At 49.8% G+C, this 62955-nt stretch overlaps 2 protein-coding genes across 2 annotated transcripts; both read right to left on the bottom strand.

The window, feature by feature from the left end:
- Nucleotides 1-7956: 7956 nt before the first annotated feature.
- Nucleotides 7957-12682, bottom strand: LOC133773854 (uncharacterized). Its single transcript, XM_062211408.1, has 8 exons — nucleotides 12500-12682; nucleotides 12172-12250; nucleotides 11635-11825; nucleotides 11169-11247; nucleotides 9947-10107; nucleotides 9621-9711; nucleotides 8667-8758; nucleotides 7957-8378 (listed from the first exon to the last, which is right to left on the bottom strand). Exons 2-8 carry the CDS (start codon nucleotides 12237-12239, stop codon nucleotides 8047-8049), a joined length of 1014 nt encoding a protein of 337 aa, XP_062067392.1. The 5' UTR covers nucleotides 12240-12250; nucleotides 12500-12682; the 3' UTR covers nucleotides 7957-8046.
- LOC133773455 (fibroin heavy chain-like) lies at nucleotides 12600-32030 on the bottom strand. The gene is made up of 24 exons (XM_062210798.1): nucleotides 31957-32030; nucleotides 30769-30993; nucleotides 27474-27659; nucleotides 25338-25434; nucleotides 23794-23984; nucleotides 23030-23105; nucleotides 22466-22656; nucleotides 21891-21972; nucleotides 21384-21574; nucleotides 20809-20890; nucleotides 20275-20465; nucleotides 19700-19781; nucleotides 19166-19356; nucleotides 18591-18672; nucleotides 18055-18245; nucleotides 17480-17561; nucleotides 16942-17132; nucleotides 16367-16448; nucleotides 15828-16018; nucleotides 15253-15334; nucleotides 14717-14907; nucleotides 14142-14223; nucleotides 13031-13112; nucleotides 12600-12690 (listed from the first exon to the last, which is right to left on the bottom strand). The coding sequence occupies exons 3-23, from the start codon at nucleotides 27622-27624 to the stop codon at nucleotides 13049-13051; spliced, it is 2763 nt and encodes a 920-aa protein (XP_062066782.1). The 5' UTR covers nucleotides 27625-27659; nucleotides 30769-30993; nucleotides 31957-32030; the 3' UTR covers nucleotides 12600-12690; nucleotides 13031-13048.
- Nucleotides 32031-62955: the final 30925 nt, after the last annotated feature.

Here is a 62955-nt window from a genome sequence, read left to right as displayed (position 1 = left end):
GGTCTGAAGATTTACACCAATGTTTTCTTCTAAGACTTTTATAGCTTTAGTGTTTTTATTTGGGTTGTTGGTCCATTTGAAGTTAATGCTTGTATATGGTATTGATGTGGACAAGTGTGCATTGATCTTAGTCCAGGCTCTTGCCTCGCACAGACAAGCCCTCCAGTGCAGACATGTATAATGTAAATAAGTTAAAACAGAATTTATTCAAAAGGTGAGAAAATTAACACACAGACACATGTGAGCATGAGTTGCCTCACAACAGAGAAATATCTATCATGAGTGTCACGAGTGGGCAGTGGGCTAGAGAATTGCCCAAAGGCAGGAGGGGTGAGAGAGGGAAAAGAGATTGTACCTGTGCAGCACCTCCAGCCACGGTCCATGGTGAGAAGCTGCCTCCCTTGATGTTGGCAAGTGGTTAGGGTTGTTAGGAAACTGGCGCAGTTTTAGCCAGGTGGCCTCACAGCCCAGCTACCTGAGCCAGGCTCCACCCCCACCCTAATGGGATTCGCTGCTCCTGCTTCCCTGCCCACCCTCAGGCAAAGTTTTAAAAGGGCCTGTTCCTGAACACATGCTCTCTTGGCTCTGCTCCCTGCTCCCTTGGCCTCTCTTGGCTTCTCTCCTCCTCTCATCTCTCTTCTCCCTCCTCTCTGTCTCTCTTACAGTCTCCTTCTCTTTTTTCTTCACTGCCCCTTCACTCCGGTCTGTAGGGTGTTCCCCAATAAACCCTTTCCCTTACTCCGGTGTCCGGTGTGCTTTATGACGGCTAACATTAAGATATAACAAGGGTGGTACCTCCATAGATGTGAAGCCACCCAAGGAATTTAGTGATACCTCCCCAAGTTCTGCCTGGAGCTTAATTTCCATATTTTCATGGCATTCCACTTAGGATGAAGCAGGTGCATCCTGGGAAAGGGGCATTTTGATGGACAAGTAGGAAGATAGAATTACATTTGGGCCTTGTGGACTTCCAGCTTATCAGACCTATGTAGCTGCCTGCCTATTCACCCTAAATCAGTGAGGTCAGTGTCCAAATTCATTCTTTGCTTGTGGATATCCAGTTGTCCCAGCACTGTTTGTAGAAGAAATTCCCCTTTTTCCATTGAATAGTCTTGGGCCTAATTGAAAATCCATTGGCTACAGATGTATGGGCAAAAAACATTTTTTAAAGCTATCTAAATGCAAATTAACCCAAGATAGAAATGTGGCAGGTCAACATTTCAAAGACAAGAACAATTGTCTGAATAGTGAGCTTCGATAAATTAGAGAAAGGAAATAGAATTAACAGAAAGATAATAAAAATAATAGAATCTTAGAAAAAGAGGATAATTGCAGCTCATAAACTCAACTCCAATGTATGAACCCTTGCTTCACTTCAGAATCCTGGGGAAAGGACTGCACCCCCCACCCCCGTTTGTTATTATTTTTAGCTTTCAGTGTTGTACTTCACTGAGAGACTGAATTTCAGTTTCTAAAGTGAAATGAAGAGACTCATGAGGTATGGCAGCAAGTTGTGATGTAATACAAATAAGTTAATACATGCTCTTTGTCCTTGATATCCTAAGCTCCTAAAACTTTTGGAATCTGAAGTGATGAAAGTGTCTCTGGTGCTCTAATGAGGTGGCCAGTGACCCCGGTTTTGGGGGTGAGGGGTGCTTTAGGATAGGGGCTAGTAGGCAGGAACATTACAGCTGATTAGAGGGTTGGAACTTTCAGTCCCCTATCTTCACTTCCCAGAAGGTTACTAAATCACTAGTAGCTAATGGTTTAATCAATTGGACCTATGTAACAAAGCCATTGTGAACACCCTAAATGACCTAAATGACTAGGTGTGGGGAGCTGCTGGCTGGTGAGGTGCTCAGGCGTGGGAATGCTGAACTGAATGGTCCCACATGCCTTGCCCTTTGCATGTCTTCCATTTGGCTATTCCTGAGTTGTGTCCTTTTAAACAAATTAATAATAGCAAGTGAAGAACTTCCTTGAGTTCTGGTAGTCATTCTAGGAAAGTATCCAGGCTGAGGTGGGGAGACCTGGGAGCCCCTGGTTCTTAAGTGGTCAGCTAGAAGGCAGTGGACTCATGATTAGTGCCTGAAGTGGATGCAGTCTTGTGGACTGAGGCCTTGAGTTTACAGGATGTGAGACTAACTCCAGGTTTACTGTTGGAATTGAATTGTAGGGCATCTGATTGGTGCTTGGAGAATCCACACATTTGATGTCAGAAGTGTAGTGAGTTAAAACAGTTCACAGAAGTATTCTCTCTTGTTTCTTAGAGTTTGAGGATTGGTGCTTTTTAAAAAAATTTTATTCATCGGCCAGCGCCACAGCTCACTAGGCTAATCCTCTGCCTGTGGTGCTGGTACTCTGGGTTCTAGTCCCGGTTGGGGCGCCGGATTCTGTCCTGGCTGCTCCTCTTCCAGTCCAGCTCTCTGCTGGGGCCCAGGAAGGCAGTGGAGGATGGCCCAAGTCCTTGGGCCCTGCACCCGCATAGGAGACCAGGAGGAAGCACCTGGCTCCTGACTTCGGATCGGTGCAGCGCACCAGCCGTGGTGGTCATTTTGGGGGTGAACTAACAGAAGGAAGTCCTTTCTCTCTGTCTCTCTCATTGTCTAACTCTGCCTGTCCAAAAAAAAATTATTCATTTTTTAAAATTTTATTTATTTGAGAGGTAAAATTACAAAGAGAGAGAGAGAGAGAGAGAGAGAGAGAGAGAGAGAGAAGGGTCTTCCATCCACTGATTCATCCCCAGATGGCTGCAACAGCTGGAGATTAGCTGATCTGAAGCCAGGAGCCAGGAGCTTCTTCTGGGTGTTTCACTTGCATGCGGGGGGCCCAAGCACTTTGGCCACCTTTCACTGCTTTCCTAGGCCATAGCAGAGAGCTGGATCAGAAGAGAAGCTGGATCAGAAGAGAATCCCATATGGGATTTCAACACTACAGGCTTAGCCCATTATGCCACAGTGCCAGCCTGAGAATTGCTGTTAATTCTTCAAAGGTTCAAAGGAAATCATCAAATTGAAGCCATTTGCTTCTGCTTTGGGAGGAGGTTTTCTTTCTTTCTTTTTAAAATTACTAATAGAATCACCTCACTTTGTATATGGTTGTTTGGGTTTTCTATTTCTTCTTGAGTTGTTTTTGGTAATTTACATGCTTCTAGGAGTTAGTTAATTTCATCTAGATTATCTAAACTGTTGGCATACAGTTGTTCATAGTATTTTCTTATAACCTTTTTTTTTTTTTTGACAGGCAGAGTGCACAGTGAGAGAGAGAGAGAGAGAAAGGTCTTCCTTTGCCATTGGTTCACCCTCCAATGGTCACCGCGGCTGGTGCACTGCGGCCGGCGCACTGCGCTGATCCGATGGCAGGAGCCAGGTGCTTCTCCTGGTCTCCCATGGGGTGCAGGGCCCAAGCACTTGGGCCATCCTCCACTGCACTCCCGGGTCATAGCAGAGAGCTGGCCTGGAAGGGGGGCAACCGGGACAGAATCCGGCGCCCTGACTGGGACTAGAACCCAGTGTGCCAGCGCTGCAGGTGGAGGTTTAGCCTAGTGAGCCATGGCGCCAGCCACAAAATAGACTTTAACACAAAAACTATTAAAAGAGACAAAGAAGGACACTATATAATGATTAAAGGATCAATTCAATATGAAGATGTTACTATTATAACTGTATATGCACCTAATTACAGGGTGCCTGGCTATTTGAAAGAATTATTAAGGAATTTAGAGGGAGATATAGACTAAAATACAATAGTAACAGGGGACTTCTATACCCCACTTTCAACAATGGACAGATCAATCAGACTGAAAACCAACAAGGAAATAGCAGAACTGACACTATAGACCCAATAGACCTAGCAGATATCTACAGAGCCTTCAACTCCATGGCCCCAGAGTACACATATTTCTCCCAGGTGCATGGAACTTTCTCTAGGATTGACCATATGCTATGCCATAAACGGAGCCTCAGCAATTCACAAAAATTGAAATTATACTATGCATCTTCTCATACCACAATGCGACAAAGCTGGAAAACAACAACTCAAGAATCTCTGCATCATATGCAAACACATGGAAAATGAACAATACGATTCTGAATGAGCAGTGGGTCATAGAAGAAATCAAAAGAGAAATCAAAGAAAATGACAATACAACTTACCAAAATTTGTGGGATACAACAAAAGCAGTGCTAAGAGGAAAGTTTATAGCAATTGGTGTCTACAAAAAACGAAAAACAGGAAAAGCACCCAAATAAATGAACTCTCTATGCACCTCAAGGATCCAGAAAAACACCCAAATCCAGTAGAAGAAAAGAAATAATTAAAATTAGATAACAAATCAACAAAATTGAAACCAAAAAATACAAAAGAACAGTAAAACGAAGAGTTGTTTTAAAAAAACAAACAAACAAAATTGACACACTACAGGCCCAACTAACCAAAAAAGGAGAGAGAAGACTCAAATCAATAAAATTAGAGCTGGTAATAAAAATGCAACAACAGAAACAACAGAAATAAAAAGAATCATCAGAAATCACTACAAAGAGCTGTATGCCAACAAATTGGGAAACCTAGAAGAAATGCATAGATTCCTGGACACATACAACATACCTAAACTGAGCCATGAAGACACAGAAAACCTAAACAGACCCATAACCATGACAGAAATTCAATCAGTAATAAACACCCTCCCAACAAAGAAGAGCCTGGGATCGGACGGTTTCACTGCTGAATTCCACCAGACATTTAAAGAACTAACCCCAGTTCTTTTCAAATTATTCCAAACAACTGAAAGGGAGGGAATGCTCCAAAATTCTTTCTATGAAGCCAATATCACCTTAATTCCTAAACCTGGAAAAGATGCAACAAGAGAAAGAAAACTATAGAGCAATCTCCCTGATAAACATAGATGCAAAAATACTCAACAAAATCCTGGCCAATTGAATCCAACTACATCTCAGAAAGATCATTCACCGGACCAAGTGGAATTTATTCCTGGTATGCAGGGATGGTTCAACATTTGAAAATCAATCAATGTGATACACCACATTAACAAATTGAGAAACACAAACAATGTGATTGATTATCTCAATAGATGCAGAGAAAGCATTTGACAAAATACAACACCCTTTCATGGTGAAAACTCTAATCAAACTGGGTTAAGAAGGAACACTACTCAACACAATTAAGGCAATTTATGACAAACTCATTACCAGCATCAAATTGAATGGGGGAAAAGCTGGAAGCATTTCCACTGAAATCAGGCACCAGACACCCACTTTCACAATTGTTATTCAATAGAGTCATAGAAGTTTTAGCCAGAGCCATTAGGCAAGAAAAAGAAACCAAAGGGATACAAACTGGAAAGAAAGAAGTCAAACTATCCTGTTTGCAGATGACATGATTCTATAAACAGGGGACCCAAAAGACTCCACTATTGGAACTCATAAAAGAATACACAGAAATAAACAGCCTTTGTATACACAGATAATGCCATGGCTGAGCAAGAACTTCTAAGATCAATCTCATTCACAATAGCCACAAAAACAATCAAGTACCTTGGAATAAATTTAACTAAGGATGTCAAAGATCTCTATGATGAAAACTACAAAATACTAAAGAAAGAAATAGAAGAAGATACAAAAAAATGGAAAAAATCTGGCATGTTCATGGATTGGAAGAATTAATATCATCAAAATGTCCATTCTTCCAAAAGCAAATACCATATGTTCACCCTGATTTGGGAGAATTAATAGCACACCTAAAATGAAAGTTATAGAAGTGAAATTGTCACTTTTAGAATCAATGTCTTGAATAGTCCTTGACCTGTTGAGGGAAAGTTTGGCATTGTTACTTTTTGCTGTGTATATCCTTTTTTTTTTCCTCTGTTTTCTTTCTTTCTCTCTCTTTTCTCTTCTTCATACTATATGATGAACTCTCTATGTAACATAGAGTTAATCATATGTATTTTAAGGCAATTGTAAAAAGATCCCGGTTAAAAATAAGAAGGAGAATGAGATGGAGGAGGTAGTCTATAACTATAAAACAGTCTAGTTCTGCATAAAGCCATACAGTCTTACCTCTAAGGGTACAGCCTAGGAACTTGTCAGGGGGCTCCAAACCCATAAAAATCGGTGGTATAAATGCCATCTTCACTGTTAAAATGCTCATATTAAACATTAAAGTCAACATATAGATTGGTCCCAGTTTAAAAGTGATCATAATAACATCAAGTACGCAGTAAAAATAATAGAATTAAAAAGGAAGGGAAGTCCAACATGGGCAGCAGTCCACACTGCAGACTCCTAGAATGACATTCCCTGTAAATAACACTCTGACCTCAGAATCAACCCTTAAGGCTTCCTGGTCTGGCTGAAAGGCCTGTGAGAGCATTTCAGGCATGGAAGGCCAAGACCCTGTGGCAAAAAAATATCCTACATGGAGGATCTATGTGAGACCTCAGTGGAAAGAAAGGGTCATCAAAGAAGGATGATACACTCTTCTCTGAAGGGAGAACATCCACTTTGCTTATGGGTGTGTCCAGATACTGATGGAGTCTATGGTCACAAAAGGCCTCCATAGCCTTGGCAGCCCATGGCAAGAGCCTTGAATGATTACTAATGTCATAAATGAGTGTTAATTGTTAAAAGAACAATAGAAATCACTGTGCACTTGATCCCCATGTAGGACCTCTGTCCCTAATGAACTGTAATATGAGAATTGACTGCAAATTTTCTTCCCAAACTGTATTCTATATGTTGTGTCTGTGCAAATTGTTGAAGTCTATGCTTAGCATGGAGTTGGTCCTCTGTATATAAAGTCAAACTAAAAATGAACCATAATGAAGAAGGAGATGGGAGAGGGAGAGGGAGGTGAGATGGGAGTTGGGAGAGGTATGGAGGAAAGAACCACTATATTCCTAAAGTTGTATCTGTGAAAAAATGCATTCATTAAATAAAAACTTTAAAAAATGAATACAAATAAAGTAAGTGCAAAGGAAAACATGATAATAGTTCTGTGGTAGGGAAGAATTCCTAAGGCAACTACCCCAGAATAAGCTCTGAGATATGATGCCCCTAGAGTGGTTTCACTGGTTCATCCAAGGGCTGCTGGGAATCTGGAGGCTGGGCCACTGGGGTTCTTCTTTTTTTTTTTTGTTAAGAATAACAAAACCTATTTTACTGAAACATAAGATGTACACAAGTTTCCAGACAAAATGGTCACAAGCATTTTTAAAGGGGAAATCCACCCTTGACAGCAAAGTCACAATGTTATTAGTGAGGGCTGTGATGTTTAATGTTCCCATTTTGGTTCAAACAATCAAGCCTGTCTATCTACAGAGTCTAAATTGTTAGACTTGGCAAGAGAACATAGTCTAAAGAATTGCTTAGCTGCTTTTAACCAATGCAATTAGATCACCATACAAAGGGAGGGGAGAGCCCATAAAATTAAAATAAAACTTACCTCCCCCTTCAAAAAAATAAACACCCACACCCCTGCAGCTAACCCTGACAACTATCTTCCTTCGCAGTGCCTTATATTTAAACCAGGATAGGGAAAACGAATAAAAGCAGAGGGGCCACTGCTTTTAAACATTTCCACAACAATCCAGATGATACTTCTAGCCTCTGCTTATGCTTTACAACAGCAAATTAGGACAAGACAGAGATTGGCTAATGTGCATTTAACCACCAAATGACTGAAGATGTCTAGGCTTTTATTCTGTAATAGTTCTAAGACTATGTCCATTAAATGCAAACAAAAAGGAAGAAGTCTTGGCAGAACAGAAGTGATAATTCTTGATGATCAGATTGATTTAAATATTGTTCATGGCATATAGCCTAGTCCATACTCTAGCTGTTTCAATGGCTTGCATTTCGTTGGTCTTCTTCTGCTTCGCTACATCATTTGCTAATGGATCATCTGGATAGGGAGTACTGAACAAAGCCTAGATTGATGACAGAACTGTATCTAGTGCTGAGGACCACTTATCTTTCAAAATATCTAAACATATTCTCCCCAACTTATCTACATTAGGGTGATAAATTTTGTTCATGAAATGTATTTCAGGGGCTGCCATCGAGTATTCTTCTGGAAGGAATAGTTCAAGTTTAAAAGTCCCCCACTCAAAGGGGGAATCCTGGGGGCCAGCAATGACCCTATGAAAATAGTGGGCATTGCTCTCATCTGGTTCTGCTTTAACGCCAGGAACTGGTTCTGTTGGCAAACGCTGGGTTTCCTTGATGATCCTGCGGGGCAGTCCAGCCATCTTGTCAGATCCCGAGTTTGGCCTCTGGTCTCGTCTCCCATGGTGGGTTTCACTGCCAGCTGGTACTGCTGGACACTCCCAACAAACCAGGGCCATGGCACACTCAGGATAAAATCTGAAAGGAGGAAGAGATTCCTATGAAGACTCACAAGTGCTGATGCTATGAGCCGGGACTGAGGGGAACTCAGGAAAGCAGTGGCAGCACAGGAAGAGATGGTGGCAGAGCACTGTATCCATAGACACAGATGATGCTAAAAGGCTCTACCTGGAGAAATGACAGGACTTCTTGGGGAGAGGAATGAGCACAGTGGGGCAATGGTTATGGAGTCTACCTGAAGACCAATAATAGGGAAATGAACAGCCCAGGAGATGCTTACAGCCTAGGAATAATTATAAAACTCACTCCGGGAGAGGTCGCCAGCCTGGGCATAAGGAGAAGGGCGGTCCTTGGCTGGTGGAGCTGCCATCCAGAAAGGCCCTTTGATGGTAAGTGACCTGTGGAGGTTCAAAGGGAAGCAAAGTGACCACAGGCAGATGCCAGACACAAGGACGACTACAAGGTCTCCCTAGCACTAACAGAGCATAGGAGACTGAACAAAGTGCACACCAAAACCTAAGTGAACACGATCCTCCCTTTGGTGAAACAACGGCATTCAGAGAGATGAGGAAAAGCCAGGGAGAAGGAGGGAGACCAGGTGAACAGGAAAAACACGAGGAGGACAGCCTGAGGTCCCATGGAACATCACCAGCCCAGCCTCCCCAGCAGGACAGAGGACACGGATTAGGATGAGCCCAGACATGGACTTTGTCAGGGAAAGTGTCCTGGTGCATTAGGCTGGGGTCACGCCCATGGACCCCAGAGAAGTGCTATTTAGAAGGGGGTCCAACTCGGGCCTCCCTTGTCCCATTCTTCACTGCCGTGTTGCACAACCCCTGACAATGGACAGTCCCCCTAGGGTTTATGGACACTACCCCAAAGGGGTTGGCATGGGGCTGGGAGAACAAGAAACGGTCTACCCTGTTTGGATGGAGGCAACATGGAAGCCAGGAGAGTGGGAATGCCCTAGGAGGAGGACCAGACCCTGGGCCACATAGGGCAGAAGCCCGAGGAAGAGGGAGGTGAAGACATGGAAGGCCCCAGTGCCACTGCACAACATGGGCCAACAGAGACAGGGGCTCCTGAACACAGGGGTGGGGAGGGGCTGTTGGCGGGCCAGGCTGGGCCAGAGTTGGGAAAACAGGCCTTCTGGGCACATGGTCTTCAACAGTCAAAAAAACTTTCCATCCCCTACCATTCCCCGGACCCGCTGTCATCAGATGTGCAACAGAGCAGACCCACATGCTCGTGATCACTTACACAGACTGGGCCTTGACCCGGTGTTCTGATGTGCACAGCTGCCCACTGCTGGAGGTGTCAGCCTCCTCCGCCTCCAGCTGTGTGCTCTCCACTGCAACAGATGGCACATGGGGCAGGTCACAATATGATAAGGGGAAAGATGGTCCTACCTGCTACCACATGGGTCAGCAGCACCATGGGGATTCACTCTTGGCAGCCAACTGTGCACAGGGAGTGCAGCTGGGCCAGGACCCACCAGGAGAAGGCATAGCAAGGCAGTGGTACGGAACAAGACACCAGCAACTAAGTGGAGTGGACAACTAAGTGGAGTGCTTGGGAGGACTCACATTCCACGGCGCGTGGCCAGGGACAACGCTGTTTTAAACAAAGTGCCGGACAACAGAATCGATGGAAAGGGAAGCCGAAGGCAGCATAAAGATGAATGACCAACGCAGGCCAACCGAGGTGCATACAGTCAGATGGGTACCACACATCCAAATGTTGAAACCTGGCAGGATAGGGTGTGGGTTACAGGCGGAGTGGTGTTAGGTGCTCATCAGGAAAAGCCCAGGAGGAACACAAGGCAGCAAAGGACCAAAATGTACGAGAGCGGCTGGCCTTGCTGGCATGCCTGGAGGGCTGTCTGTAGTCAAAAACCAGCACGACTGCCAAAGTCCAGCTGACCGCCACTCAGCCTTGACGGGCAGGCTGGGGCTTCAGAGGGATAGTAGACTGTGAGTTGGAGACCTAGATAAGGGCCTAAGGCAAAGGGTCTGGGGTAGCGAGCCAGGCCAGGAGAAAGGCAGAACAGCACAGGTCAGCACACTGCCCAGAGGCCAAGAATAGCACCGCATGAGCCCATGGAACCAGTAGGGGGCAAAGCGACGTACATGATCCCAGCCAGCGACAAACACTGAGCAATCTAGTGGCCAGCCACGTGTCACCGGGCCGCCACGCGAAATGAACAGGAGAATGAGGTGGAGACCCACACTGGGGGCCCTGGGCTGGGGCCTAAGGATTAGAGGAAGGTGTGCCAGCACATGAGGAAGGCTGAGGAAACTGGGCTCGGCCGGCTGAACAGAAGCCAAGGCAATCTGATGGGCAACAGAGCACCCTGGTTTAGAGCCTGGCACAGGCCTGACTTGTCACAGCCGGCCGGACTGAAGCCGGGGCAGGCTGATACGCAACACCCACCCTGGATGACAGCCAGGAATACATGTGACATAACACGGCCGGTTGAATTGAAGCCAGGGCAACTGATGGGAAACACTGCGCCCTGGTTCAGAGCTGGGAGCCCAAATGACCTGCCTTGGACCTGCTGGTCACTTTTTCCTCTGCAAAGCGGCCGGCCCCACTTGGCTGCAAGTCACAGTGGGCCTAGGTGGAGGGTTGCGGTGGGAGTGTCGGGCCCAGGTGGGACCTGCCAGGGTCGGGGAGCTGGGGCCCCATGGCTCTTGGCAGGCCACAGCCCAAATCTCCCCGAGGTCTTCGCCAAGTTACACTGCCCATTGTTGGACCACGGCAGGTGTCGTGCACACATGGCCGGCACCACCACATGCAAAGTCTAACCTATAATGGGCATGGTATTCCGCGGCAGGCGCGACACGGTCCTGCTCTGCCTCCTCCACTTCATCCTCCGATTTGGAAACTGCAAAAGAGCACCAACAGGGAGTGGTCACCCGCGAGATTCAACTGGCACCTGACTGCGTGTCTCCAGCCTCCCCGGGGCCGAACTCTGCCCAACCACAGCACCCATGTCCTTCGGGCGGCCCGGGCCTCAACGAGAGAACCGGGGGGCGGCCAGTCACCTTCCCCGTGCCGCCACGCCACCACGCAATTCAGTGGCGGTGGGCCTGCCTCTCTGGGCCGTGGGGTACCCACCGGCTCCTGGCCTGCAGGGGTGTGTCCTCCCAGGCAAGAAGCACTTGGTGGCTTGGTGCGGTTCCGGGGCTCGGAGGGGCCCGGGAGAGGCCGCCGGCCTGGGGGCCCCGGCCCATCCCACCCTGGCCAGGAGATCTCCCTCGGGAGGACTCACATTCCACAATCTGTGCCCGGCAGTAGGGGCGACCCGCAAAGCTGCCGGGACCCCAGCCGACCGCGGAGGACACGCCAGTGGCATATGCACCCGCGTAGGCCGCCGCGGTGTCCCCGAAGAAATAGTGGTACCCGTACTCGGGTTCGGGGCAGGCCCACAGGGTCTGATGGTACGGGGCGTGCACGCCAGGCCTGCAGGGGAGAGGTGTTCAGAGGAGCGCGCTGAAGCCCGCCTGCGGGGAACTGGGTCTGGGCCCCGGGGCTGCAGGGGCGTGGCCTGGCTGCCGGACCCCCAGCCGACCCGCCTGGGACCTGCTGGCCACTTTTCCCTCCGCACAGCGCCCCCCCCCCCCCCCCGCGGCCGTCCTCACTGGGCCGTCCTTGTGCCTTGCGGTGGGTTGTCGGGCCCAGGTAGACCCTGCGAGGATGGGGGAGCCGAGGCTCTCTCCCCGCTGCCCTCGCCCAGCTGACTGCCCGGTCTTGGGCCATGCCAGGTGTCTTGGACAGAGGGCCCGCGCCACCACCCGAGCAGTCTTACCCACAAGGGGCCTCAGACTCCTCTGCAGGCGTTGCCTGGTCATGCTCCGCCTCCTCCTCTTCCTCCATGGTAGGCGGCACTGCAAAGGAGTGCACACAGGGCGTGCTCAGGCGGGAGAGTCCACTGGGACCGTAGCGCGAGTGCCCGGCTTCCCCAGGGCCGTGGGCTACACACCGGCTCCTGGCCTGCAGGGGTGTGTCCTCCCAGGCAAGAAGCACTTGGTGGCTTGGTGCGGTTCCGGGGCTCGGGGGGGCCCGGGAGAGGCCGCCGGCCTGGGGGCCCCGGCCCATCCCACCCTGGCCAGCAGATCTCCCTCGGGAGGACTCACATTCCACAATCTGCGCCCGGCGGTAGGGGCGACCCGCAAAGCTGCCGGGGCCCCAGCCGACCGGGGAGGTCGCGCCAGTGGGGTATGCACCCGCGTAGGCCGCCGCGGTGTCCCCGAAGAAATAGTGGTACCCGTACTCGGGTTCGGGGCAGGCCCACAGGGTCTGATGGTACGGGGCGTGCACGCCAGGCCTGCAGGGGAGAGGTGTGCAGAGGACAGCGCTGAAGCCCGCCGGCGGGGAACGGGGTCTGGGCCCCGGGGCTGCAGGGGCGTGGCCTGGCTGCCGGACCCCCAGCCGACCCGCCTGGGACCTGCTGGCCACTTTTCCCTCCGCACAGCGGCCCGCCCCCCCCGCCCACCCCACACACCCCCCCCCCCGCGGCCGTCCTCTCTGGGCCGTCCTTGTGCCTTGCGGTGGGTTGTCGGGCCCAGGTAGACCCTGCGAGGTTGGGGGAGCCGAGGCTCTCTCCCCGCTGCCCTCGCCAGGTGTCTTGGACAGAGGGCCTGCGCCGCCACCCGTTGCAGTCTTACCCGCAAGGGGCCTCGGACTCAGCTGCGGGCGCCGCCGGCTCCTGCTCCTGCTCCGCCGCCTCCTCCTCCTCCTCCTCGCTCACTGCAAAGAAGTGCCCACAGGGCATGGTCAGGCACGAGAGTCGACTGGGACTCGACCACTTGTGCCTGGCCTCCCCAGGGACGCGGGCCCATGCGCACCAGGCCTGGCCTGGCCATGGGCACGGCACAGCCTGGCCTGGGATGTTCCAACCGAGTTGGGATGGCGCGCGCCGCGAAAGCAAGAGTGGCGACCTCTGCCCAGCCACAGCACCCATGTCCTTCGGGCGGCCCGGGCCTCAACGAGAGAGCCGGGGGGCGGCCGGTCACCTTCCCCGTGCCCCCACGCCACCACGCAATTCAGTGGCGGTGGGCCTGCCTCTCTGGGCCGTGGGGTACCCACCGGCTCCTGGCCTGCAGGGGTGTGTCCTCCCAGGCAAGAAGCACTTGGTGGCTTGGTGCGGTTCCGGGGCTCGGGGGGGCCCGGGAGAGGCCGCCGGCCTGGGGGCCCCGGCCCATCCCACCCTGGCCAGCAGATCTCCCTCGGGAGGACTCACATTCCACAATCTGCGCCCGGCGGTAGGGGCGACCCGCAAAGCTGCCGGGGCCCCAGCCGACCGGGGAGGTCGCGCCAGTGGGGTATGCACCCGCGTAGGCCGCCGCGGTGTCCCCGAAGAAATAGTGGTACCCGTACTCGGGTTCGGGGCAGGCCCACAGGGTCTGATGGTACGGGGCGTGCACGCCAGGTCTGCAGGGGAGAGATGTGCAGAGGACAGCGCTGAAGCCCGCCGGCGGGGAACGGGGTCTGGGCCCCGGGGCTGCAGGGGCGTGGCCTGGCTGCCGGACCCCCAGCCGACCCGCCTGGGACCTGCTGGCCACTTTTCCCTCCGCACAGCGGCCCGCCCCCCCCCCCCGCCCACCCCACACCCCCCCCCGCTCCGCGGCCGTCCTCTCTGGGCCGTCCTTGTGCCTTGCGGTGGGTTGTCGGGCCCAGGTAGACCCTGCGAGGTTGGGGGAGCCGAGGCTCTCTCCCCGCTGCCCTCGCCAGGTGTCTTGGACAGAGGGCCTGCGCCGCCACCCGTTGCAGTCTTACCCGCAAGGGGCCTCGGACTCAGCTGCGGGCGCCGCCGGCTCCTGCTCCTGCTCCGCCGCCTCCTCCTCCTCCTCCTCGCTCACTGCAAAGAAGTGCCCACAGGGCATGGTCAGGCACGAGAGTCGACTGGGACTCGACCACTTGTGCCTGGCCTCCCCAGGGACGCGGGCCCATGCGCACCAGGCCTGGCCTGGCCATGGGCACGGCACAGCCTGGCCTGGGATGTTCCAACCGAGTTGGGATGGCGCGCGCCGCGAAAGCAAGAGTGGCGACCTCTGCCCAGCCACAGCACCCATGTCCTTCGGGCGCCCCGGGCCTCAACGAGAGAGCCGGGGGGCGGCCGGTCACCTTCCCCGTGCCCCCACGCCACCACGCAATTCAGTGGCGGTGGGCCTGCCTCTCTGGGCCGTGGGGTACCCACCGGCTCCTGGCCTGCAGGGGTGTGTCCTCCCAGGCAAGAAGCACTTGGTGGCTTGGTGCGGTTCCGGGGCTCGGGGGGGCCCGGGAGAGGCCGCCGGCCTGGGGGCCCCGGCCCATCCCACCCTGGCCAGCAGATCTCCCTCGGGAGGACTCACATTCCACAATCTGCGCCCGGCGGTAGGGGCGACCCGCAAAGCTGCCGGGGCCCCAGCCGACCGGGGAGGTCGCGCCAGTGGGGTATGCACCCGCGTAGGCCGCCGCGGTGTCCCCGAAGAAATAGTGGTACCCGTACTCGGGTTCGGGGCAGGCCCACAGGGTCTGATGGTACGGGGCGTGCACGCCAGGCCTGCAGGGGAGAGGTGTGCAGAGGACAGCGCTGAAGCCCGCCGGCGGGGAACGGGGTCTGGGCCCCGGGGCTGCAGGGGCGTGGCCTGGCTGCCGGACCCCCAGCCGACCCGCCTGGGACCTGCTGGCCACTTTTCCCTCCGCACAGCGGCCCGCCCCCCCCCCCCGCCCACCCCACACCCCCCCCCCGCTCCGCGGCCGTCCTCTCTGGGCCGTCCTTGTGCCTTGCGGTGGGTTGTCGGGCCCAGGTAGACCCTGCGAGGTTGGGGGAGCCGAGGCTCTCTCCCCGCTGCCCTCGCCAGGTGTCTTGGACAGAGGGCCTGCGCCGCCACCCGTGCAGTCTTACCCGCAAGGGGCCTCGGACTCAGCTGCGGGCGCCGCCGGCTCCTGCTCCTGCTCCGCCGCCTCCTCCTCCTCCTCCTCGCTCACTGCAAAGAAGTGCCCACAGGGCATGGTCAGGCACGAGAGTCGACTGGGACTCGACCACTTGTGCCTGGCCTCCCCAGGGACGCGGGCCCATGCGCACCAGGCCTGGCCTGGCCATGGGCACGGCACAGCCTGGCCTGGGATGTTCCAACCGAGTTGGGATGGCGCGCGCCGCGAAAGCAAGAGTGGCGACCTCTGCCCAGCCACAGCACCCATGTCCTTCGGGCGGCCCGGGCCTCAACGAGAGAGCCGGGGGGCGGCCGGTCACCTTCCCCGTGCCCCCACGCCACCACGCAATTCAGTGGCGGTGGGCCTGCCTCTCTGGGCCGTGGGGTACCCACCGGCTCCTGGCCTGCAGGGGTGTGTCCTCCCAGGCAAGAAGCACTTGGTGGCTTGGTGCGGTTCCGGGGCTCGGGGGGGCCCGGGAGAGGCCGCCGGCCTGGGGGCCCCGGCCCATCCCACCCTGGCCAGCAGATCTCCCTCGGGAGGACTCACATTCCACAATCTGCGCCCGGCGGTAGGGGCGACCCGCAAAGCTGCCGGGGCCCCAGCCGACCGGGGAGGTCGCGCCAGTGGGGTATGCACCCGCGTAGGCCGCCGCGGTGTCCCCGAAGAAATAGTGGTACCCGTACTCGGGTTCGGGGCAGGCCCACAGGGTCTGATGGTACGGGGCGTGCACGCCAGGCCTGCAGGGGAGAGGTGTGCAGAGGACAGCGCTGAAGCCCGCCGGCGGGGAACGGGGTCTGGGCCCCGGGGCTGCAGGGGCGTGGCCTGGCTGCCGGACCCCCAGCCGACCCGCCTGGGACCTGCTGGCCACTTTTCCCTCCGCACAGCGGCCCGCCGCCCCCCCCCGCCCACCCCACACCCCCCCCTCCCCCCGCCGCGGCCGTCCTCTCTGGGCCGTCCTTGTGCCTTGCGGTGGGTTGTCGGGCCCAGGTAGACCCTGCGAGGTTGGGGGAGCCGAGGCTCTCTCCCCGCTGCCCTCGCCAGGTGTCTTGGACAGAGGGCCTGCGCCGCCACCCGTGCAGTCTTACCCGCAAGGGGCCTCGGACTCAGCTGCGGGCGCCGCCGGCTCCTGCTCCTGCTCCGCCGCCTCCTCCTCCTCCTCCTCGCTCACTGCAAAGAAGTGCCCACAGGGCATGGTCAGGCACGAGAGTCGACTGGGACTCGACCACTTGTGCCTGGCCTCCCCAGGGACGCGGGCCCATGCGCACCAGGCCTGGCCTGGCCATGGGCACGGCACAGCCTGGCCTGGGATGTTCCAACCGAGTTGGGATGGCGCGCGCCGCGAAAGCAAGAGTGGCGACCTCTGCCCAGCCACAGCACCCATGTCCTTCGGGCGCCCCGGGCCTCAACGAGAGAGCCGGGGGGCGGCCGGTCACCTTCCCCGTGCCCCCACGCCACCACGCAATTCAGTGGCGGTGGGCCTGCCTCTCTGGGCCGTGGGGTACCCACCGGCTCCTGGCCTGCAGGGGTGTGTCCTCCCAGGCAAGAAGCACTTGGTGGCTTGGTGCGGTTCCGGGGCTCGGGGGGGCCCGGGAGAGGCCGCCGGCCTGGGGGCCCCGGCCCATCCCACCCTGGCCAGCAGATCTCCCTCGGGAGGACTCACATTCCACAATCTGCGCCCGGCGGTAGGGGCGACCCGCAAAGCTGCCGGGGCCCCAGCCGACCGGGGAGGTCGCGCCAGTGGGGTATGCACCCGCGTAGGCCGCCGCGGTGTCCCCGAAGAAATAGTGGTACCCGTACTCGGGTTCGGGGCAGGCCCACAGGGTCTGATGGTACGGGGCGTGCACGCCAGGCCTGCAGGGGAGAGGTGTGCAGAGGACAGCGCTGAAGCCCGCTGGCGGGGAACGGGGTCTGGGCCCCGGGGCTGCAGGGGCGTGGCCTGGCTGCCGGACCCCCAGCCGACCCGCCTGGGACCTGCTGGCCACTTTTCCCTCCGCACAGCGGACCGCCCCCCCCCCGCCCACCCCACACCCCCCCCCCCCCCCCGCCGCGGCCGTCCTCTCTGGGCCGTCCTTGTGCCTTGCGGTGGGTTGTCGGGCCCAGGTAGACCCTGCGAGGTTGGGGGAGCCGAGGCTCTCTCCCCGCTGCCCTCGCCAGGTGTCTTGGACAGAGGGCCTGCGCCGCCACCCGTGCAGTCTTACCCGCAAGGGGCCTTGGACTCAGCTGCGGGCGCCGCCGGCTCCTGCTCCTGCTCCGCCGCCTCCTCCTCCTCCTCCTCGCTCACTGCAAAGAAGTGCCCACAGGGCATGGTCAGGCACGAGAGTCGACTGGGACTCGACCACTTGTGCCTGGCCTCCCCAGGGACGCGGGCCCATGCGCACCAGGCCTGGCCTGGCCATGGGCACGGCACAGCCTGGCCTGGGATGTTCCAACCGAGTTGGGATGGCGCGCGCCGCGAAAGCAAGAGTGGCGACCTCTGCCCAGCCACAGCACCCATGTCCTTCGGGCGGCCCGGGCCTCAACGAGAGAGCCGGGGGGCGGCCGGTCACCTTCCCCGTGCCCCCACGCCACCACGCAATTCAGTGGCGGTGGGCCTGCCTCTCTGGGCCGTGGGGTACCCACCGGCTCCTGGCCTGCAGGGGTGTGTCCTCCCAGGCAAGAAGCACTTGGTGGCTTGGTGCGGTTCCGGGGCTCGGGGGGGCCCGGGAGAGGCCGCCGGCCTGGGGGCCCCGGCCCATCCCACCCTGGCCAGCAGATCTCCCTCGGGAGGACTCACATTCCACAATCTGCGCCCGGCGGTAGGGGCGACCCGCAAAGCTGCCGGGGCCCCAGCCGACCGGGGAGGTCGCGCCAGTGGGGTATGCACCCGCGTAGGCCGCCGCGGTGTCCCCGAAGAAATAGTGGTACCCGTACTCGGGTTCGGGGCAGGCCCACAGGGTCTGATGGTACGGGGCGTGCACGCCAGGCCTGCAGGGGAGAGGTGTGCAGAGGACAGCGCTGAAGCCCGCTGGCGGGGAACGGGGTCTGGGCCCCGGGGCTGCAGGGGCGTGGCCTGGCTGCCGGACCCCCAGCCGACCCGCCTGGGACCTGCTGGCCACTTTTCCCTCCGCACAGCGGCCCGCCCCCCCCCCGCCCACCCCACACCCCCCCCCCCCCCGCCGCGGCCGTCCTCTCTGGGCCGTCCTTGTGCCTTGCGGTGGGTTGTCGGGCCCAGGTAGACCCTGCGAGGTTGGGGGAGCCGAGGCTCTCTCCCCGCTGCCCTCGCCAGGTGTCTTGGACAGAGGGCCTGCGCCGCCACCCGTGCAGTCTTACCCGCAAGGGGCCTCGGACTCAGCTGCGGGCGCCGCCGGCTCCTGCTCCTGCTCCGCCGCCTCCTCCTCCTCCTCCTCGCTCACTGCAAAGAAGTGCCCACAGGGCATGGTCAGGCACGAGAGTCGACTGGGACTCGACCACTTGTGCCTGGCCTCCCCAGGGACGCGGGCCCATGCGCACCAGGCCTGGCCTGGCCATGGGCACGGCACAGCCTGGCCTGGGATGTTCCAACCGAGTTGGGATGGCGCGCGCCGCGAAAGCAAGAGTGGCGACCTCTGCCCAGCCACAGCACCCATGTCCTTCGGGCGGCCCGGGCCTCAACGAGAGAGCCGGGGGGCGGCCGGTCACCTTCCCCGTGCCCCCACGCCACCACGCAATTCAGTGGCGGTGGGCCTGCCTCTCTGGGCCGTGGGGTACCCACCGGCTCCTGGCCTGCAGGGGTGTGTCCTCCCAGGCAAGAAGCACTTGGTGGCTTGGTGCGGTTCCGGGGCTCGGGGGGGCCCGGGAGAGGCCGCCGGCCTGGGGGCCCCGGCCCATCCCACCCTGGCCAGCAGATCTCCCTCGGGAGGACTCACATTCCACAATCTGCGCCCGGCGGTAGGGGCGACCCGCAAAGCTGCCGGGGCCCCAGCCGACCGGGGAGGTCGCGCCAGTGGGGTATGCACCCGCGTAGGCCGCCGCGGTGTCCCCGAAGAAATAGTGGTACCCGTACTCGGGTTCGGGGCAGGCCCACAGGGTCTGATGGTACGGGGCGTGCACGCCAGGCCTGCAGGGGAGAGGTGTGCAGAGGACAGCGCTGAAGCCCGCCGGCGGGGAACGGGGTCTGGGCCCCGGGGCTGCAGGGGCGTGGCCTGGCTGCCGGACCCCCAGCCGACCCGCCTGGGACCTGCTGGCCACTTTTCCCTCCGCACAGCGGACCGCCCCCCCCCCCGCCCACCCCACACCCCCCCCCGCTCCGCGGCCGTCCTCTCTGGGCCGTCCTTGTGCCTTGCGGTGGGTTGTCGGGCCCAGGTAGACCCTGCGAGGTTGGGGGAGCCGAGGCTCTCTCCCCGCTGCCCTCGCCAGGTGTCTTGGACAGAGGGCCTGCGCCGCCACCCGTGCAGTCTTACCCGCAAGGGGCCTCGGACTCAGCTGCGGGCGCCGCCGGCTCCTGCTCCTGCTCCGCCGCCTCCTCCTCCTCCTCCTCGCTCACTGCAAAGAAGTGCCCACAGGGCATGGTCAGGCACGAGAGTCGACTGGGACTCGACCACTTGTGCCTGGCCTCCCCAGGGACGCGGGCCCATGCGCACCAGGCCTGGCCTGGCCATGGGCACGGCACAGCCTGGCCTGGGATGTTCCAACCGAGTTGGGATGGCGCGCGCCGCGAAAGCAAGAGTGGCGACCTCTGCCCAGCCACAGCACCCATGTCCTTCGGGCGGCCCGGGCCTCAACGAGAGAGCCGGGGGGCGGCCGGTCACCTTCCCCGTGCCCCCACGCCACCACGCAATTCAGTGGCGGTGGGCCTGCCTCTCTGGGCCGTGGGGTACCCACCGGCTCCTGGCCTGCAGGGGTGTGTCCTCCCAGGCAAGAAGCACTTGGTGGCTTGGTGCGGTTCCGGGGCTCGGGGGGGCCCGGGAGAGGCCGCCGGCCTGGGGGCCCCGGCCCATCCCACCCTGGCCAGCAGATCTCCCTCGGGAGGACTCACATTCCACAATCTGCGCCCGGCGGTAGGGGCGACCCGCAAAGCTGCCGGGGCCCCAGCCGACCGGGGAGGTCGCGCCAGTGGGGTATGCACCCGCGTAGGCCGCCGCGGTGTCCCCGAAGAAATAGTGGTACCCGTACTCGGGTTCGGGGCAGGCCCACAGGGTCTGATGGTACGGGGCGTGCACGCCAGGCCTGCAGGGGAGAGGTGTGCAGAGGACAGCGCTGAAGCCCGCCGGCGGGGAACGGGGTCTGGGCCCCGGGGCTGCAGGGGCGTGGCCTGGCTGCCGGACCCCCAGCCGACCCGCCTGGGACCTGCTGGCCACTTTTCCCTCCGCACAGCGGACCGCCCCCCCCCCGCCCACCCCACACCCCCCCCCCGCTCCGCGGCCGTCCTCTCTGGGCCGTCCTTGTGCCTTGCGGTGGGTTGTCGGGCCCAGGTAGACCCTGCGAGGTTGGGGGAGCCGAGGCTCTCTCCCCGCTGCCCTCGCCAGGTGTCTTGGACAGAGGGCCTGCGCCGCCACCCGTGCAGTCTTACCCGCAAGGGGCCTCGGACTCAGCTGCGGGCGCCGCCGGCTCCTGCTCCTGCTCCGCCGCCTCCTCCTCCTCCTCCTCGCTCACTGCAAAGAAGTGCCCACAGGGCATGGTCAGGCACGAGAGTCGACTGGGACTCGACCACTTGTGCCTGGCCTCCCCAGGGACGCGGGCCCATGCGCACCAGGCCTGGCCTGGCCATGGGCACGGCACAGCCTGGCCTGGGATGTTCCAACCGAGTTGGGATGGCGCGCGCCGCGAAAGCAAGAGTGGCGACCTCTGCCCAGCCACAGCACCCATGTCCTTCGGGCGCCCCGGGCCTCAACGAGAGAGCCGGGGGGCGGCCGGTCACCTTCCCCGTGCCCCCACGCCACCACGCAATTCAGTGGCGGTGGGCCTGCCTCTCTGGGCCGTGGGGTACCCACCGGCTCCTGGCCTGCAGGGGTGTGTCCTCCCAGGCAAGAAGCACTTGGTGGCTTGGTGCGGTTCCGGGGCTCGGGGGGGCCCGGGAGAGGCCGCCGGCCTGGGGGCCCCGGCCCATCCCACCCTGGCCAGCAGATCTCCCTCGGGAGGACTCACATTCCACAATCTGCGCCCGGCGGTAGGGGCGACCCGCAAAGCTGCCGGGGCCCCAGCCGACCGGGGAGGTCGCGCCAGTGGGGTATGCACCCGCGTAGGCCGCCGCGGTGTCCCCGAAGAAATAGTGGTACCCGTACTCGGGTTCGGGGCAGGCCCACAGGGTCTGATGGTACGGGGCGTGCACGCCAGGCCTGCAGGGGAGAGGTGTGCAGAGGACAGCGCTGAAGCCCGCCGGCGGGGAACGGGGTCTGGGCCCCGGGGCTGCAGGGGCGTGGCCTGGCTGCCGGACCCCCAGCCGACCCGCCTGGGACCTGCTGGCCACTTTTCCCTCCGCACAGCGGACCGCTCCCCCCCCCCCCCCCCCCGCCGCGGCCGTCCTTGTGCCTTGCGGTGGGTTGTCGGGCCCAGGTAGACCCTGCGAGGTTGGGGGAGCCGAGGCTCTCTCCCCGCTGCCCTCGCCAGGTGTCTTGGACAGAGGGCCTGCGCCACCACCCGTTGCAGTCTTACCCGCAAGGGGCCTCGGACTCAGCTGCGGGCGCCGCCGGCTCCTGCTTCTGCTCCGCCGCCTCCTCCTCCTCCTCCTCGCTCACTGCAAAGAAGTGCCCACAGGGCATGGTCAGGCACGAGAGTCGACTGGGACTCGACCACTTGTGCCTGGCCTCCCCAGGGACGCGGGCCCATGCGCACCAGGCCTGGCCTGGCCATGGGCACGGCACAGCCTGGCCTGGGATGTTCCAACCGAGTTGGGATGGCGCGCGCCGCGAAAGCAAGAGTGGCGACCTCTGCCCAGCCACAGCACCCATGTCCTTCGGGCGGCCCGGGCCTCAACGAGAGAGCCGGGGGGCGGCCGGTCACCTTCCCCGTGCCCCCACGCCACCACGCAATTCAGTGGCGGTGGGCCTGCCTCTCTGGGCCGTGGGGTACCCACCGGCTCCTGGCCTGCAGGGGTGTGTCCTCCCAGGCAAGAAGCACTTGGTGGCTTGGTGCGGTTCCGGGGCTCGGGGGGGCCCGGGAGAGGCCGCCGGCCTGGGGGCCCCGGCCCATCCCACCCTGGCCAGCAGATCTCCCTCGGGAGGACTCACATTCCACAATCTGCGCCCGGCGGTAGGGGCGACCCGCAAAGCTGCCGGGGCCCCAGCCGACCGGGGAGGTCGCGCCAGTGGGGTATGCACCCGCGTAGGCCGCCGCGGTGTCCCCGAAGAAATAGTGGTACCCGTACTCGGGTTCGGGGCAGGCCCACAGGGTCTGATGGTACGGGGCGTGCACGCCAGGCCTGCAGGGGAGAGGTGTGCAGAGGACAGCGCTGAAGCCCGCCGGCGGGGAACGGGGTCTGGGCCCCGGGGCTGCAGGGGCGTGGCCTGGCTGCCGGACCCCCAGCCGACCCGCCTGGGACCTGCTGGCCACTTTTCCCTCCGCACAGCGGCCCCCTCCCCCCGCCGGCGGCTACACCGGGCCGTGGTGGTGGGTGGTGGCGACTGTGTCTGGTCCAGGTGGGCCCTGTGATGTTTAGGGAACCAGAGCCCTGTGCCCCTTGGCAGGCCACAGGCTGCCTGTCCCCGCATCCCTCACCCGGCTCTAGTGCTCGGGGTCTCTCCACGCCGGGTGCTGTGGTCGGAGGGGCTCCACCGTCAATTACGGTGACATACCTGGATTTGATGTTTTCATGATTTCTTTTCGCCGTGCAGTCCTCTGCTACCTCCTCCTCGTCATAGCTGTTGGTCACTGCAAAGGAGCACACAGAGGGCAAGGTTACATGCAAGAGTCGACCAGAACTCAACTCCCTCACTGGGCTTCCCTGCGGTTGTATGCCCTTGGGCTCGGAGCCTGGCCATGGGTACAGCATGGCCTGGCCTGGCAGTTGCCAGCCCCTAAGGCCAGCCTGGTGGTCCTCGCCCAGCCTGCATACAGTGCGAAGCCTGGGTCTCACCACGCGAGCCAGTACGCGGCCGTTCACCATCCCGGTGCTCCCAACCCAGCACGCAACTGAGTGGTGTTGGGCCAGTTCTCCTGGGCCATGGGGCCCCTTTCAGCTCCTGGCCTGCAGGGGTGTCTGCTCTCAGGCAAGAAGCACTGGGTAGCTTGGTAGTTTCGAGTCTCGAGGACCTAGGTGAAGTGGCCTCCCTTGGGCCATGGTCTGCTCCAAAACGCCCCCCCCCTCCTTGGTGGAATCCGCATGGCGTGCCCCACCGTGCATCCACCCCATTGGCAGCTTGGCTGGAGGCCAGTCAGGCACAGCTGGACTGCCCTGTTCCAGCAGGCCTTCCGATGGGACCCTGGGGTCTTGCTCTCGCCAGGCCCTGTGCCCAGGGTGGGTGTTTGCCACTAGGCCGAGACTCACCATGTGGCGGTGGGGTCAGGCAGCACCCCAGCAACTGAGCAGAGCAGCCAGATTTCCCTTGGGAGGACTCACGTTTCAGCACCTCCGCACGGTGGTAGGACAGCTCTACGAAGGCGCTGGGGCCCCAGCAGACTGAGTAGCCAATGCCGGGGTTGACGACATACACGTGAGCCGCTGAGGTGGCTAAGCAGTAGTGGTATTTCACATCCATTTTTGGGCAGAGCCTCACGTTCTGGTGGTATGGAGCAATTACGCCAGGCATGCTGGGGAGAGGCATGAGGAAGACAGAGCTTGACACCCACAATGGGCCGATGGGGTTGGCCAGGGCCAGGGTTGCGTGTCTTAGGAGCATAAGCCCTGTAGCCCTTGGCCCAGGGAATCAGGATCCCACGCCAACCAGGGCGATTGTCTTCCTGGCAGGACCGGAAGGTCTGTCCTGTGACAAACCCCAGGGCAGTTGCCAAAACCTAGCTGCCTGCCACCAGCACCCATGCCATGCTAGGCTCAGGTGGCATGGGGCCAGTAGTGTGGGAGGTAGAGACCTGCACATGTGGCTGGGGTCCGGGGCCTGGGGGAGGACAGTCCAGGTCAGGAGGAAGTCTGAGCAGCACAGGGCCAGGGCTGCCCACCAGAGGCCAAGGCCACCGGTTGGGCAACACTGCACTCCGGCTTTCTTCCGGGCACCCGCCTGACCCACCTCGGACCTCCTTGCCACTTTTTCCTCTGTACGTTGGCCTGCTACCAGCTGTTGGCCAGACCCAGCCTGGAGGTTGGCAGTGTGGAGGCATTGGGCCCAGACAGGCCTTTTTCGGTTAGCAGAATCAGGGGCCACAGGGAGAGGCATGCAGAGGAGAGAGCTGAACTCCTGACAGGCTGGGGGTTGTACGGTTGGGCTCTGTGCCATGGCTCTGGAGTTCAGGACCCAAGGAACCAGGATCTCTCCCCAAGCAGAGTGGCCGTGCTCCCCGACAGGCCCGGGATATCTGTCCAGGGACAAACTCCACAGGAGCTGCCTCTTTGCCACAGGGGGACCTTGTAAAATTCTGTGACCTTCACTTCATCCTATAAAGCCAGTACACTTCCTTCATCCCCCTCATAAAGGTCCTCCTTCAGGGACCAGCCCTCTGGCACAGCAGATAGATACACTGCCTATGGTGCTGGCTTGAGGCCAGCTGTTCCACTTTCAATCCAGTTCCTTCCTGATCTGCCTGGGAAAGCAACAGAGGATGACCCTAGGTGCTTGCGTCCCTACACCCACATGGGAGGCTTGGTCCTCATCATCAATCAGGAGGTCATGGTGATCAACAGCCGATGACATGGTGACGACACTACAGAGTGTGCAGACATGTCACTGAGTTGCCACTAGCCTCTGTTCAATATTGGGATGTGAATCTGCACTCAAGAAATTCCTTGTTTTTTAAAAGAGAAAAAGAGGCTCTGCATCACCATTGCAGCCCATCAGTTAGTATTTCCACTGGCCGTGTGTTTTATGCATATTTACGAGAAAAGTGTCCTTCTGCTGGCCAAAGTCAGCTCTCAGTTGTCCCAGCTGAGCTACCCACTTCACAGACACATACACCTTCCCGCCTTCCTGCCCTGCACAGAGTCCCCCTTACTTGAACACAGCTGGAACTGGTGATACAACTTGCAGCAATCCAAGCCGGCCTTTCTCTTCCAGTGTATGATGAAGCAACGTTTTGTATTTTCCACCACCTGAGAAAGACAGACATGGCTGCCTCACTGGATGGCTGGACATGCAGCTCTGGCCACTGCCTCTAGGGAGGGCAAACTCCACTACCAGGCTCTGTGTAAGGATTTCCTTCCTTATCTTTATTTCTCCACTTCCCAACAAGACATCTGATAATCCCCATCTTAGAGATGAGCAAACAAGAGTTCTAACACACCTAAAGTGCCTGACAACAGGTGATTCAATGGACATTTGACAGAATCAGAATTCCCCTCCTCTGACCTGTGACTCAGCCATGGGCCAGTGTAATCACCACATCCCACAGCCTCTTAAGTCAAACACTAAGTTGAGGCGTGAAGCAGTGGTTTTCTGCATGCTAGGCAAGGCACCCTAACACTGGGGACGCATGATTCCTCTGTGCTGAGGATTTCAGGCTTCTGTGTTTGGGGATGAAAGAGCTAGATAGAATTGTGCAAAACAGAATGCTTATCGCCCAGAGGCCCTGAAGGAAACATGCACTCATACTAATGAAGTTCCTGTTAAGTTAGAAACCATGAATGAATACTGAATAAATGTGTTCCATACCAGGAATCATCTCTGGTATTTTACAAGAAATATGTCTTGCATTTCACAGCAACAATTCAGAGGTGGGATAGCACTGTGGGTATAGATAAGGAATCTCAGGAACAGAGAAGATGGGCATTCTGGAATAGAGCCTGGGGCCAGGGCCCAGAGTCCCTGCCCTACACTCCGCTCTGTGCTACCACAAGGAGTCAGGAACTTTCTTCACCTTCAGGAAAACCCTGGGCTCCCCGAGCAGATCTTCCCTCTCACCAGGGCAGTCCCTGGTCTTGACAATGTCACTTACAGATAATGGTTCCAGGGTAGGGCCGACTCCCTTTTATTGTCTATGAAGTGGATCCTGTACACTCTTCATCACATTTCCCTTGTGTGACTAGCACAAGGATTGGCCAATTGGAACTCAAAAGAAGCTTGGAGGGGCTGGCACTATGGTGTAGTAGGTTAAGCTTCTGCCTGCATCCCATACCTATGGACACCAGTTCGAGTCCGGCTGTTCCACTTCCAATCTAGCTCCCCGCTAATGGCCTGAGAAAGCAGTGGAAGATGGCCCAAGTGTTTGAGCCCCTACACTCATGTGGGACACCGGAAGCAGCTCCTGACTCCTGGCTTCGGATCGGCTCTAGCTGTTGCAACCATCTGGGGAGTGAATCAGCACCTGGAAGAGCCCACTGCCTCTCTCTCCCTCTCTTTGTAACTCTGCCTCCCAAATCAATAAATAAATCTTAAAAAAAAAAAAAAGCAGCTTCAATTGAGTGGAAGTTCATTAAGCCCAGACACGAAGCCCACACCACGTGGTACAGGACACAGAGGCTGCTAATTAAAATGAATTGGCGGCCGGCGCCGCGGCTCATTAGGCTAATCCTCCACCTGCGGCGTCAGTACCCAGGGTTCTAGTCCCGGTTGGGGTGCCGGATTCTGTCCCAGTGGCTCCTCTTCCAGTCCTGCTCTCTGCTGTGGCCCAGAAAGGCAGTGGAGGATGGCCCAAGTCCTTGGGCCCTGCACCCGCATGGGAGACCAGGAGGAAGCACCTGGCTCCTGGCGTCGGGTTAGCACAGCGTGCCGGCCGTAGCGGCCATTTGGGGAGTAAACCAACGGAAGGAAGACCTTTCTCTCTCTCTCTCTCTCTCTCTCTCACTGTCTAACTCTGCCTGTCAAAAAAAAAAAATGAATTTGCCTCTTCATAGCAAAAACAGACATTTCCTGGCCTGTACCAGGAATCATTCCCTGAAATTTTAACTGCCACCCCACCCTACCCCACACTAGACTGAAAACCTGGAATTTGCAGAACTCCTGCCTTGGCTATTCCACACTCAGCAACCTGAGGTTGTAATACTAACTTCTAGCTTTCTCACAGTACAATAACAATGACATTTCTTATGCTCAAGGGAGGAGAACAATCAAATCTGGAAAGCACTTCATTTCTCAGAAGCACAAAAGACAACCAACCATTCATCACTTGGGTGAGAGGACCTACAGAACTCACTGTATTTCTCTAAGCGAGTGGCCAAGTTATACACTTGTTGTCGAAGAGCTTGCAGCTCCCGTTCTGACTGTGACAGTCTGAGGCTGAAGTCTCGGTTGATCCTTAGTTTGTCATCTCTTGGAATAGATGAAGGGCTAGGTGGTCCTGCCATCTCGATGTTGCTGGCAGAAAATGCAGTTTCTGGGACTAGGGTGAAGAAAACCAAGCATAGGAGGAGTTAAAACAAATAAAATACAGTAGCTTCAATCAGGACGGGGATGAGAATAACCATATTGCCTAACTTACTGTTGGGAAACACCCCAGAGATCCTGAACGTATTTAATAACAATCCTATCATGGGGGGGGCAGTCAAAATTCAGCTTTTAAGCAACAGCTTATAGCTTGTTCACTGACAAGAATAAGGGAACTGAAGGTCCTACTTGCCAAGTGACCATTTGAAGTAATAGTCATAGAATTAGAAGGTAGGGGGTATCATGGAATCTTAGGAGCTCCTGCCTTCCAGTTGCCTAGGCCAAAGTAATACGCAAGGTTACCTGGTCTCCTCTTAAAGTCACCACTGAAGGAGACCAGCCACTCCTCCTTCTGTCTCAGGAGTTGTGTACCCCCATGCTGATTTCAAAGACCTGCCTTTCCCTCTAAAACAATCTAAGCACATCTCTCACTGTCCATCTTTCTCCGCAGTTGAAAACATCAAGGCAGAATTAGTTTCCAGACAAAGTTTCTTTACTCTAGGGCTGTTAGGAAGTCACCAGACTTTTTTGTAAGGTTAAAACACATCTCAAGCCTCTTCCCCCAGGGCGACAAAACACATTATCGGCTGCCATGATCTTCTCCGGGTTTCTGCAGGTTTTCCTATATCCATTCAGTAGTGTGGGGCCAACAGCAGAGTACAACACTAAGTGAAGGATGAATTCATTTTCAAAATATTTTGCGTCCCGTCATAACATGCCTTTGGCTGCATTCAAGTGTTGTCTTGGCTTCCTTTCCCTCACACAGGCAGCGTGTTGCCATTTCATTCCACTAAAAACCACTTAGATATCCCTGCATCCTAATCCTTCCTTTTTTATTCATTTGAAAGAGTTACAGAGAGAGGCAGAGACAGAGAGAGGTCTTCCATCTGCTGGCTCACTCCCCAGATGGCCGCAATGGCCAGAACTGCGCCGATCCAAAGCCAAGAGTCAGGAGCTTCTTCTGGGTCTCTCCCGTGGGTGCAGGACTTGGTCCATCTTCCACTACTTTCCCAGGCCATAGCAGAGAGCTGGATCAGGAGGGGGTAGCTGGGATTAGAACCAGTGCCCCTGTGGGATGCCAGTGCTTCAGGCCAGGGCTTTAACCCGCTACATCTCAGCGCAGGCCCCCCTAATCCTTCATTTAACTTGGTGGTTTTGCTTGGTTTCTAAGGGTTGTTAAACGTGACATTTCATACTTGTCACTTACAGGTTTCGCTAGCCCCACAAGAGCTCTTTTCAAAGATAGCATGAGATTCAAAGAGTTTATGTATTATCTCCTAACTTTACATAGCGATGATCTCTTTTTGGAAGATGTAGAAACCTGATGCTACTGTTCAAGTGTTCTCCTTTAGTTCATCCACATGTTGAAGAGAACAGGATTTACTGGCCATCCTTATGGAATGTTGCCTGATGGAGTTTTTTTATAACGTGGTTGAACCCTTCTGAATTCACTGTCAAACACGGTTAAGACCAAGATCATGACTGTGCATGTTGGTGATCCACAGTGTGCATGGACAGTAATGAGCAGATACTAGGGTGAGAGCAACCACCTCACTTTCTTGGCTTCCATTCCCACCAAGCTTTGGGGACCTCGGACTCAGGGGACTCTCCTGGAGCCAGGGGCTTGCAATTTAGCTGCTGGAACTTGCCCAAGTTGAGATGGCATGGGGTATACCCATGGGACACTAAACATTCCTCTCAAAGTAATGAAGTTGGAATGATCAACCACTTTGGAAATCTTCTCTACCCCACCCCACACCATCTCCAAAGATGTTGTGCAATGATAACAGTTTGAGAGTTGCACAAAAGAATTTTTTTTTAATTATATTTTGGTGTCCCTGCACTTGACATTGTTTGTCAAATTTTACTGTCATTAATTCTCAAAGTTGTTTGTCAAGTCTTTCATTGCAAAAATGACAAATGTAGCACAAAGCTACATCTCTTCTTCTGAAAAAAAAAACTTTTAATAAATACAAATTTCTGGTTGGCACTGCAGCTCACTAGGTTAACCCTCCGCCTGTGGCGCCAGCACCCTGGATTCTAGTCCCGGTTGGGGCACCGGATTCTGTCCCGGTTGCCCCTCTTTCAGTCCAGCTCTCTGCTGTGGCCCAGGAGTGCAGTGGAGGATGGCCAAGTGTTTGGGCCCTGCACCCGCATGGGAGACCAGGAGAAGCACCTGGCTCCTGCCTTCGGATCAGTGCAGTGAGCCGGCCGCAGTGGCCATTGGGGGATGAACCAACGGAAAAGGAAGACCTTTTTCTCCGTCTCTCTCTCTCTCACTGTCTACTCTGCCTGTCAAAAAATAAAAATAAAAAATTAAACATTAAAAATGGGTACTCAAAAGCACTGAAACGAAGGCCTTTGCAGCAGAGTGGGGAAACTATAATTCATGACAGGTATTGTATTCCTTGTTAACACAGAAAGGAGCTGGTAGGTTCCAAATACAGAAAAAGAAAATGAAAAGGCTAATTTCCTAGTATGCCTGGTTCGTTTTATGTATATATTTTAAATACTGCAGTGTTCCAGTTTAAAATGTACAAGTATTACATGATATTAAAGGCTAACCAATAAAATAAAGCAATGTTTAAAAATGCAAAAAAGAAAAGAGTAACTGGGGCAGGCATGTAGCCCCGTGGTTAAGGCAATAGTTATGAGGCTGGTGCTGTGGCATAGCAGGTAATGCCTGCCTGCAGTGCTGGCATTCAATTTGGGTGCTGATTTGAATCCCCACTGCCCCACTTCCAATCCACCTCCCTGTTAATGTGCCTGGGAAAGCAGTGAAAGATGGCCCAAATGCTTTGGACCCTGAACCCACCTGGGAAGACCTGGAAGAAGCTCCTGGTTCCTGGCTCCTGGCTTCAGATATGCTCAGCTCTGGCCATTGCAGGCATTTGGGGAATGAACGAGCAGATGGAAGCTATCGCTCTGTTCTCCCTCTTTCTCTCTTTCTCCTGTGACTCTGCCTTTCAAATAAATAATTAAATAAATCTTTTTTTTTAAAAAAAAGATACTATTTAAGAAGCCTCTGTGTGTCCCACAAAGGAATACCAGAGTTTGGGTCTTACCTTCACTCTTGACTGCAAGTTCTTGCTCATGTGGACTCTGGTAGACACTGCTGATGGTTCAAGTGATTGGGTTCCTGCCACCCATGTGGATGACCTGGACTAAGTTGCTAGTTGCTGGCTTCAGCCCTAGCCCAGCTCCAGCCATTGTGAGACTGGGGGACTGGGCACACAAATGAGAGCACTCTCTTTCTCTCTCTGTTGCTGCATTTTTCTGGATTGCAGGCGCTACACAAATGAAAATAAGTAGTTAAATATTTATGAAAATATTGACACTGCCAACCTCAGAACTTCCTATGAAGCTACAGTAATGAAATGCAGTGGAACTGGTGAAAAAAGAAAAAGAAAAAGAAAACTGACATATAAATTAATGGAAAACAATGCAAAGTGTAGATGTGGACCTCCATGAATAAGTCAACAGACTGTACAAAGGTGGACAGGCAATTAAGAGAAAGTGTTAATCTACAAGTGTAATCCTACAAGTGGTGTGGGTAGAACACCCCCCCCCCCAGGTTAAAAATCTCAGTCCATCGGGACACATCTTAGATTTGTCACAAAATAGGTTTCAGATTTCTAAATGGTAACACACAAGAAAATCTAAGCAACCATGGATTCGGTGATGACTTCTCAGAAAAACACCACAACTGCAAACCTTAAAAGAAAGACTTAGGAACTGAGGAGACACACATGGAGTCCCAGGCTCCAGGCTTTGCTTCACATAACACTGGTTATCGAGGCCATTTGTGGAGTGACACTCCATGGCAAGAATCTCTGTCTCTCTCCGTGTCTCCTCCTGTCACACAGCTTTTCTAGTAAATACATACTGAAAAGAAGGGCAGTGCTGCCAGCGATTCTCTGCTTTCTCACAGGAAGCAGGAGCACATGGATTACATGTGACACGCATGCCTCATGACACGGGCCTGTAGAAGCCTTGATGAAAATGGGACTGTGAAGGATTTCCCTCAAGGGTCACCCTATAACAAAGCAAGTGTCTTGGATCTCCCCACAAGTCTCTCAGCTGTCACAGACCTTCCTCAATTAAAAAGTGCAAAGAAACTGCACTGAAACCACCACTTCAGTTGCTAGTCTCCTTATTGTAGCCCAGCCAAGTCCTGGGCACTGCGGTTTACAGTAACAATGAACAGTTCCAGTCCTCCACATATGCATTGTTTCCTCTGAGAGCACACTTACTGGTGGGTATCTCCAGTGAGAACATCTCTGAGATTCACACCCTGGAACCTGGGATCAGGGGTGCCTTGATCACATCCTCGCAGTCTAAGCACTGCTGCCTCCCTGCAGTTGAAGCCAGCTCTGAGTGCATCGTGTAGCCCTCTTTGAACAGGTGCACAAGTTCACTGTGCAGTAAGTCTCTCAATCCTCGCTCCTCAGCTCGGGATGCTTTTGAAGGACAGAAGGGCATCAGGCATTCCTCAGCGTACCCTGATGTGTCTGAAACCAACTTAACCTTTGCTCACACCCTTTGATTTTTAGCTGCTCTGACATGACCTTGTCTTCTTGGGTTATGCTCATCTGCCAAGTTTTCTTTCTTTCATCTGCTTACCCACTTCTGGTTTCTCAGAGTGCAGGCTCAGCCCAGGTTCCTGTGGGAGATGCACACAACAGACACCAACATCTAGTGTCAGCTGCAGACCTGAGGGCACACTGGACACACACAGCAGTCCCCCGGGGACTCAGAAAACCAAGCAGGAAGGGTCTTCAGAGAGATACAAGAAAACCTTTATCTGACTTATGAGCAATCTGATGTCCAGAAAGAATATGAGATTTTCCAAGTCCTCACATTACCAGAAGGCAACAGGGGCACCACACCAGCCTTGGCTCCAGCTTCCCTTTCCCAAACCTCTACCTCACTCTCTAGAAACACACATCTAACTGCTAGGCAACTTTGGGTCCAACACCACTATTTTCACTCTAAAAAGAAAACTGTCAGGGGGCAGTGCCGTGGCTCACTTGGCTAATCCTCCACCTCTGGCACCGGCATCCCATATGGGCACTGGGTTCTAGTCCCGGTTGCTCCTCTTCCAGTCCAGCTCTCTGCTATGGCCCGGGAAGGCAGTGGAGGATGGCCCAAGTGCTTGGGCGCCTGCACCCGCATGGGAGACCAGGAGGATGCACCTGGCTCCTGACTTCGGATCAGCATAGCTCTGGCTGTAGCGGCCATTTGCGGGGTGAAACAACGGAAGGAAGACCTTTCTCTAATTTGACTCTACCTGTCAAATTAAAAAAAAAAAGTCAGATGGACCTCACCTGAGACAACTCTTTTATGTCAATTCTATTGAGCCAATATTTATTGTCAGCTTTAACTGGCAGATACAACTGGACCAGGACACATAATAGACTGCAGTCAACCTGACCACATTCTCATACATAATGAACTCACGTGACTATCTGTAGAACATCAGTTTCCTAAGACAGGAGACAGTTTTCCTGAGAACAGGGACTCTGTTGTCTTCACACCATATCCCACAGCCTATGGAAAAAGGAGTCAGTAAGTATTGTCCGTGACAAAATAAGGGCAATAGGAGTAACTTACTGTAACGCTGGCCGCTCATCCCACTCATACCCAGTTCTGGGTCAGAGGAGAAGCAATCCAATCTCAGCCTTAGAAAGGCAACCTGAGGCCGGCGCCGTGGCTCAACAGACTAATCCTCCGCCTTGCGGCGCCGGCACACCGGGTTCTAGTCCCAGCCGGGGCACCGATCCTGTCCCGGTTGCCCCTCTTCCAGGCCAGCTCTCTGCTGTGGCCAGGGAGTGCAGTGGAGGATGGCCCAAGTGTTTGGGCTCTGCACCCCATGGGAGACCAGGAGAAGCACCTGGCTCCTGCCATCGGATCAGCGCGGTGCGCTGGCCGTGGCGGCCATTGGAGGGTGAACCAACGGCAAAAAGGAAGACCTTTCTCTCTGTCTCTCTCTCACTGTCCACTCTGCCTGTCAAAAATAAAAAAAAAAAGAAAGGCAACCTGAGGTGGAATGACATCTCCATGCGTGCCACAAATGAAACCAGAGACATCCCATTACCCTCCTGGAGGGTAACCCCCTTGCACTGAAAGAGAGATGAGGCAATATTAACCACTAGAGTGTCTGATGATTAGATAACATTCCACACAGCAGGAAAGGCTCCCCATCTTTTCCAGGCATAGAGCAAAAGAACACACACATGACAGTCATGTGTGTGCCTGCTAAAACATCAGGGAACAATAGCCAAAAATCCCATCCTAGACACTGTCCCAAGAGACCCTCATTGAAAGAAAAAGACTCACTATGAAACATAGTAGGCTGGGATGGAGACTCCCACAAACTCAGCGACAACAAGAGTGAGTCAGCTGGAGCGAGGCAAACCGTAGTATGTGGTGGTCTTACATGAGGGCTGGCTGTTTTCCACTTCAGGGTGCCCCACTTGACCTGAGACACAAAGAAGATCCCTGCGGCCCCAGGGTGGGTTTTTAGGCCCTGTGTTTGCTTTTAGGCTTCCTCCTCTGACTTCCTTGCTCAGGGATTTGCCTTTCTCTGGGCAATTTCCTCATGAAGACCCCTGCAACTGTCATCCCCTCTTAGAGGAAGAAGCAGAAATCAGTTTGAAGTCTCCACATTCCTAGGTTTTCTCCTCAGCCCCCCAACTAAGGTGAAAGAAATCATGAATGAGAGAATTCAGGTCAAAGAAGAGACTCTCACCGGAGCTTCAGATCACCCAGTCAGCGTCTTCAGGGAGAGTCAGGATGCAAACATGTCAGGGTCAGGCCTCTTCAGGTGAGGAAGATGCACCAAAGAAGAAGGATCCAAGAGGAAGAGGATCTCCACAGCAGTGTGAGACAAAGAAGTAATATGGATTAAATGAAGATGCCCACAAATGCAGAGCTCAGAGCACAGAGGAAAACTCGTCATCTGGGAACTCTGGCTGGACTTGCTCAGCCTGACTTCACGGCATTATTCAGTAATAAAAATCAATATCTGGGCAGAGAAAACACACACAAGGGTATTAAGCTGCCTACAAAGTGCATTTTCAAGAATAGAGAGACTACCATGCAATGGAGCCCTAAAAGAGCAGTAGAAAAACTGCAGGAAGAAGAATGACAAGGAAGTTGGCACAAAAGGTACAATGATCAGAGCTAAATATCTTGGGGCACACCGGCAGACATCTCTAAGTGCCGCTAATCCGTCTTTTGACAAACGAGTGCTGTTTCCATTAGAAATTCTCCATCATCATCTCATGGAACTTTACTTGCTACATTGACTATTTGCCCTGTTGAAGATGGCCATTTCTGTGCCAGGGGCTCAGGAAGAGGAGCTGGGGAAGCCCAGAGCTACGGGACTGCTGCCAAGATCCCAAACTGGAGGGGAGTCGATTGAGTCTAGGGAGCAGACAAAACACAATTTTCAGCAACCCAGGAACACACTGCATAACAGCATACTCATCACAGATGATGTAAGGTGGCCTGACTTAGATCTATGATGACTCACATGATTATGGCTCAGAGGCCAAACTCAAAAGAACCCACAAATCACTCAGATCAGTGTTTCTATCTTCAGAATACTAAGATACTCATAGAGTTGAAAAGTGTTCTATGAGAAAGCAACCTTTAGCTTGAAAAATTATCAGGCATCTTTTATAAACCCCACTTCATGTATAATTTCAGATGCAGTGTGGCATATAATGCCATGTAACTAAATACACATATACATAAATTTACATGGCACATATTTTTTTGCTGCTTACAGAAGTCTATTTTTTTTAACTTTTTCAATTTTTATTTAATAAATATAAATTTCCAAAGTACAACTTTTGGATTATAGTGGGTCCCCCCCCCAATAACCTCCCTCCCACCTGCAACCATCCCATGTCCCATTCCCTCTCCCATCCCATTCTTCATCAAGATTCATTTTCTTTCTATACAGAAGATCAATTTAGTATATACTAAGAAAAGATTTCAACAGTTTGTACCCACACAGAAACACAAAGTATAAAGTACTGTTTGAGTACTAGTTATACCATTAATTCACATAGTACAACACATTAAGGACAGAGATCCTACATGGGAAGTAAATGCACAGTGACTCATGTTGCTGATTTTAACAATTGACACTCTTATTTATGACACCAGTAATCACCCGAGGCTCTTGTCATCAGCTGCCAAGGCTATGGAAGCCTCTTGAGTTCGCCAACTCTGATCTTATTTAGACAAGGCCATAGTCAAAGTGGAAGTTCCCTCCTCCCTTCAGAGAAAGGTAACATGGTACATATACTAAAATGTTGATAAAAAATGAATGGATATAGGGAATTAAATTCAAGGAGCTTACCACAACCCTGGGGAGTTAGTAGTGGTGTAACACTGAGTCACGTGAGAGCAATTAAAGGCTCCCTTCTAGATACCAGGAAACAGCCTTATCATGGAGAAATTGGAAATCATCACAAAGAAGACAGAAAGAACCTACTCAGGCAAGTGTGGCTCACAGCTTGCTTTCTAGTCAGACTCTGGGGTGCTCCAGGAAGACTAGGCATTGAGCTTGGGGCTGTGTCTTGGCAGCCAGCGACAGGAGAAAGCCTGCTTAGCAGCATGAGATGGAGCCATGACTAAGCACTGTGACCAGCATGGCAGCCCTGGGGGGGGGGGGGGGGGCAGGCAGCCACTCAGTGTACTCCTAGAAATACCTGTGCCCACACACATTTATTTTCTAAAAGGTATATATAATACAAGTAGTGAGACCATAACAGATTGAAGTTATGCCTTATAACAATCAACAGAGTTGCAGTCTAAGTGCAGACATATTACAGTTTGTTAGCTGATTTTCTGCATGAAGTACAGTAAGAACAGTTGGCAACCTCAGATTTGGAAAACTCTCAAAGTTAGCAAGCCTAACCAAGGTGAATTTAATTTTTTTTCACTTTTACAACTGTAGTACAAAACATTTTGAAGTTTCAGGGCCCACGAAGAAGTGACAACTTCCATTTACTCACTGCAAGACTGGAATCCCATGAGGCCAGACATTTCTGTGATGAATTTTTAGATATGATAATATTTCCAATACCATCCTAATAGGAAGATAAAAGATACTTACTGAAATGAGGCAAACAATCACACCGGCATGAAAAATAAAATATTCATAAAAGTTTGAAACTTTGGAAAAATTAAGTAGGAAAAACGTAAACGTTTTTATCTTTATTTATACAACTATACTAAAACATTGTAAACTATAGAAATCTCAGGACAAAAGTCTTCATAAGCCTAGAAGAGGTAACATTTAAGAACCAATGCTAGTTTAGAAAAAAATCAAAAAATTTCAATCTACAAATTTCATGGAACTAATTCTTGTCTTGTTTGATGTCCATCAGCAGTTTTATGAGCTCGCTGGTTTTTTGGTCAGAGTTCTGGAAATTCTTATTTAGTCCGCTAATGTCAAGGCCATCAGAAACCTGTATCCACGAGTCTTCTCCATGAACCTGATTGCAAATATTTCCAGAGAAGAATTAGAGCTGTGGATGACAAAAGATTTAAAATAGCCATGGTTACAAGTGTAACAACTCAGCCATTCACAAGGAGACTGTCTCAAGCTCACTCTATATATTTTGGAAAATACCAAAGGCTTTTCAAAACTTGCATCATTTTTTAAGCCTCTGGACCTATAATCTAAGTGGCAGACTCAAAGATTATTGATAGACGTCTGTGTCCTTTTCCATTTAAGACACCAGGACCATGAGAATATTGTAACTTTTTTGTAACCTCTACAAGGCTTATAACAGTAACACGCCCACATACATATAACTTAAATCTTGGCATCATTTCATATCCCAACAATGTATTCCATACAGTCCAAATAGCAGAAATACTTATTGTCTCTCTGAGATGAGACTTATATCCTTAGAGAGCTCCAGGGATCCAACTGGGAACCTCAAAAGCAAAAGACTTAATTAATATTTATGAATCTAAAAAACAAACAGACAAACTCTGTCAAAGATATCAGAGGTTTAAAACATGTGGTTAACACAGGATCCCAGGAGCAGGGATTGTGGCTTAGCAGCTAAAGCCACCATCTATGACACTGGCATTGCACATGGGTGCCAATACTAGACCTGACATTCAAACATATGAAGCACTGAACACTGTACCATGCCTGCATTGTTTGGTTTTAGGTCAACATTATTCCTTTATTAATTTAAATATCTACCCCAAAAAAGTAACATTTGCTTGGCTAGCAAACCCTGGCACAAACACAAGTCACTGATTTTAAAAATATTTTCACTTGGTTTTTACTGCTAAAACACTATCTGAAAGGCAGAAAGATCAAGAGGGGAGGAGGAGAGATGGAGGGAGAACAAGCAAGTCAGGGCTGAGCCACACAGAAGCCAGGAGCCAGAAACTCCATCTGGATCTCCTAGTTGGTTGGCACCCAACTACTTGGGACATACCCACTGCCTTCCCAGGCCCATTAGCAGGAATCTGCATTAGAAGTACAGAGTTCCTAGGACCTCAACTGCCACTCTATGGGATTCAGGCATTGCAAACTATGGCTTTGCCCACAGTACAATGCCTATACCTTTACCAACGAATCTAAGACAACAGGTCTAACATAGATTAAAGTCATGTAACTCATGAACACATTTAAGTGTCCAGATTAATTTATTTATGTGAGCATTCACTTGTCCATACACCAGAGAGAAACAGAATTATTTAGGGGATTTATCACATAGACACAGCAAATAACATGCAAAATGCATGACACACATAACAATTCTCACTCTTCAAAAATAACAAACCTAATACAGACAACTAAAAAATCCCAAGAGGCCTTAGACAAATAAACACTAGATTGCTCTTAACCTGGACCTCGCCCTTCTGTAGGGTCAGCTCCAACACCTCTGTGATTCTGCTCAGTCATGTCTGTCTGGGCCGTTTCCCCTCACCAGGCTGGCACGAGAGTGTGGAAGCGCAGCTTTGGAGAAACCTGAGCCTAAGCGGTTCCCAATTAGAATTACATACAGCACATGGCCATGCAGGTGAGTGAGACGGATGAATTCCAAGGCAACCCAAAGAAAGGTAGAAGGGGAAGCATCACTGATAACTCAAATAATTGGGTTCTGCCACCCAGAAGGTAGACTTGGATCCTGGCATTACCTCTGGCTCAGTCCCAGTAATTATGGGCATTTGGGGAGTAAACCAGTAGATGGAAGGTCTGTGTGACTCTTTCACTACATCTCTCTGCCTCTCAAATAACAAATAAATACAATTTTAAATAAAAATATAAATGAAAGCTAAGTTTATTCCGGTACAAAACCTTTTTAAGTCCATGCATACGTTTTCATAATATGCATTTTCTTAACATTTTGAAAGGCTTCCATGTATTTGAAAACACTTGGAAAACTTTAAAATTTTAAATTTTTAAATTCATAAATAGAATGCAATGAACAGAGAGTAACATAATTTGAGTTACTGAACAACCCTTACTATGCCAGACATTTATAAATTATTTCACTTAATGATCAAATAACCATACAAGGTATACATTATTACTGACATTTGGAACATAAAAACCACAGCTTCAACAACTGGCAATTAAAACTTCTCCTGGCTTTGGACTGGCTCACCTTTGGCCGTTGTGGCCATTAGGGGAGTGAAACAGTGGATAGAAGACTTTTCTCTCTCTTATTCTTCCTCTTTAATTCTCTCTCTCTCTCTCTCTGCCACTGCCTTTGCCTCTCTGTAACTCTGCCTTTCAAGTAAATGAATAAATCTTTAAAAAAAAATTTGAGTACACAACTTCAACTCATTATATACATTTAGTGGCTGATACTCGTGTCAGATATCCAGCACGGGTCTATCAGTCTGCAGGCGGGTTAAGATGAACAAGGAGCACCTCCAAGGACAGAAACAGATTCAGAAAAGTAGAAGGGAGGCTAATGACAGGCTATGTCACTTGTAACATTTTGCTTGGGCTCAGTCTTTTTCTGATTTACAACTGTCTTCCTCTTGGAATTGAGTTGCATCCAGCACTGCCTGCCTGGCTACATGTGTCCACTTGCTATGACTGGCCTTTGTACACCAGACATAGGTGCCTCTCAGTAGCAACACCTGGCTGCTAGAAGTCAGTACCTGTGAATGTCTGTGCCCGGGATTCTAGAAAATTTTAAGACAGCGGGCTGCAAACAGGTTGGGGTGCAGAGAGAATATGCTGTAGGAACACAGAGGGGGGGTCCCTGATTTTCCCAATTCCTGCAGAGCACTGAGGCCCTAGGGCAGGGAGAATTAAAGGATGTCCTTAGGACCAAGTATGCATGCAGCTCTTTCATTTCATATGCACTCTGTGAGCCAGGCACTAGATGGAGAATGAAGGGAAAAAAGCCCACCCAGGGAGGAGAGCAGTAAACTCAGAGTGAGATTCATTTCAGAGGGTTCCCCGTTTGTCCTTTACCTGTGGGTCTGTGGTCACGAGTGTTCACAGTGCAGCCTCAGGATAGCTCTCCAGATACAATCCCCTTCTGAGGGCTCATCCTGTCCGCTGGCCACTGCTGCTCAGGTAAGCAGGCTCCAGGATTCTTCTCAGATAGATGGTATCCCTCAGTGGAGATGGGAGGCATAGGGCTGATGTAGTGGGATGCACTGCCTTCCACATGGTTTCTTGGCACTCTAACCATGGAGGCAGTAGGGACAGCATTGATGCCTGGGCAGAAACATAAAACCCATGTGAGAAACAGGGCAGGATCAGTAAAAACGTGTAACTCCTAAGAAAGGAGCCTGACTGGAGTAATGTGGGATGCCAGGGATCCCAGTCCAATGCAGGGTTCTCATTAGAGGAAGACTCATAGCCTGGAGGCTGTGACTTGCACCCTTTATATTTCCTAGCATGAGGCATCGGGAACCAGCAGATGAACACAGTATCAGAGTACCCGGGCACACAAAGGACAAGCCCAGCGACCCACTCCTGCACCCACCGTCCTAGGACTGCAAAGAATCAATGAAAGCATCAGCCTTTGCAAAGAAAAGTTCTCCCTCTGGGGAAGAGTTCGGTGAGCTCTCTGCACTGGAGTGATCACATTTGTAAGTTCCTTGAATCGTGTTGGATAAGTTCCAAATCTTCAGTTGCCTGATAGAGGAACTTTTTTAAAAAAGGATTTTATTTATTTATTTATTTGAAAGTCAGAGTTACAGAGAAGAGAGGCGGGGGGTGGGGGTGGGGGTGGGGCCTTCCACCTGACAGTTCACTTCCCAATTGGCCACAAGAGCTGGTGCTGCGCTCATCTGAAGCTAGGATCCTGGGGCTTCTTCCAAGTCTTATGTGTGGGTGCAGGGGTTCAAGGACCTTGGCTGTCTTCCTCTGCTTCCCCGGGTCATAGCAGAGAGCTGGATCAGAAGTGGAGCAGCTGGGACTTGATCTGGTGCCCATATAGGATGCTGGCACTGCAGGCTGCGGCTTTATACTCTACACCACAGCACCGGCCATGATAGAGGAAATTTTGTAGCCTCAGCAAAGTGTTCTTCAGTGAGGAAAAGGGGCATTCATGTGACTTTTCGCCTCTGAAAATCCAAAGGAGAAATGGAAATACTCAAAGCTGGCTTCTGGGAAGGCAAGTATTCAGAGGCAAGCAAGTAAGCCTGTCCACAGGAAGCTCACCCAGTGCCCAAACCTGTATCTGCTCACACACTTGTCCCCTAACTTTGGGACTGAGTCCTGCTTCGGGATCTTACTCGGACTATGTCACCAGGAATTACAATGGGAGCAGGAATGGGTCTCTGGACTTTTCCTTTGTGCACCCTGCTAGTCTGTTACTAGCAGGCAGTAAGCTTGAGAAGAACTGTCATGGGTCTCTCCTTCCCCAATTTGCAAAATACTTGATGGTCTTCAGGATCAATGAGAGTTAAAGAGACCGAATGAATATATAACCACAAAAATTTTAGCAGAAACTCACTGAAGTCATGATCTCGTTCACACCCTTTTTAAGCCACCCAACACAAGGACGGGAGAGGGGAGTTTCAGCGGTTTTAGATAGACTACTTTTTAAACATTTTCGTGAAGTTCATTTTTCTGAAGGAGACAGTGAGAGACTTTCCATTTAGTGACTCGACACATCAGCCAATTTCTGGTTCAACATTCTGACAATGCCCTTCTTTACATATTTTTCAAAAAATTAAATGTAATATTATTTTAAATTCCTAAAACGCAGCATTCTACTATAAAAAAGTTGTTTCTTTGTTCATTATTTTTAAACAAGTAGATTAGAATCCAAATCCCTAAAAATGAAGGATGGAACTACTCCTGAAGATTAAAGTTAACAATGTCATGATTTCATTTTACTAAGCTTAGACAGGTGTGATCTTGCTAAAACATGCACTAGCAGAAAACAAGGTATAATGCAGATGTTAAGGAACCCTGATGTTAAGGAATCCAGATGTTAAGCTATTCCTTAGTCCAAAAAGTTGATTGCTTATCATGGCTAAAATCAGCTCTTTCCAAGGGACTTGTGGTGTGTGAAGTGTTTAAAATCTACTCAAAAATTTAAGGACTCTTGTGATACAGAATGAATTCCTCTGCTATACAGAATATGAAGTCTTCCAATATGGATTAGAAGTGGATAGGAAGAAATACTGTTTAAGGGCCCGCACCATGGCACAGTAGGTTAATGCTCTGCCTCTGGCACCGGCATCCGTTATGGGCACCGGCTCTAGTCCTGGCTGCACCTCTTCCAATCCAGTTCTCTGCTGTGGCCTGGGAAAGCAGTGAAAAGTGGCCAAAGTGCTTGGGCCCCTGCATGCAAGTAGAGACCTAGAAAAAGCTGGCTCCTGGCTTCAGATCAGTGCGGCGCGGCTGTTGCAGCCATTTGGGGAGTGAACCAATGAAAGGAATACCTTTCTGTCTCTCCCTCTGTCTGTAACTCTACCTCTCAAATAGATAACTAAAATTTTTTTTAAAAAAAGAAATACTGGTTAAATACTGAATTGTGAGAAAGAAGAAGAAATATATCAATATAGAATACAGTTACATACACATCTTGAAAAATTCATGATGCCTAATTGTACTCCATCCTTAACAGTAACAGCCTGGGATGCTTCGTTAAAAATGGTATTTCTGATAAACATGATATTAAACACACAACTTAAACATACAAGCTTTCTTTAAAGACATAATTATAGGGGTTTTTTAAGATATGGGGGTAGTACTTATTCTGCAAATTACTATTTTTATATATATAAAGGGAGCAGGTTTCATGTGCTTCATATATACAGTTTGAGGAACTTACTGTCACTCTCCACCCTATCCTCCCTGTCTCCCTCACCCTTGTCCTCCATTTCCTTTCTATTTTTCTTTTAATTTTTACAATGATACGCTTTCAATTTACTTTGTGATCACAGACTTAATATGCCACTAAATAAAGAATTCAACTAGTAGTAAGTAAAAAACCCACTGTTCCTCAAGAGGATAGACAGGGGCTATAAGTAATAATCGAATCTCAAAATGACAATTTCAATCATATACATTACATTTTATATGCTATATATTAGTTACTGTAAATCAGAGAAAACATGATCTTTTTGGACAGGCTTATTTCACTAAGCATAATAATTTCCTATTGCCAAATTTTGTTGTGAAAGACAAGATTTCATTCTTTTTTATGACTCAGTAGTATCTCATCACCATACAAACCAAAATTTCTTTGTCAAGTCATCAGTTGATATTTTAGCTATTGTGAGCCAGACTGCCATAAACACAGAGATACGGACAACTCTTTCATATACTGATTTAATTTCCTCTGGGTAAATTTCCAGAAGAATGTCTGGGTTATATTGTAGATCTATTTTCAGATCCAGGAGGAATCTCTATATTGTCTTCTATAATAGCTGCACTAGTTTACTTTCCTACCAACAGTACATTAGGGTACTTTTTTCTCTATATCCTTATCAGCAGTTGTTATTTTTTGATTTGAAAGTAATAGCCATTCTGACTGGGGCAAGATGATATATTTATTTTTTAAAGATTTATTTATTTATTTGAGAGGCAGAGTTACGGAAAGAGGGACAGACACACAGAGAGATCTTTCATCTGCTGGTTTACCCTCCAAATTGCCACAACAGCTGGAGATGAGCTGATCCAAAGCTAGGAGCCAGCAGCTCCTTCCAGGTCTTTTATGTGGGTGGAGGGGCCCAAGCACTTAGGTCATCTTCCAAGGTTTTCCCAGGCCATTAGCAGAGAGCTGGATTGGAAGTGGAGCAGCTGGGACTTGAATCAGACCCCATAAGTGACGTTGGCATTGCAGGCATAAGCTTATCCTTCCAAGCCATGATACCAGCCTCTGTTTGGCTCCTTTTAAAAATGGAAAATATAAATGGCTTTGATCTAGTATCTCTGAGTGGAAAGCAGTGAATTGCATTTGAGAGGAGAATATGTCAATTAAATACACAGACTCTACATTCAACAAGCTAAAGAACTTCCTATCTCGTCCATATTGCAATTTTCTGTACACATATTTTTCCCAGATTACCTTGTAAATCTTGAAGGCAGGCAAGGATCCTCCATGTTTAAATCTCAACACTTAGCACATATAAGAATAATAAAAACTATTAAAAATTATTGAATTACCTCAAACATCAATAAGATGGAATTACTCAATATCACCTTATCACTTCCCAATTATATTCATAATAAAAACATAGCTTAATAGTTTATTTCTGCCAACATTTTTATAACCATTATGTTTAGAATTGCTAAAAGAGACAAAGTATTTACCTATGTAGTTACAGAAAAGTCACTGGAGACAGTATTTTCTTTATAATGTTTACTTATTTATTTATTTTTATATGAAAGGCAAAGCAACAGTGAGTGAAAAGGAGACAAGAGAAGGAGCAGGGCCAGCGTTGTGGCTTCGAGGGTAAAGTGGCCACCAGCCAAGGCAGCTTCCCATATAGGTGGCATTCCGTGTCCCAGCTTTTCCACTTCCAATCCAGCTCCCTGCTAAGGGCCTAAAAAAAGCAGCAGAGGACGGCCTAAGTGTTTGTGCCCCTGCCACTCACATGGAAGAGCTGGATGAAGTTCTTGGCTCCTGGCTTTGCATGGCCTAGATGAACCTTTGTGACCATCTCAGGAGAGAACCAGCAGATGGAAGATCTCTCTATTTGTAACTCTGTCTTTCAAATAAATAAATGTTTTTTTTTTAAAAGAAAGAGATATCTTTCTTTCACTCACTGGTTCATTCCACAAATGCCTACAAGAGCCGGGGCTGGGCCAGACCATCTAAATCTACTATGTGGGTGGCATGGACCCAAGCACCTGAGCCATCACCCACGGCCTCCCACGTGCACATCAGTTGGAAGCTGGATCTGAAGCTGAGGTGGAACACAATCCCATGCTCTCTCCTGTGGGACGTGGGCTTCCCAAGTGGTTGCCTAACCTGATGCACCATAGGGACTGCCTGCTTAGAGACAGTGCTTAAAAAAATGATTCTTATTTGCTTGTTGATGTCAGAACTGAGTGGTTTTCATCAGAAATTTAGATGAAGCTGAAGTTAGGGCACATTGCACATTGGCTGGAATGAGTGTTCCTAGAACTCTGTTTTACAGATAGGAAAATATCTGAATAGCAATTCTACATAGTCACTGGATACTCAAGCTTCCAAATTAGAAAGACAAAGGAAAAGACTGTGGGAAATTGTTTTAACAGAGTTTCCACAATTCTCAGTGGTCTCCTGATGACAGAGTAAGCCCAGGGGACTGTTAATGGATAGAAAATTAATATGCACAAGCTGGAATCACACTAAAAGGCTGATAAAGGCTGATATTATTCCATGGCATTGGTCCACTTGGTATAAAAAAGTGGAAAGACCTAGTGAGAATAGTGGCAAGTTTGTTGCAGACTTTCTTCCATGCTTATTGGGAGATGCAAAACTTTACTGAGAAAGAACAGCAACAATGAAAGATACATTGAAGGGCCAGTGCAGTGGCACAGTGGGTTAATGCCCTGGCCAGAAGTGCCAGCATCCCATATGAGCACTGGTTCAAGACCCTGCTACTCCACTTCCCATCTAGCTCTCTGCTATGGCCTGGGAAAGCAGTTGAAGGTGGGGTGGCCTAACCCCTTGGGCCCCTGCACCCACATGGGAGACCCAGAAGAAGCTCCTGACTCCTGGCTTCGGATTAGCACAGCGCTGGCCGTTGCAGCCAACTGGGGAGTGAACCATCGGATGGAAGATCTCTCTGCCTCTCCTCTCTCTGTGTAACTCTGCCTTGCAAATCAATAAATAAATCTTAAAAAAAGATACATTGAGCCCCTAATTAACTGTGAAGAGGGGGGAAAGTAAACAAAGTAAAAGTTTAAAAACCACAAAGACAGAAATCAGTAACAGCTGAAAGAGAAGGAAAAGAGGAAGCAATGACAGAAGAGAGATGAGCAGGAAGAACTAGCAAAGGTAAGAATGGAGTGGGAAGGAAGAAAAGGAAATAAAGGCATTGAGAAGGAAAAGGAAATTAGTAGGGAGAAAGACTTGGGATATTCCAAGATTTTTTGAAGGTCATGCTCTGGTTTTCACTGGGAATTAAAGACTCAGGAAATAAACCTTCCTGTTGAGGCATATGTGTAGTACTTGTTATATGGGTACATTAAAAAGTTCACAGAAAAGTGGAATTCAATTTATTTTGGTGCAAAGATTTTTTCCCAAAGAAATCTTTTACTGCATGAGTACAAATTTCATCAGTACAACTTTAGGAATATAGTGATTCTCACCTTACTAGCCGCCCTCCCTCCCCTCCTCCTCCACCCTCTCCCATTCCCAGTCCCATTCTCCATTAAGGCTCATTTTGATTAACTTTACACACAGAAGACCAACTCTATACTAAGTAAAGATTTCAACAATTTGCTCTCTCGCATATACACACATACAAACTGTTTGAGAACAAGTTTTACAGTTAATACTCTTAATACAACTCATTGAGGACAGAAGTACTGCATGGGAAGTAAGTGCACAATGACTCCTGTTGTTAATTTAAAAATTAACACTCTGATGTATGATGTCAGTGATCATCTGAGGCTTCTGACATGAGTTGCTGAGGCTACAGAAGCCCTTTAACTCCATTATCTCCATCAGTATTTAGGTAAGGCCATAAGCAAACTGTAAGTTGCAAAGATTTTTTTTGAAAATCAGGCATGGTGGATGGCCTTCAAAACATCCATGGAAAAGTTTATTATGAAAAAATTATACATGGATTTTGCCTCATGGTAGTTACTGCACATTAAGATAAGAGTATCTGTAGAGAGAATGGGCTCAAACCTGAAGGCTAAGCCCTTACTGGATCAGCTCTCTGGGGAACATAAGTATCTCTCAATTTTTTTTTTTTTTTGACAGGCAGAGTGGACAGTGAGAGAGAGACAGAGAGAAAGGTCTTCCTTTTTGCCGTTGGTTCACCCTCCAATGGCCGCCGCGGCCAGCGCACTGCTCTGATCCGATGGCAGGAGCCAGGTGCTTCTCCTGGTCTCCCATGGGGTGCAGGGCCCAAGAACTTGGGCCATCCTCCACTGCACTCCAGGGCCACAGCAGACAGCTGGCCTGGAAGAGGGGCAACCGGGACAGGATCAGTGCCCCGACCGGGACTAGAACCCGGTGTGCCGGCGCCGCAAGGCGGAGGATTAGTCTAGTGAGCTGCAGCGCCGGCCGCATCTCTCAAATTTGAAACAAGAAGTGAGGGAGAACCTGGTCTATAAAGAGCAAAAACATTCAGGAGACACTGACTTAAAAAAAAATGGTGTGTGAGGTTCTTTGCCTTACAGTTTAGATGCCTGCACTCTATGTAAGAAATGTCTGTGTTTGATTCCTGGCTCCAATCCCTGACTCTAGCCTCCTGCTAAATGGCACTCTTGGGAAACACTGATGATGGCTCAAATAACTTGGTTGCTGCTACTCCTGTGGGAGACATGGATTGAGTTCTATCTCCCTGCTTTATCCCTGGCCAAGTTGCAGCTGTTGCAGGTATTTGGGGAGTCAACCAGTAGATGGAAGCTGTCTCCATCTCTCTGTCTCTCTGATTCTCACACTATGTATGTAAACAGAAAAATACGCGTTTTCTTTTTTAAAATTTATTTGAAAGGCAGAAACAGAGAGAGAGACAGACACACACACACACACAGAGAGAGAGAGAGAGAGAGAGAGAGAGAGAGAGAGAGAGAGAATCTTCCATCCATTGGTTCACTTCCCAAATGGTCACAGTGGCCAGAAATGGGCCAGGCCAAAACCAGAAGCCACTGCTTTTCTATGTGCATTAGCAGGGAGCAGAATCAGAACTGGCATGCATATGGGATGCCAGCATGCAAGGCACATGCTTAACTGTTTACATCAGAGCACTGGCCCCACAAACGTTTTAAATGGTATAAACTGAATATGCTTTAACACAAAATTATACATTCTACCATTCGAAGCCTAATGTATCAAAATTTCGCAATTGTTGGGTTCTGAAAATTGAGGACACATGGAAGTAAGTTCATTTGAGCTCAGACAAAAGAAGAACTGTGGTGCAGTAGGCTAAGCCCCCACCTGTGGTGCTGGCATCCCATAATGCAGCCATTTGGGGAGTGAACCAGCTGATGAGAGACCTTTCCCTCTGTCTCTGTCTCCCTGACTGTAACTCTACCCTCAAATAAATAAATAAAAGCCTTAAAAGGGGGAGAGGGAGGTTGGATGAGTAAAAAAAAATCAATATAGGGGCCAGTGCTGTGGCTCAGTGGGTTAATGCCCTGCCCTGAAGCGCCAGCATCCCATATGGGCAACAGTTTGAGTGCCAGCTGCTCCACTTCTGATCCAGCTCTCTGCTATGGCCTGGGAAAGCAGTAGGGGATGGCCCAAGTCCTTGGGCCCCTGCACCCACGTGGGAGACCCAGAAGCTCCTGGCTCCTGGCTTCAGATCGGCGCACTCCGGGCGTTGCAGCCAACTGGGGAGTGAACCATCAGATGGAAGACCTCTCTCTCTGTCTCTGCCTCTCCTCTCTCTGTGTTACTCTTTCCAATAAATAAATCTCTTAAAAAATCAAGCAAGAGGGGTTGCATCAGAAGTGCAAGTGATGACATCATCTTGCTGTCACCTGTGCCAGACATGAAATGCAGTAGGAGCAGACATTGAGCCAGGACAAGCCTTCAGAACTTTGAGTTCTGTTCTCTTACAAAAATGATCTCCAAATTATCTGGGAGGCATGGAAAAAACAAGGTATCATTTTTAGGTATAAACAAAATGAAAATCTCCCAGGTGTTTCCAGAGAACTGGTATCTGAGACTTTAAAAAAAGACTCCTGAATATATCCATCCCTCTTTGTGTTGCTGGACAAAATAACTGACCCAAACTGTCCTGCATCGTACATGGGGCAACAGCGTCATGGGGCTGTGTGGACTTAAAGGATGCTCCAGAAACACTGAGTCACCACAAACCAGAGATAGCTCTCTATCAAATATTCAAGAACCAAAAACACAATCAAAATAACAGCACTCATCATGACAGCCAGGTAACCAAAATAGCAATCAAAAGACTTCAAAGGTCATTCCAAAAAGCCATAACACTGTAGGAGAAATTCAGCTCTTTGATGGAGAGGACTGTTTTCTTCAGGAATCATAAGACCTTATACAGCTGCAGTTCCGTTCTACAGGAAAATTCTGCTTTAATAAAAGAATAAATTCTAATTCTGAAGTGACTTTGGGGAAAATACTCAATTTTTAGAAAAATATAAAATTCCTTTCTATTTTTAGACAGCTTGATAAGAAATTTCTTTCACCACCTTTCTACAACTTTCTATCTCATTTCTACTATTTCTCCTATGCTCCTGCCTTTCCTCCCTCATTTTAGAATGATCAACATTTATGCCAAAAAGTTACTTTTATTATTAAGAAAAACACAACATTTTGTACCCTGCAGCTTCAGCACGAAAAACAAGTTTACTTCCTTTGAGTAAGTAATTACTTGTAACTTGATGACCCTTCTCAGGGGAAGGAAGTACATCTTGCCTGCCATAATTTCCTTGGCCTAGTAGGACAAAGTCAAATACCTTTTCAACAGACACGGTACTCAGTGTTTTCCAAGACAAACTTCACATTTTCTCAAGGAGGGCAGTCAACAGCTATTTTCTCTTCAGAATAGTTTCTAGTGGCCTATCCCAATCAATGAAGGTGATCAGGAAGCCTTCCAAGGCCAAGTCACACTTGTTCTATCTTTCCACTCTCCACCAACACAAAATATAGTAGGAAGGGTTCAAGAACAAGCTTCGGTCTTTCCACTTACTTGAAAATGAACACCAGTTCAAAAAATTCCACGGCTGAATTCCCCAGAACGTAACTCCAAGATTTCAAGCTCTGCTTGGGAAGCAATTATGAAACTGGGCTCTGGGGTCAGTCTGGTGGGCATCTAAGTTACACTGTTTAAAAACTGTATTGTTAGACAAGTCACATGACCTCTTTGAGCCTCAGTTTCCCATCTATATAGAGGCAGTAGGGATTTGGCTTTGCTTTTCTCCAAAAGTTGTTGTGAGCCATGTTTCTAATAGTTTCCTTGAAGACACACTGTCCATCACAGAGCTGGTCCATGGGAGGTGATGTTGGGGACAGTGCTGCCTGTGTGGGAAGTCATTGCCTCCAGGGCCTCGGGTACCAAAAGGAACTGTAGGATGAGGACACAGTGATGATGACTAATCCCAAACAAATCCCATCTAAAATACTTAGTTTCTGAGGATAGTCCGAATGATCTGTGTATTTCAGTGCTTCTGAGTCTGCCTTCCACCAACAAGTGCTTGATATGTGAATAGGGATAGGATGAAAAAACTTAGGATGACAACTGTCTTGGTCTGTGTTATGCAGATGGGAACCCAGGGATCTATTGTTAGGAAGGCAGGTAGACCAGCAAACCCGTGCTGCTCAGAAAAGGTGGTAGAAGAGATGGTGGTGCTCCCAGAATAGAAAGGAATTGAAGGGCAGAGAGGGTGAAGACCCCTTTGGGGCTCAAGTGGGAGACAGGGGCAGGCCAAGACGAGAGAGATCTGTGCTTCTCCTGAGTCACATCCTAGAAGATGTTGGGGGACTTGAGAGGATGAGAGGCTGTGGTCTTGGGAGGTCTGGCTCAGGACTCTGGGCAAGCTGCCCAGGTATTCTCTGAGGACCTGCACCAATGCTCCTATGCAGGGGATGTCCCCCCGTGCTACTGAATTGAAACCTAAGCCAGAGGCATCTCTGAAACACTTTGGGAGCTGTTGCTGGGCAGCACACAGTCACTCGCAGGGAGCACACCCACGGGGCTACTGATTACCAGCCTTTGCAGTGTGCTTCTGGAGTGATCACAAGGCTCCTGTCCCACCAAAATGCAACATCAACTGAAATTCTAGCTAATGTTAGCATTCAGTGGAAACATTCAGGTGAATAACAGAGCGTTACAAGAAAAGAGAGAGAAAGAGTGATGAAAGGCAGTTTCTGGTTTTGTCCTTCTCGTTCACCAATCACACACCGGCCTGGTCCTCAGATTCCAGCCTGCCCTCTTGACCCCCTTTCCCAAGGCCACAGGTGAAACACATGGCAGGAAACTGTGTTTCGGCACACACATGCTTTTCCCAGCTCGTTTCTCTTTCCAACCACCGGGAGCCATCTGCTATCAACTAGGGTGTTTCACATACAACTGCTTATAAGTGTAAAAGAAATGCAAACGTATAGCTGACACCAAATTTTTCTTTGAAAACATCAAGGAAATAGACAAATCTGTCCAAAATGACCCAGATAGATAGGTAGAGAGCCAAGGCACATGCATAGTGAACAACTAAATTATATTAGGACCGAAAAATGGAGACATAATTATGGATACTCAAATTCCTAGAAAAATGCTATTTGCCACAACTGATACAGGATAAAACAGGAAACCTGGAGAGTCCCATAAGCTTTCTGTGCATTGGATTGGCAATTAAAATATTCTCACCGAATAGGAAGAATTTAGTGCTATGGAAATCCACTTTAGAAATAATCTGCTTATGGGCCGGCGCTGTGGCTCAGTAGGCTAATCCTCCGCCTTGCGGCGCCCGGCACACCGGGTTCTAGTCCCGGTCGGGGCACAGATCCTGTCCCGGTTGCCCCTCTTCCAGGCCAGCTCTCTGTTGTGGCCAGGGAGTGCAGTGGAGTATGGCCCAAGTGCTTGGGCCCTGCACCCCATGGGAGACCAGGATAGGCACCTGGCTCCTGCCATCGGAACAGCGCGGTGCGCAGGCCACAGCGCGCCTACCGCGGCAGCCATTGGAGGGTGAACCAATGGCAAAAGGAAGAACTTTCTCTCTGTCTCTCTCTCACTGTCCACTCTGCCTGTCAAAAAAAAAAAAAAAAAGAAAGAAAAGAAATGATAGTAACCATCACTTTAGAGCTGTGAACAGAATAAATATCTCTATGAACTAATGTGGAGTGATTTCTAGGAATGTACTAACCGATCACAGCAAAATGGGAAAAAAATGCAGCTATAGTATTCTATGTATTTTCCCTTGACCCATATGTTACAAATATTTCAAGATAAAAGTAATTGAACTAATGAAGTTGATATGTAAAGATGGGAAAGGGAGCTCTAAAATGGAACAGAGTGGAAACAAACTAATCAGGTCTCAATCCCAGAGAACAAAAAAATTCATTTAGTAATTTTTGAATTACACAACTCAGTGAACTACATACAGTCTAAGGACAAAAAAAAATCTTGAATTTTACTTTTGAGGTTCTGTTGTTGACAATGGTGTAGTAATTCCAACAGTATTTTGTTTGGATGGTAATAAATTATTAAGATTGTTGAAAATCATGATTCCCACAAAGGAAATATGAAATGTGTCAGGAAGAGGAATAACCTGGGGCATTAGATTGTAACTGGGGGGCTACTACAAACTCCTGACATGTATTCTTAGTTCCTTCCACTGAAAGAGGGCTTGGGACCAATGACCTCCTTACCGCCAATATCCTGATTTTTTAAAATACTCATTTCAACAAGTCATCTGCTTAGAGAGAATGGCAGCTTCTACATCTGAACCAGAGAAAATATAAAGTGGACATTTTGTTGTCTCCTAAAGGAGGAAGTGCTAAAATAAATAAACAAACAAACAAACCAGATAGGACTTTTCAAAATGACATGAGTCTATTTAAAACGTATCTTCCTCATCAAATTTAGGATAATTTAAGAACCAAAAAAGGATAGTGTCAGTAATGAGTCACTACAGTTGCATGAGTTCATAATGATACTTACAAAGGAAGGGCAGTGAAGAAGAGATTACAGAATTAGAAAATCAGGCAACCACTGATGTCACGATTAATTTAGGCAGGGATCATCAACAGATGCTAAAATCTTAGGGAAACATTGCTAGGGAATATGAATACTCATATGTTTCTAACTATCATCCCTCATGTCTCCTATTAATTATAAAGACAAAATGTACCTTTACAACAGAGAAATCTAGCATATATCACCTTAACCAACCAACTGAATAAACTTAACATGGCCAAAAGCTGAAATTACACATGAAACACTGAAAAAGGCTTAACCCTACCTGAGCAGTTTTTGTGTCAAAAAATTCTTTAAATCTTCATCTAATCTTAACATCGAAGATGAGATTTACTCTACAAACCACAAGTTTGGTCTCATCAAAATCATCAACATGAAAGACCTGCCATAAGGCAGGAGGGCTCTTCCAGATAAAGAAGCTAGAAAGACAGAACGAATAATGACAACACATGACTTAGAGCACTGGAACTATAAAAAAATCATTATGACAATTAGGGAAATTTCAGTATGAAAAATAAGTTTGATAATTACCATTAATTATCATAGATATGAAAATGTGGGCTATACAAGAGAATATAATTCTTAGGAGATGCATCTTGATATATTTAGGGTTACATTTTCACAATGACTGCAACTTACTTTCAGAGTTCAGAAAAATACAGTGTGTGTTATGTGTGTGTGTACATGTAGAAAGAGAAAATATTAACTTTTAGCAAGCCCAGGTGAATCAAACATATCGATTCATCATACTGTTCTTCCATCTGCAGGTTTCAAATTTATCAAAATAAACCTGTAGAGAAAATCAGGACAGACTTAACTTTTAAATATTATGTAAAAGTGAGGTCTCAAAGGATACAGAGCACAGAGCTCCTGCCACAACAGACCACAAGATGATACAGAGAGAGGCAGCTGTATCCACAGCCCCAGGAGTCAACTGGAAGCCAAGCTGCTGCCTGCAGACCACCCAACTCGTGGCTTGGCCTTGCCTAGACTGCACACCAGCTGTCTTTTCTGGAGAGCTATCTGGTGAGGGCTTTCCACCAACATCTGCCATCACTCGGACCATGGACACATGTGACAAGGGTGCCTACTTCAGTCCCGAGATTCCTGTTGTGGTGGGTTGTCTTCCTTTCCAAGGCCTCCCGTTACACTCTAGACTCCTGCTATCTCACACACTATAAACTTTAAGTCGCATTGTCCCAGAGGCATCATGACAAGGCAGCCAAGGCTCAATGGTCAGAAAACAAGATCAGAATAAAGAAAGAGATGAGGAGAGATGGAAAAGAACATGCACCCCCTAGGATTTTCATTACATACCAATGCAGATGCTTTCAACTTTTCCATTAGATTCAAGCTAGGAACTTCTGACAGCAGCTTTCTTAGAACCGTGAACACAGTTCATTTGAAAATGGAGCCAGCAATTGCAGAGATCAGAGCTCCATGCATGACAGAAAGAATCAGGTTCCTGGAGACCTGCATTACTCCTTGGATCAAGAGAGGCATGCCACTCAGCTATGGACACCAATAACTTCATTTTCTCTTTCCCTAGTTTGATGTTTTTCAATCACTTATAACTCACTATCAATTGAAATAACATTTTGTAGAAAATATATTCTCTGTACAAATAGGTTAGAAACAATGCTACTTGTTGTTTAAAGAAAAACTGAGATGGGCCAGCGCTGTGGCTCACAGCTTCACCACCACGGTTTCCACATACCCCCGACTTCTCGGACTTTCAGGAGAGGCACCAACGCTGGGGCCTTCCTCGCAGCTGCTGCCAGCTGCCGGCTGGAGAACAACCTGATAAGACTAAGTTCATTCCAAGAAGGAGAATCTCAATGCCAAGAAGTGGAACAAAATGCCCAAAAGTCACAGAAGTCACCTAGAACACTACACTTGAAGGCTTGAGTATGAAATTTGGAAATTAAAATATTGCTTTGAAAAGCAAGCAGACAGAATTGAAGAGCTGGAGAACAACCTGATAAGACTAAGTTCAGAATTTATGAACTAAGATCTGAAGCATATATTCCTCTCAACAATAATGAGAAGTCAAATCTAAGTCATGACCTAGTATTTAAAGAATTGCAAGAATGTGTGAATTTTTAAAATAAAAATCATATACTCTCCTGAAATTGGGAGACCAGAAGTTTCTGGCTCACGGCTCCTGACTGGCCCAGCTCCGGTTGGTGCAGCCATTTGGGGAGTGAACCAGGGGATGAAAGATATCTCTCTCTCACACGCACAGACACGCACAGACACGTGCACACACACACACACACACCCAACTCTGCCTTTCAAATACAATAAAACTTCAAAAGAAGACTATCTGAGGATACAGTACTCAGATATAAGACAGCAAGGACACACATTCAAACATCACCAAAGTACTTATACATTTTATTGTTACACAATTAACATTGATACTGAACCTTACTAGTAAATTACAAGAATAAAATATTGTATCTTATATTGAAGATTTTTGCTAAAAGTTCAAATTGACATGTAATCTTTGAATGAAGATTCTACCTGGAAAGCTGAAGGTAAAACAATAATGCTCCTGTAAGACAACACTATCTTCACAACATGGAGGTAAGAAAGTTCATTTTCAACTGAATATACAGGTCATTTACAATAAAGGGAAATACTGTAAAATGAGATTGCATTAAATTATTTCTATTTGTCATCAGTATGTTGATGAAAGTTCCAACCAGTGAATGGAAGAACATATTTCTAACACATATAATAAACATTTATTGCCTGTTATATGCCCTGATTATGACAGATGTTCAACAGCATACACACACACACACCACACATGTATGAATGTGTATATATATATATATATATACACACACACACACACACACGTATACAGGTACATTATATATATATACATATATATATATACACACATATATATGACAGTTACTTATTTGAGAGGTAGAGTTACAGAGAGAGGGAGAGACAGAGAAAGGTCTTCCATTTGCTGGTTCAACCCCAGATGGCTTCAACGGCCGAGGCTAGGCCAATCCAAAGCCAGGGGCAAGGAGTTTCTTCCAGGTCTCCCACATGGTGGGTGCAAAGGACCAAGCACTTGGGCCATCTTCTACTGCTTTCCAAGGCCATAGCAGAGCTGGATCGGAAGAGGGGCAGCCGGGATACAAACGAGCACCCATATAGGATGCCGGTGCCAGAGGCAAAGGCTTTAGCCTACTGTGTTGCCACGCTGGCCGCCACAGCATACATTTTTATGTTGCTGTACATACATACAAGGCAACTAAATGCATGCAAATAGGAACTGGATGAAATATCCAGAAGTGTTAATGTGCTAATCCATGTTCCACAGACAAGTCTTTTTCCTTCCTACATAGTACAGAGTAGACCCTCACAAAGTGCTTGTTACAGTAACACATTGATCTGGCAATGGCAATCATTTAGGGAGTGAACCAGTCAATGGAAGACCCCTCGGCCCCTATCACTCTGTCACTATCTGTTACAATGCCTTCTAAAAAACTAAAACAAAAAAACTGTTTTTCAAAAGTCAACCATTAAGTGCAAAAACATATATTTATCACCTTACATCATACCCAAAATACCCCAGAGAAACATAATTTTACTAGTATTGCTTTATTTTTTTTGGCTGTCTGCTACCCCCCCAACCCCCCCCCCCCCCAAAATGCAGACTACCGAACAGGTCAAAACCTTCCAGAAGCTGCCAAGTGTCAGGTTGTTTCTGACGTACTGTCCTACAAACTTTGAAGTAAAGACTAAACAGAAAGTCTAGTGCTAACTGTAAGGAAAAGGGGTGCAGACCCATGCCTCCTCACATGGGGCACCAAATATAAGGAAAAGGGTGCAGATCAACAACAGTCAGAATACAGACAGCCAGATCAAATTTAGTCAAAGGAAATACACTCTCAGTCTTGGACCAACTGCCAGGGAGCACACAGACCGAACACGTGGCAGAGGGCCCAGACCCCAATAGGCTGGGCCTTTTTTTATCCTAAGTGTGCTGGGGCTGAGAGGGGGGGAGCAGCAGACAGAGGTGGGCATCCCATAAAAGGTGTTTTTTTTTTTTCATTTATTCATTCATTAATTATTTTTAAACTTTTATTTAATGAATATAAATTTCCAAAGTACAGCTTATGGATTACAATGGCTTTTTCCCCTCCATAACTTCCCTCCCACCTGCAACCCTCCCCTCTCCCGCGCCCTCTCCCCTTCCCTTCATATCAAGATTCATTTTCAATTCTCTTTATATACAGAAGATCAATTTAGCATATATTAAGTAAAGCTTTCAACAGTTTGTTTGCACCCACACAGAAACACGAAGTGTAAAATACTGTCTGAGTACTAGTTATAGCATTAAATCACAATGTACAGCACATTTAGGACAGAGATCCTACACGAGGAATAAGTGCACAGTGACTCCTGTTGTTGACTTAACAAATTGACACTCTTTTTTTATGGCATCAGTAATCACCCTAGGCTCTTGTCATGAGTTGCCAAGGCTATGGAGGCCTTTTGAGTTCGGAGACTCTGATCTTATTTAGACAAAGTCATAGTCAAAGTGGAAGTTCTCTCCTCCCTTCAGAGCAAGGTACTTCCTTCTTCGATGACCTGTTCTTTCCACTGGGATCTCACTCGCAGAGATCTTTCATTTAGGTCTTTTTTTTTTTTTTTTTTTGGTCCAAAATTTCTTGGCTTTCCATGCCTAAAATACTCTCATGGGCTTTTCAGTCAGATCGGAATGCCTTAAGGGCTGATTTTGAGGCCAGAGTGCTGTTTAGGACATCTGCTATTCTATGAGTCTGCTGTGTATCCCGCTTCCCATGTTGGATCATTCTCTCCCTTTTTGATTCTATCAGTTAGTATTTGCAGACACTAGTCTTGCCTTGCCCTGACTGTTGATGAACAACTTAATACTTTATCCCTTTTAGTATTTTTTGTTCTATTTAATACTATTGGTTGAACTCTGTAATTAACACACAATTATTCTTAGGTGTTTCAATTTAACTGAAAAGTGATCCCTGTTAAATATAAGAGTGGGAATAAGAGAGGGAGGAGATGTACAATTTGGGACATGCTCAATCTGACTTGCCCCAAATGGTAGAGCTAGAAACGTGCCAGGGGATTCCAATTCAATCCCATCAAGGTGGCATGTACCAATGCCATCTCACTAGTCCAAGTGATCAATTTCTCTTCACAATTGATCATAATGATAGGACTAAGAGTCAAAGGGATCACATAAAAGGTTTTCAAGTTTGGCCTCCTGGCTTTGAAACCTGGGGAAGAATGAGAATAATAGGATGTGAGACTAAATAGGTCTTTTGAAAGAAGGCAGGAGCAACAAGAACTTAACATGGCTGAGGCTTATATCCTTGTTCCATCATCCAGATCCTGAGTACAGATAAGGAGGTGGGGCGCCGGGTTCTTTCTGGCTACTTCCTGCTGAGATGGGGCGTAGACACAGGGCAGGGTATCTATATACTGGATCGGAATGACTGGAGAAGGAGAGCAAGCAGCCTTGTGTTGCTCCTGCATGATGGCTCCAGATCTAGCAGTCATACCCTCCTGTAAGGGCTTCTGAATCATGTTAAATGTACTTGGTAGGAATACAAGCACTGTGATTATGGGGATAAAGGGAGAAATTAAAAAGATTGCCCCTAGTGGAAAAGATGGCCAAAATGAGGACAACGGAGGATCCAAGAAAGAAGAGTCCTGTCCAGTTAGTGGGAAGACAGCTGTATGCCTGAGTGCTCCCGTTTCGTATAGGGTGTCTAAGAAGCAGATTAGATACAGAGGGTGTAAAACAGAGGCCAGAGTCACTATGGGAGAATCAAAGAAATGTGGGAGTTTTCCCACTGAAAGGCAGACAGAAGCACACAGAAGGGGCTTGATAACAATCAGATGGGCTTTAAGGCCTGGCCCAGGTTTGTTGTGAGGTCCAGACCTGTCCATCTCTTCACAGGTGGCACTGGATGAGACATCATAAGGGAGGTGTGAACCTCTTTGGGGGAAGACACCCTGTTGACTTCCATCACCTAGCTGGCTGGGGAGGAGGGCAGGCCTGAGTAGGAGGTTAGTATCGAATAGGTGGCACCTGCCTTGACCGGTACTGACCCTAGGCTGCCCTCCTGATGGCAGTGGTTACTTTGGAAGCTGGGCAGAGGGAGAGACTTTTTAGCCTGGGGCCAACAGGTTCTGTAGTTCTGACCCAGGAGTCCTTCAACCCCGAGGGCAGTTCCATTTCCTGTGGCCTGGCTCTTCACGACAGCCTCTTGCTCAATGCCCTGACTCCTCATTTCCTAAACAGGTGCCATCCGGGGGTGGACTGGCCTTGTTGGGTCTCCTTGATGGCAGATCACGGTGTAAAGCAGCCATTAATTAGCCTGCCACCTATCCTTACATTGCTCCTGCTGCCTCACTCGCTCCTCTTTCTCCTGGTCTCTGTTAAAAGTAGAACACAGGAAAAAGCCTTTAGGAACGTCAGCCAAGGGGATGCTCAATCCCATCCCAAATCTTTGGTGTCCTGAGCTAGAAACCTATGGTCACAGGCATGTTATGAGAATATTCTTCCTCGGGGATAAGACAATGCCCATGAGGAAAGCTATGTCCTTCTATGTGAGATCAAACATTAAGACCATCTTACTCAAACTGCCTTCGATAAGGTCTGAAGGTTAAACTGTACACCCTGATGGAGAGTCCTGCAGAATAGACTCAGCTTCCCATCTTGAAGAGACTAGAAAAACGAGGGAACAACCAGGCTTCCCAGATTTCTTACTGTCAGTAACTTAAAATCAAGTGAAAACTTAACAAGAAACTTAAGCTGTCAAATTACTTATGAAAACATTTACGAAAAGGCCCAATACCTTCTACCAATTTGAAGAGTACATGCAGTTGTAAACATTTCTTGAATATCTAACACAAGTGCAAGCCAACTGAAACAGAGCTGTTAACAAATTTTCCCCTTTTACACACATATAACACATTACAGGAAAGAACAACAAAATAGAGAGAATTTGGCTGCCACTAGACAGGGGAGGGGAAAACACAGAAGAAGGCTAGGCATGGAGCATTCTTTGGAGCAATGTTGCTGTACTTGATAGCTCTGCAACACATATTACTTGATATGGCTGGAACAGAGGTTTTGTCTTTGTGCGAGAGAGAATTTAGATGTGAGACAGAGTAGCAGTGCGAAATGCAGCTCCATTATGTTAGGTTTGAGTATTTTAGGGTTCAATGGAGGAGAGAAGACAGCTAGAGAAGACTATTGTAGGGAGGAAAGAACTGGGGGCGGTGGTGGTAAAGAGACAAGAGGGGCTTGAGCTGGCTGGGACAGAGGGCCAAGCAGGGGGTGTGGGTGGTGGTGTTGAAGTCACGCTTCATCACATTTGAACTGCAAGCAGAGTCCTTTCTTGAGGTTCTTCTTGGAGGAGGTGCAGAGCACCACATGGACCCGGATAAGGTGAGCAGAGGACGGGAGAAAGGCTCCGAGGTGAAGTTTACAGTGCCTTTTTTTTTTTTTTTTTTTTAGTGTTTTATGAGTTTGAAATTTCCCAGGTGCAGAGCTTTCCAGAGCAATAACCATTCTGCCAGCCTTTACATTCTTTTTCTGCATCGGGGGTGGGGGGGGGGAGAGTGGCAGGATGGAGGAGGAGAGGTCAGGAAGAGAGGAGAGGCAGTTTTGGCTGCTGTTGAGAGGGATGGGGAAGACCCAGACACGAGGAAAGGAGAAGTAGAGGGAGGAAGCTTAATGTAGGGGAATAGGGTGGGCAAACCAGAGAGGAATCACCAGATGGGAGCTCGGGAGGACCCTGGGGTGGGTAGAGGAGAGGGTCACACTCCTGGGCCAAGATCGCAGAGAGGATATGAGGGAGGGGCAGAGAGCTCAGTCAGCACTGAGGAGAGCAGGATAAAGGGGATTTAGGTGAGAAGAGGCTGGAAGGGAGGCACCTGTCCCTGTTGCCACTGGAGAGAGAAATGAGGTGCTGGGGAGGGGGATGGAGTGAACAAAGGACTGTGTTCCTGAGATTCCAGCTTGTCAGGTCGGGCAGAAGGCAGTGATGGGGATGTTGGAATTTAAGCGGTGGCTCCAGGCCTTTTTGCTCCATGAGAAATCGGTGTGAGGAAAGTTGACCCCAATGGAGGAAAAAGGTCTGGAATAGGGTCTTCTGACCATTTGCCATTTCTCTGTGTGAAGTTACTAAAATCTTACAGAATTTTGAGACAAAAATTGTCAAACTCGTGCAGAGGTTGAGTAACTGCCTCCACTTTATCACCCCTTCAGGTCCAGCTGTATTTGGAACCCATGGATTAAGCAAAATACGGTCTGAGGGAAGAGGGTCTATTCACAGGGAACAGACTTCCCTGGGAAAGAATCACCCCAACCCACAACCTAAGTTCTGAGTCCTCTAAGAGCAGACACCAAGAGAAACCGACTGAACACCCCAGGCCCTATGAGCATTGCTCCAGTATGCATGAGGTGACAGAGGCCTCTCTTACCAATCTGATGGGCTGAGTATTAGGTCCAATGTAGGCATGTAGCAATGAGATTCTAGCTGTGAATTCGCTAGGAAATGAGGAGCGCAAGCGGCAGTGAAAATGTTTTGGATAGGCATTTCTCAGGGCCATCCAGGTCAGAAGGGAAAATGGAGGCTGTAGGAAAGAGGTTAGGGGTGGGCAGAGACCATAAAAAGGGGAAGGAGTTCAGAAAGCAGAAGAATGTTCAGATGAAGAGCGGGGAGGGGTCACAGATCTTACCCAGAGAACACAGGAATGACATACTGGGGCAAGATGCTGATCCCTCACTCCGCTCCTCACATGGGGCACCAAATGTAAGCAAAGCGGGCAGATAGGAGAAAAGACAGAACACAAACTCTCAGCCAGACCAAACTTATTCGAAGAAAATAAATCCGCAGATGTGGGTGACCAACTGCCAGTGTGCACACACACAAAACACATGACAGTGCCTAGACCCCAGTAGGCTGGGACTTTTTATATCTTAGGTGCTCAAGGGGTGGGGTGGGGTGCAGTTGTCAGAGGTGAGCTTCTTCATACAAGTTTTTCAAGTTTCACCCTCTGGCTTCCAAACATGGGAAAGAATACAGGGGGTGGGGTGGAGAAAATTAGGGTGTGAATCTAAATTGGTCTCTTGAAAGAAGGCAGGGGTAACAAATCCAAAAATGGCTGAGGCTTCTGTCTTGTCCCACCACTCCCTACCGAAGTATGTCAAATATACACACACTGAATTTCTTGCTAACAACAGTTAGACCCTCCTCTGCTGTCAATCATCCTTTCTGCTGGGCATGTGATGGCCTGGCCACAGGATATTAACTCAACAACTTCATGTGCACGCAAACCATACTACCTGTGGGTCTAGGGAGATGACAGGAAAGATAGCAACTCAAGCCAGGTATACCACATGTGTGACAGAGACCCAACACACATGAGCCACCACCTGTTGTCTCACCCATGATGTGGGAGGAACCAGAACTCACAAAACAGGTATTCCAATATTGTGTGCCAGTGTCCCAAGCGATGCCAAATGACTGTTCCTTGACACTGCACATCCAGTTGAATGAGAGTAAATTTAATAACTTATGGCATTAAAGACCAAGCACTTAACTGCTTTAAAAATACTATATGTACAGGGTTCATTCAAATTCATAGCAGTCACAAGGCAATGTACACAAAAACTCAAGAATTTGCCTAATGTCATCTAAGTACAGGTACTCGGACATAAACACGAACCTAACTGAAAGATTACTTCACACATTAGTCAAGGGTAAACGTAGGTATTACTAGGCCTTGAACACCAAAAGTACTCCCGATCAGCCCTGTCAGACTGATACTATAAACATCAATTACCTGCTGAATCTACTACCTAAATACTAAGTACAGGTATATCAAACAGGTTTTATGAAGGGCTCTGGACACGT

This window comes from Lepus europaeus, chromosome 14 (assembly GCF_033115175.1).
Source record: "Lepus europaeus isolate LE1 chromosome 14, mLepTim1.pri, whole genome shotgun sequence".
Taxonomy (NCBI): Eukaryota; Metazoa; Chordata; class Mammalia; order Lagomorpha; family Leporidae; genus Lepus; species Lepus europaeus.
The sequence above is the reverse complement of the archived record's forward strand: the minus strand, read 5'-3'. Positions and strand labels throughout refer to the sequence as shown.

What these genes read in the sequence shown, in the direction of transcription:
- LOC133773854 (XM_062211408.1), bottom strand. Translation starts at nt 12,239, where the DNA reads ATGGAGGAAGAGGAGGAGGCGGAGCATGACCAGGCAACGCCTGCAGAG. An exon ending in CCGGGCACAGATTGTGGAAT is followed by an intron (nt 11,248 to 11,634) that starts GTGAGTCCTCCC and finishes GCTCTTTTGCAG; the next exon opens with TTTCCAAATCGGAGGATGAA. An exon ending in GAATACCATGCCCATTATAG is followed by an intron (nt 10,108 to 11,168) that starts GTTAGACTTTGC and finishes CTATCCTGCCAG; the next exon opens with GTTTCAACATTTGGATGTGT.
- LOC133773455 (XM_062210798.1), bottom strand. Translation starts at nt 27,624, where the DNA reads ATGGCAGGACCACCTAGCCCTTCATCTATTCCAAGAGATGACAAACTA. An exon ending in CCGGGCGCAGATTGTGGAAT is followed by an intron (nt 17,562 to 18,054) that starts GTGAGTCCTCCC and finishes ACTTCTTTGCAG; the next exon opens with TGAGCGAGGAGGAGGAGGAG. An exon ending in GAGTCCGAGGCCCCTTGCGG is followed by an intron (nt 16,019 to 16,366) that starts GTAAGACTGCAC and finishes TCTCCCCTGCAG; the next exon opens with GCCTGGCGTGCACGCCCCGT.